The sequence below is a fragment of the Neoarthrinium moseri genome, assembly GCF_022829205.1.
Source record: "Neoarthrinium moseri strain CBS 164.80 chromosome Unknown scaffold105_Wmoseri_CBS_16480, whole genome shotgun sequence".
NCBI lineage: Eukaryota > Fungi > Ascomycota > Sordariomycetes > Amphisphaeriales > Apiosporaceae > Neoarthrinium > Neoarthrinium moseri.
In genome coordinates this window covers 1-66,458 of record NW_026055219.1, presented here as the reverse complement: position 1 = coordinate 66,458, position 66,458 = coordinate 1, and the positions used below count along the sequence as shown (strand labels likewise).

General features: G+C 54.1%; 21 protein-coding genes across 21 annotated transcripts in view; 11 read left to right on the top strand and 10 right to left on the bottom strand.

The window, feature by feature from the left end:
* JN550_013156 (uncharacterized protein) overlaps nt 1–2,551 on the top strand; it is a gene marked incomplete at both ends in the record, with an annotated part of 3,045 nt that extends 494 nt beyond the window's left edge. Inside the window, 7 exons of the mRNA XM_049311712.1 lie at nt 43–89; nt 155–279; nt 328–1,011; nt 1,076–1,151; nt 1,326–1,631; nt 1,700–1,804; nt 1,859–2,551. Of these exons, the coding sequence (XP_049164887.1) occupies nt 43–89; nt 155–279; nt 328–1,011; nt 1,076–1,151; nt 1,326–1,631; nt 1,700–1,804; nt 1,859–2,551 (2,036 nt within the window). The remainder of the gene's footprint in view (nt 1–42; nt 90–154; nt 280–327; nt 1,012–1,075; nt 1,152–1,325; nt 1,632–1,699; nt 1,805–1,858) is intronic.
* Nucleotides 2,552–4,373: 1,822 nt separating this feature from the next.
* On the bottom strand, nt 4,374–4,955 carry JN550_013155 (uncharacterized protein; the record flags this gene model as incomplete). Its single annotated transcript, XM_049311711.1, has 1 exon — nt 4,374–4,955. The coding sequence occupies one exon, from the start codon at nt 4,953–4,955 to the stop codon at nt 4,374–4,376; it is 582 nt and encodes a 193-aa protein (XP_049164886.1).
* A 6,963-nt stretch (nt 4,956–11,918) lies between these two features.
* JN550_013154 (uncharacterized protein) lies at nt 11,919–15,123 on the top strand (the record flags this gene model as incomplete). The annotated part of the gene is made up of 6 exons (XM_049311710.1): nt 11,919–11,942; nt 12,169–12,352; nt 12,408–13,729; nt 13,788–14,066; nt 14,122–14,677; nt 14,732–15,123. 6 exons carry the CDS (start codon nt 11,919–11,921, stop codon nt 15,121–15,123), a joined length of 2,757 nt encoding a protein of 918 aa, XP_049164885.1.
* A 1,893-nt stretch (nt 15,124–17,016) lies between these two features.
* JN550_013153 (uncharacterized protein) lies at nt 17,017–18,524 on the top strand (the record flags this gene model as incomplete). Its single annotated transcript, XM_049311709.1, has 4 exons — nt 17,017–17,543; nt 17,624–17,828; nt 17,939–18,362; nt 18,460–18,524. The coding sequence occupies 4 exons, from the start codon at nt 17,017–17,019 to the stop codon at nt 18,522–18,524; spliced, it is 1,221 nt and encodes a 406-aa protein (XP_049164884.1).
* A 385-nt stretch (nt 18,525–18,909) lies between these two features.
* Nucleotides 18,910–20,424, bottom strand: JN550_013152 (uncharacterized protein; the record flags this gene model as incomplete). Its single annotated transcript, XM_049311708.1, has 1 exon — nt 18,910–20,424. The coding sequence occupies one exon, from the start codon at nt 20,422–20,424 to the stop codon at nt 18,910–18,912; it is 1,515 nt and encodes a 504-aa protein (XP_049164883.1).
* A 2,477-nt stretch (nt 20,425–22,901) lies between these two features.
* JN550_013151 (uncharacterized protein) lies at nt 22,902–26,464 on the top strand (the record flags this gene model as incomplete). The annotated part of the gene is made up of 2 exons (XM_049311707.1): nt 22,902–23,089; nt 23,212–26,464. The coding sequence occupies 2 exons, from the start codon at nt 22,902–22,904 to the stop codon at nt 26,462–26,464; spliced, it is 3,441 nt and encodes a 1,146-aa protein (XP_049164882.1).
* A 652-nt stretch (nt 26,465–27,116) lies between these two features.
* JN550_013150 (uncharacterized protein) lies at nt 27,117–27,528 on the bottom strand (the record flags this gene model as incomplete). Its single annotated transcript, XM_049311706.1, has 2 exons — nt 27,117–27,305; nt 27,376–27,528. 2 exons carry the CDS (start codon nt 27,526–27,528, stop codon nt 27,117–27,119), a joined length of 342 nt encoding a protein of 113 aa, XP_049164881.1.
* An 898-nt stretch (nt 27,529–28,426) lies between these two features.
* JN550_013149 (uncharacterized protein) lies at nt 28,427–31,369 on the top strand (the record flags this gene model as incomplete). Its single annotated transcript, XM_049311705.1, has 4 exons — nt 28,427–29,036; nt 29,118–29,171; nt 29,226–29,852; nt 29,901–31,369. 4 exons carry the CDS (start codon nt 28,427–28,429, stop codon nt 31,367–31,369), a joined length of 2,760 nt encoding a protein of 919 aa, XP_049164880.1.
* Nucleotides 31,370–32,407: 1,038 nt separating this feature from the next.
* On the bottom strand, nt 32,408–33,735 carry JN550_013148 (uncharacterized protein; the record flags this gene model as incomplete). Its single annotated transcript, XM_049311703.1, has 4 exons — nt 32,408–32,837; nt 32,893–33,106; nt 33,192–33,295; nt 33,401–33,735. The coding sequence occupies 4 exons, from the start codon at nt 33,733–33,735 to the stop codon at nt 32,408–32,410; spliced, it is 1,083 nt and encodes a 360-aa protein (XP_049164879.1).
* A 1,357-nt stretch (nt 33,736–35,092) lies between these two features.
* On the top strand, nt 35,093–36,052 carry JN550_013147 (uncharacterized protein; the record flags this gene model as incomplete). Its single annotated transcript, XM_049311702.1, has 1 exon — nt 35,093–36,052. The coding sequence occupies one exon, from the start codon at nt 35,093–35,095 to the stop codon at nt 36,050–36,052; it is 960 nt and encodes a 319-aa protein (XP_049164878.1).
* Nucleotides 36,053–36,942: 890 nt separating this feature from the next.
* On the top strand, nt 36,943–39,534 carry JN550_013146 (uncharacterized protein; the record flags this gene model as incomplete). The annotated part of the gene is made up of 1 exon (XM_049311701.1): nt 36,943–39,534. The coding sequence occupies one exon, from the start codon at nt 36,943–36,945 to the stop codon at nt 39,532–39,534; it is 2,592 nt and encodes an 863-aa protein (XP_049164877.1).
* A 1,792-nt stretch (nt 39,535–41,326) lies between these two features.
* Nucleotides 41,327–43,369, bottom strand: JN550_013145 (uncharacterized protein; the record flags this gene model as incomplete). The annotated part of the gene is made up of 2 exons (XM_049311700.1): nt 41,327–41,993; nt 42,327–43,369. The coding sequence occupies 2 exons, from the start codon at nt 43,367–43,369 to the stop codon at nt 41,327–41,329; spliced, it is 1,710 nt and encodes a 569-aa protein (XP_049164876.1).
* A 486-nt stretch (nt 43,370–43,855) lies between these two features.
* JN550_013144 (uncharacterized protein) lies at nt 43,856–45,721 on the bottom strand (the record flags this gene model as incomplete). Its single annotated transcript, XM_049311699.1, has 5 exons — nt 43,856–43,949; nt 44,016–44,997; nt 45,050–45,100; nt 45,157–45,473; nt 45,654–45,721. 5 exons carry the CDS (start codon nt 45,719–45,721, stop codon nt 43,856–43,858), a joined length of 1,512 nt encoding a protein of 503 aa, XP_049164875.1.
* Nucleotides 45,722–46,564: 843 nt separating this feature from the next.
* On the top strand, nt 46,565–48,038 carry JN550_013143 (uncharacterized protein; the record flags this gene model as incomplete). Its single annotated transcript, XM_049311698.1, has 4 exons — nt 46,565–46,720; nt 46,769–47,151; nt 47,207–47,708; nt 47,769–48,038. The coding sequence occupies 4 exons, from the start codon at nt 46,565–46,567 to the stop codon at nt 48,036–48,038; spliced, it is 1,311 nt and encodes a 436-aa protein (XP_049164874.1).
* Nucleotides 48,039–48,136: 98 nt separating this feature from the next.
* JN550_013142 (uncharacterized protein) lies at nt 48,137–48,981 on the bottom strand (the record flags this gene model as incomplete). The annotated part of the gene is made up of 3 exons (XM_049311697.1): nt 48,137–48,421; nt 48,473–48,872; nt 48,923–48,981. The coding sequence occupies 3 exons, from the start codon at nt 48,979–48,981 to the stop codon at nt 48,137–48,139; spliced, it is 744 nt and encodes a 247-aa protein (XP_049164873.1).
* Nucleotides 48,982–49,921: 940 nt separating this feature from the next.
* Nucleotides 49,922–51,221, top strand: JN550_013141 (uncharacterized protein; the record flags this gene model as incomplete). The annotated part of the gene is made up of 2 exons (XM_049311696.1): nt 49,922–49,924; nt 49,995–51,221. 2 exons carry the CDS (start codon nt 49,922–49,924, stop codon nt 51,219–51,221), a joined length of 1,230 nt encoding a protein of 409 aa, XP_049164872.1.
* A 684-nt stretch (nt 51,222–51,905) lies between these two features.
* JN550_013140 (uncharacterized protein) lies at nt 51,906–56,897 on the bottom strand (the record flags this gene model as incomplete). The annotated part of the gene is made up of 3 exons (XM_049311695.1): nt 51,906–53,554; nt 53,787–53,913; nt 53,973–56,897. The coding sequence occupies 3 exons, from the start codon at nt 56,895–56,897 to the stop codon at nt 51,906–51,908; spliced, it is 4,701 nt and encodes a 1,566-aa protein (XP_049164871.1).
* Nucleotides 56,898–57,612: 715 nt separating this feature from the next.
* Nucleotides 57,613–58,227, top strand: JN550_013139 (uncharacterized protein; the record flags this gene model as incomplete). Its single annotated transcript, XM_049311694.1, has 1 exon — nt 57,613–58,227. One exon carries the CDS (start codon nt 57,613–57,615, stop codon nt 58,225–58,227), a length of 615 nt encoding a protein of 204 aa, XP_049164870.1.
* A 1,690-nt stretch (nt 58,228–59,917) lies between these two features.
* On the top strand, nt 59,918–60,305 carry JN550_013138 (uncharacterized protein; the record flags this gene model as incomplete). Its single annotated transcript, XM_049311692.1, has 2 exons — nt 59,918–60,025; nt 60,084–60,305. 2 exons carry the CDS (start codon nt 59,918–59,920, stop codon nt 60,303–60,305), a joined length of 330 nt encoding a protein of 109 aa, XP_049164869.1.
* Nucleotides 60,306–60,990: 685 nt separating this feature from the next.
* On the bottom strand, nt 60,991–62,549 carry JN550_013137 (uncharacterized protein; the record flags this gene model as incomplete). The annotated part of the gene is made up of 2 exons (XM_049311691.1): nt 60,991–62,439; nt 62,493–62,549. 2 exons carry the CDS (start codon nt 62,547–62,549, stop codon nt 60,991–60,993), a joined length of 1,506 nt encoding a protein of 501 aa, XP_049164868.1.
* A 1,676-nt stretch (nt 62,550–64,225) lies between these two features.
* On the bottom strand, nt 64,226–65,778 carry JN550_013136 (uncharacterized protein; the record flags this gene model as incomplete). The annotated part of the gene is made up of 2 exons (XM_049311690.1): nt 64,226–65,551; nt 65,608–65,778. 2 exons carry the CDS (start codon nt 65,776–65,778, stop codon nt 64,226–64,228), a joined length of 1,497 nt encoding a protein of 498 aa, XP_049164867.1.
* Nucleotides 65,779–66,458: the final 680 nt, after the last annotated feature.

The following is a 66,458-nucleotide window of genomic DNA, read 5'->3' as shown; positions in this document are numbered from 1 at the left end:
CACAGCATGCCAGCAATGTCACACTCACAAGACCAAATGTAGCGGCGACTTGCCCAGGTGTCAAAGATGCCAGTCCAACGATCTTCCGTGTGAGTACGCGCCGTCAAAGAGGAAATTCGCAAATTTGCCTGGGCAATCATGCGCCTTGAGCAAGCGTGTGGCACAGGTCGTGACGACCACATCAAATGGGCGCATCGCGCAAGAGAGTAGGAGCAGCAGCGAATTGGAAACGCCTACTCCATCATTGGAGCGAGTCTTTCTTCCCGGTTCTCTGGTCCAGTAAGTCGTGATCTTCGTTTCCTGACGCCTCAATCTGACCGGCCTCAGGGATCATCTGCTCAGAAGAGAGGTCGTTTTGAAGCATGCCAATATCTACTTTGACCACCTTTTCCACATGCCCTGCATGGGATTCTTGCATCCAGGCACTATCTACCGGCTGATTGATGAAGACAAGCTCTCACCTGCTCTGGCAGCAGGCATCTGCTCTATAACAGCCGACTTTGTGTCCCCAGGTCCGGCTGGGCGCGAATTCGCGGTTCGGTGCAATGAACGGCTGGAACACGATGCGCTCCGCAATTTCGCCTTCATGGACCAAGAACAACTCGTTTTCCACGTACTGGCCACCGTCTACAACTGGATGTCTGGCCCCCTGAGCAAAGTGTGGATGTGGACCGCCACAGCCGGCAGGTTGATCAAATGCCTGCAGCTCAACTACGAGCCGGACCACAGGTCTGTTCAGGTGGCTCCTTCGGAAAGAGAGATCCAAAGGCGCGGTGTATGGCAGATTTATATCATCGACCATTTCCTGTCGGGCGGGCACGATGAGCATCTTCTCCTCCCGTCCAACTCGATACATATCAGATTACCCTGCTCCGACCAGGTATTCAGAGACGATTTGCCCTCGACCATGGAGACGCTTGATCGCAACCCGTCAATTCCGTCTAGCCTCGGCGACTACAGCCTCGACGCTTGCCACGTAAGGCTGCTCACGATTCGAAGCCAGGTCCTTAGGTTCGTACTTGGAAGGCGGTTGGAGGAGGCGACCCGAGCCTGTTAATGCTGACTATATCGTTAGGACTACCAAACGTTTTACCGACTCCTCCCAGAATGCCGGGCCAGAAGCCATGAGGCCGGAACAGTTCATGGAACACGTGAATCAATTCCAGATTGCATTGCATCGATTCTCTGATTCTCTTCCAGAAAACCTCAGATTGTCCGTGGCAAATGTAGATGCTCATCTTCTGCGACCAGATCGCGCTAGTTACACAATGCTGCATACCTGGTTTTGCCAAACGCATATCGAGCTTTACTCCTTTTCCTTACAGACTCTCAAAGAACAATCTATGCGCGACTCAGCCAGCGGCATCCCTTGGGAATTCTTCTTACGTTCACACCAACCATTCCTCTTTCGCTGTCAACAGCAGGCTATTGCTTACGCTATCTGTCTGGCCCAAACTTGGGACTATTGCCTGCATAATATCAAGAAGGGCCCGAAAACCTCAATAGCACAGGGCCTGGTTACAGTCGACTGGATGGTTGGGGCATGCGCTGTCGATGTTGTCGATGCTCTTCTCGTTGCGAGAAAGCACAGGCTATACGAGGACCTTCGTGGCAACACCAGTGCTCAAATGGTATATTATAGCCCAATGGGAACACCCAATTTCTACCTTCTAGGGTTCACTAACGTTGCTTGTAACAGTGCTACTCGAAGCCAATCGATGACACATTACTAGCGTCACTTACCTCGACGATTGTTAAGCTTGTCGATGACCTCGTCAAGTTCTTACCGAGGGTTGAACATTATGTAAGCTAACGCGTGATACTGCCATCTATCCCCGAAGCTAATCGAGTCGTTCAGAACCAAGTTATACACGAAAAGTTAAAAGAGTTCGATATCCAGTCTGGCAATGTTGACCGAATTGGAGCTGTCAAGTCAGAGGACCGAAATGGGACACCGAGTCCCACTCTACCAGGCCCGAATGACATACTGCCAGATTCACAGCTTGACGCAGAGGTCTCTCCCAGTAGCTTTGCAGACTCGGCCTCGATATCAGATCGATTCTTGAGGAAGAAGTCGGTCTCTTCTCCGTACGAAAAGCTGCCGATGTACAGCGGCGTGGTACCGAACATGCAAGTTGCGGAGGCACCATCAGTGATGCCGTACTGTTTGCAGCAGGCCCGGGCATCGTCTCCGACAGGTCCTTTCGCAGCACCAACTGCTAGCAACCACCAGCCGTCTTACATCCCGCCCAACTCATCGATCAACGGCCCGACACCAGTCCCGACCCACTCGACCTTCGCACTCAGCATGGGGCCCATTTTCGACACGTCCATCAGGCCAACCGTGTTCACAGATGCCGCGATGCCCCAATCGATGACGATGAATCACTATCCTGTCGGCGAGAGCACACCACAGCCCAGCATGCAGACCCCGATGGTGCCGGGACACAATGTCTACGAGTCGTACGGCCCTCCGTACAATTTTCAGAACGAACATACCCAGGGTCCCTGGTTACAGCATGGGCAACGCGACCCTCACGGCTACAGTTGACAGTTACCCTAAACAATGTTAATACTAAAATTGCAAGAATTTCGATACAGCCGCCAAGCTTCGTTCACTACGCGCCACCAACCCGATGAAACGAATAATAGGGGCGGAATGGAAAATGGGCAGCAGTGGTATGTTGGGATGTTTGGCACGCCACACCCTCTCGCCACCTCTGATCACCGGACCTTTCACCTTCTAAAGCGGACCGTGATATAAAGGACTTGGGGCTGTCGACGTGATTTGTGTAAGCAGGGGCGCAGAGCGGTAATGACGGTGGCGAAGACGGGCCCAAGGCTACCATTTACCAAGCTGGAGCGCCGTCCCTCGATCTTACATCAAATGTCGGAAAGGATTGAGTGTTGGATGCCTAATACGTTGGCATGTTCAACAGGCGCTCGGAGTCTCTCCCGCCGATAGCCTGTGTTGATGGCCTCTAATGGATTTATGGGGGGACCAAGGGTGGATACGGACGTCTACCAGTGGTGGGAGCCAGCCACAAAAGAAATAAGTCGACCGATCAGGACACGGACACGTCGTACAGTCACCGAGGAAGTCAGGGCGACTTGACATATGTCAACCTTTTGACAGGCGGGAGAGACCGAGGGGTAACCCCTTCGAGGATTGAGGGTCATGAGGAAAAAAGCAATTGGATGGCAGAGGAGCAAAGGAGCGAAACGGGGTCGCAATCATCCATCCATGATTTCACCCCGGCGCGGATAGTGTAATGCGACGAAGCACTGCAGAAGGATTTTTCTCGTTTTATGCCCGCAAGATACCAGTAGCCAGCGAATAGACCGTGATTTCGAACGAGCAAGCCCTGTCTCTGAGCTTGGACCAGTATGTTTTCAGATTTCTCTTTCTCCTGCATATAGCGATGTAAAGGGGGAACGGGACCCAGCCACCAGATTTTTTCTGCTTAATGAGACGCACGTGGTGTCTTGGTTCGGCTGGAAACCCGCAGTGGTCTGTCCCAACAACCATTGATCATCAAGTCTTGGTCACTTCCAAAGCACAGGCATTTGGGAACGGATTTTCGCTTGAGCGAACGTAGTTGTGATGTCTACGGGATATGTCCGCTAAAAGCTGGTTATGTAGAGTGATCTTAGGGATGCCACAATGCTACGTGTGCTGGCGATTAAGTGAAGAAGCAGCACTTGAGAAAGCTTGTACAATACATCACGAGGATATCCCTTCAGTAGGGAGGGGGCAATCTCGGCAACATACAACGGAACCAGTGATTGTAGCCTATAAGAGAATTAGGTTGATACTTGAATAGATTCTAGAGTTAAAACCAGGGCGACTAAAGAGCCGAATTTCGTTCGCCACACAGTACACACAAAGCAAGCCTGGGTGGTGGGGTTTTGTATGGTTTCTTTTCTTTATTTAATAACATTATCAATACAGCACAGATATACAAGATGCATCCAATGTCCTTGTCGTGGGGCCGCTCCCAGTCGCGTTGTATATGTACATTGCCGACATGGGGAGGGCTGGTGGAATGTACGTGAGCCTGTTTGTATATCCAAAGTCCGAGAGCACCAATGGACCGTGACAGCACGCCAGGCCAGGGTGAACCTGCTCTCATGAAAAGTAGCGCCTGGTTCCAGAGGCGATTAAGAATATTAGCCCGAAAATCAAGCGCTGCCGAAATTGTATGGGGGTTCTCCGTGAATCATGCATGTAAAGTGCTCGTCCAGGACTCGCACCGGGTTCGTATATATAAAGTCGAAGCACAGGTCGTCCTGGGCAGGGCGCACCCAATGCTTAGGCTGACAAGGGGAAGGGCGAGTCCGTCGCTGGTTGCCGGCCGAAATATGCCTCGCACTTAGTGGAACTGCGAGCGGTCCTTCTCCTTCAGGCCACCAATGTGGTCCATGTCGATCGAGTAGAAGCCGTGGCTGCTCTCCTTCTCGTAAGCGGGCAGCTGCTCTTCCCGGACGGGCTCCATTCCGACGGTGGCATCACCCACGCGCACAACCATAACACGTCCGTCTTGCTTGCGACCATATTCGTCGTGCTCGTCGGGGAAGGTGATGTGGATCTCGGGAATGTTGGTGGGGGAGTGAGGAGGCGAGTTGGGGTCGGCCAACATGGGGCGGCCGCCGCCGTTGACGACAACAATGCTAGAGCGGCCGTCTGCGGTCTGTATCGTCAAGCGGCGGGTGTTGTTGTGGTGTTGTCCGTTGTAGTCATGCTTGATGTCGTTGTAGTGAGGGAGTGTGTCGTCACCCATCGCCTGTCGGCGCCTATGCCTCCGCAGCACCACGAGTAGGGCGGTCAGAACAAGGGCAATGAAAGCGAGGCCAAGGAAGGTAATCATCAGATTCATGAAGGTGTCCGAATCGCCGAGCTCGCGACGGCCGAGAACCGAGTTGCCGCGGGCCATGATATTGCTGATGGGAGACATGTTGATTGTTGACGATATGGTCCGGTTGAGATTTCTGCGTCAAGGAGTCGTTGAGTTTTTTCTTCTTCTTCTTTCTTCCTAATCGGGCGGTTTAAAGAATGTCTTGTCTAATCGAAGACTATTGTTAGCACTGTCTTGGTCTCGAGTATCATTGACAGCCGGGTGAGAGAGGGAATCCAGCACCAGCACAGACCGTGCCCCCAAGGACTGGTCCTTGGTGGCTGATCTGGCTGAATCTTCTTTCACCATCACATCCAAGACAAGAACAAACTTACCGTCGGTGTGGATAGTGTCGAACCACGCGGATTAATCCAAGACCAATGTGCGTTCCGATCGGCGACTATTAGGGTATAAAGACTGGACGGAAACAACTGAAAGAATGAAGTTGAATCCTGGGCGGGTGGTAAAGAGCGAATGGGGAGGGAATGAGTGACCTCGAGCCAAACGAATGGACCTGTGCAAAACCAACGACGACGGCAGCAACGACGATGAGGATCAATCGTGAAGACGAAGACGGGACGGAGGGAGGAAAGGGCGGAGGAGGACGACTACAAGAGGAGATCAGAGCCCACCGCCAGGCCCGCCCAACCGCTGGCCCGCAGCGCCAAACTGGGCCAACTGGGGCTTGCACCGCCTGGCCAAGGTCCATGGTCCCCCAAGGTGACATTGGATGTGATTGCGCGCCAGGCACGCCAGGAACCGCTAAACGGTCCTCTCCAATTTGGCAGATTAGGATCCATCCTACGCTATCACACCCCGGGAAGCGAGCGTTCATCAGCATCAGGGGTCATGGACGCAGGGGACCAGGGCCGCCAAGGGCCAGACAACCGCTTCGGGCAAAGACGACCAGGGGCGCCGCCCGCTGATTCGCCCGACCTGCGATCGAAACGCCGGGCTACAGAGGCGGCCAATCTCCCTCTGCGCCAATGAGCGCCGCGCCGGCCAGCAGAACAGTGGGGCTAATCTGACCACAAGAAACGGCTCCAGGAAAACATGGGGGCCAAGGCCGCGTAATGGCCAGAGCTCCCCAAATAGCCCTGAGCTCGGGTTGCTTCCAAGACGTCTAGCTCAGGATCAACAACGACAAAAGGAGGACGAATCTTGACTTTTTTTCCTGCACGGTTATCAAGATCACGACATCCCTCTCGGCAACTATCGAATCGAGAGTCCCCTGACTGCACGCGAGGCCGAGTGGAGACTCGCGTTAGTTAACAGCGTTAGTTACCACCAAATGTGTGATCAGTGCGTGCGTGATGGAATAGTTCCAGAACGTATCAACTGTCCATTTCCCGTCTTTGCATGGGCTGGCGTCTAGATAGACTCACACTTGCCCTCCCCGGGACCACGGTTGATCAGGTTCTGTCCATCGACGCGCTCCCAAAGACTACTGTTGGCAAAGTAACTATGCAACGGACGCTGCAAGCCCGCCCGTCATGTCGGGGCAGTCGTAACGGTGCACTAGCATGATCCGTTGAGCCGGTCAGCGATTGGCTGCTTCGCAGTAGTTACTCGGAGTACTCGTCGCCATGTTCACAATACAAAGGGCGGCAGCTGGGAGAAGGCCGCCTGCATCATGCTCGCGCTCAGCCGAGACATCGCACTCTGCTTTTCGAATCCTTCGGTCGTGATCGATCCAATGATCTCGCCAGTGGGACATGAGGTCGACACCTGTACTGGCTTTTGTGGGGTGTTTCTACAGAACAAGGGCGAATCATGAACTTTGCTGGCAACAGTATCCCATATCGGCCGAAGCAGGCCGGGCGAGGCAATCAGCATTTTGGGTGCACTTGGTTTGCATCTACTGTAGATGCTGAGCAACTGACGTGGTGATCAGGACGACCAGGACCAACTCGCCGGCCGACTACACAAATCCTTCAGATGGTATGAGGCTCATGTCCCGGTGCCAATGCCCACCGTCAACTAGGTCAGCGGCAGTATGGTCTCATTATCTTCAACATCACATCCTATCTGTGGCTGAAGTAGGGTCGACGGGTGAGACTTAGGAAGCCCTTGTGAAAGCAATGTTGAGTCAGGACAAATGTGTCTTTGATGGCGCTTAGTCCGAAGAACGTCCTAATAAGATAAGATCTTCGCGGCTGTTATCTACGCCTGTTTGCTAGGCCGTGCCAGCTTGGACAGAATTCCTGAGAGCTAAGCACATTGCGAGCCGTTCCTCGGCATGGAGGTTTCGATCTTGTTACGCGGACATCTGGAATGAACACCACGATGGGTCGATCTTCCAACACCTTTTCATTCCAACAGCTAGACAAACATGCGATCCATCCGCCAGCTCAGTCCACACCGCTGTTGCGTCTCTCACAATAGTTAACTAACATCCCCCTGCAAGGTCACTATCTACCGGCTAGCACCAGCGCTGTCAAGACCTTGGGATGTTCAGACTATGTAGTAGAGTACCGTTGTTTCGCCGAATGGCGAACCGAATGTGACACATCATGAGGAGGATGCATACAAGCCTTGAACGGCGTATACCCAGTGGGAGTGAGCATTGTCCGAAACAAGAAGGGACACCAAGGTTGCCTCACCGGCCTGGCGGTTCAACCAACGATTACTCACATATAGGCGAGCTTCTACTGCTGTGTCACTCGAAGTACGTAGGTGAAGTAGATCGTAACTAGCAACTCTGGGCAGCGGAAGAAACATGCCAGCCAATATGTGTGCTTTTTTGCGGCGGTATCGGCAATGAGTGACAGGCTTGACAGGGAGTTATTTGAAGCGGGATCAGCAGCAAGGGGCCCAGGCCGTCAACCCTGACTTGTGTTCCGTGTTTCAGACCGAGCAGAACCACAACCGGGGAAATTGACTTACATTCCTCGGTTGGGCGGTGCTGTCCGCAATGGATCACTTTGATGTTGTCCTCTCCTGTGCACATGCCGAACGGCACGAAACAGAGAAAACAGGATAGCTTCGTGCCAGGTTCGGATTTTGTACGCATTTCTTTGCACATATGTATGCAGTGAACCCCTGTGCCGGTCTGAGGAAGCATCGTAACCAGCGAGTTGTACTATACATTTATGATTGGTTGGACATGTTACCTGTTCAGAGTGAGGGCAGCCCATATCGATGACCTGCCTACATTTCGTACGAAAGTAACAATGCGGCGTATCCTAAAACGGTGCTGTCACCCCATTTCATTTTTGTTCGAGGCATTTGGCGTTGCTAGCTCCAGATGTCACTTCGACGTCGGAGGCGCTACAGCTCGGGAGATGTGTTACATATCTCTGTCTCCTCGTGCCGCAATTGCTGAGACTGCGGCGTAGTGGCATGCGTGGTATATCACCTCGTCATCTCTCCTATCCCTCTGACAATTTGTCTTCTCTACTAGTTCTTGCTAGCTTATATAGGGACGCTCATCCTGCCCTTCGCCAGTAGGGAGAAGCTCGGGACTACGGCTGGACATATATTCAAGCTAGTATATTTGAGCCCCTTCGTCGAACAGTTGTACATTCGCTCCTGTTTCCTATTCATACATATCGTTTCTCGCTTTCCACACCTCGTCTGATATCTGTGTTCCTATCGTCTCTCCTTAGACCGATGCGAGCGTGCCGAGCCGTCGAACATAACGGCTGTTGTTGCTCAAGATCGAACCCGGAGGAGTAAGCACTATAATTACCAACAAACCCCGCCGATCGCAAGGCGAAGCACATACGCAGGACATTCTGTAGGATAGCAGACCAACCAACAGCCCCGGCATAGCCCCAACGTAACGGTACGATAAGGAAAGCATATCACCGGCCAGAGCAGCTTGATTTGCTGTTGGTACCTGCGCTTCGGACCCCAAAACCAACGGCCGGATTACTCTGCATTGGAAACCCTCGAACGCCCCCAACTTCAGCTCACGAGGGAGTACGCTACAAGAACACAACGACGCTCTCCGGCAGGGAAGCCGGCACTGCATCGCTGTCCCAAGCGTGCATTTGCATATCCTTGGCTGATCAACTGACGCCAGGCTTCATTCGTCGAGCCCCTGTGCACGTACATGCTGCAAGACTTGGGGTTATCGAGTCCTGCTTCAACAAACCAAGACATCGACACAACTAGCAGGTGGAGGGAGAAGAGAAGAAAAAAGCAGGTCGCCTTATCACCGTATCCTCGGCTCTGGTTAGTGGCCGCGCGACCTCTGGGGCGCCACAAAAGAAAGGTGCCACAGTTTCTACGGAGCACACTGAGCACCTCGAACATCTGCCCAGGTGCCTCTTGTGTCGATCCCCCTCGGAAGAGCACGGACGAAAACCCCTGACACCAGAACCCCAGGGTTTTTGACGGCCCCCAGACGCCTCCAGCCTTTTGACGGGCACGCATCGAAAGGTATCTGCGCAAAGTGCCGTTCACCGAGCTGCAGGACTCTTTCTCCGCAGGCCGCTGGCCGTCGAAGTCCCTTCTCGACTGACGGCGACTACTAGTTTGCTACGTATCCATTACCTTTTGGAACGGGGTCCGTCTCCCAGGACTTGCGGCACGTACCCACTCCCAGGCGTAGCGCGGTCCTGAAAACCCCCAATCGGCCTTGGCCCCGTTAGAACAAGCTCACAGGAGAGAGATCCGCCCGCCGACGACGGGTTTTAGTCCACGATCCCTGAGCCGGGGGCTGCTGCTAAGTCTGGAGTCTGGCGCTAGGCTAGCCTCCAGAGGCTGCTTGCATTCGTTTGAGTTTCGAAAATTCAGTTGACAGGCGAGACAGTGCCCCTAGCGGCGTTCATTCGGAAAATCAGAAGAACAGAGGGGAATCTGTCGCAAGCCAGGTGCCCAGCCAGTGCGGACAAGGCAAAGCAAAAAGCGAGGCAAGCAAGCGATCAAGCAACTCAAGCTAGCGGAAGGAAGAGTTGCTGACAGTGTGAGTGGTTTCTCGATTATTTGCTCAATAGTTGTTATCACGAGCCCCCCTCTCCCCCCATTCCAATGGCGTCCCCCAGACAAAGGCTTGAGAGCAAGAATAAGAATTAAAAAAAATTCCCCGGAGCTGGAGCGGTGCAATGCGCGCGCCCCAGCTTGGCTGGGCAAAACCCCAGCTGCCCGGGTACATGGGGCTCTGATTGAGCAAGTTCAAAGTAACTGCATGCAATCCAGATGCCGGGGCGGTCGCTGCACTGCACCACCCCTGCACTCTCTTTCTTGCCCTCTCCTTCTCTCCCCCCGTGATCTGGGCTGGGGCCAGAAAGTTTGCGGCCGAGACGCAGGGCCAAAGACGTTTTCGTCCCAGGTTGCCAGCAGTTATTTCCCCCTCCACTGCAGACAAACGAATTGAAGCGCCTACATATAGGCAAGGCGTCACACATGGGGGAAACCGACTGACCTTCTTCTTTTTCTCGACGTAGAGCGACTTGTGCACACGGCTGGCCGACAGAGAGGGAGAGACAGCCAGACAGCAGCTCCTCTCTCCAAGTACCCAAACCAACGTCCAGGCAGGGGTACCTGTACCTGTACCTGTACCTGTGCCGCGACTGTTTCCATCCTACCCGTACCTAGGCAGCCCAGCCCATCCACCGGCGGGCACTAACTTACTGCCACATACCATACCCAAACCTGACCATTGCCAAACCAAACCCACACCGGCTGCCCGTCCTCCAGACCCAGCATACCACGAAACAGGAGCCCCAGAGGAGGCCCATCGACGACGACCTGTACCATTACCTGCCGCCCAACTGGAGGGCCAGAAATCCGAACGAGACTAAAAGGGACTGCGCTGCGCTACCTCGTCACTAGCAGCCGACCCGCAAACGTCCTGCGTCCACGGTCCCTCTCTCGCCTGCCTTGTCGTGCTGGCGCTGCCTCTCACATCACCTCTCCCCGTCCCGTCTTTCGTCATTCTCAGGGCTCGTACATAACTTCGTCCCCTTCTATTCGGTGCGCCCTTCTTCCTTTCTCGACCGTCTCCCGCGCGCCTTGCTTCGTCGCGAGCCTTCTTCCACCCCCCTTTCCCTTTCCCTTGAGCAGGTCTTACTCCGCCTTGTGCTGGTTGCCTTGCCTTGCACCGAACCAGTCTGTTCCGCACACACATATCCCGTCGCCCGGCATAGCATCCTGACCGGCCTGCATGCAGTATCGAGCCTTGCCAGCACGTCACTCATTGCGACACACTCCTTCGCTGCCGCCTGGTCTCTTGTTTGCGCCTGGGCTTGCACCACGATTCGACATAGCGACACTTCTCCCTCTCTATTAATCGCACATTGACCCATCTCGCGACCGCGTCCGCCTTGCGCTTACGATACGGTCCGGTACGATACGACACGATACAAGACACTACACTACACTACAATACACGACATACGGCGTCTGACCTACAGTTGGCGTTTCGGTACGATACCGAGGACGTCGCCATATCGCCAGTTGAATCGCTAGTTGATTGTTCCCTCCTTGCGTAACGCCATTTCCACGGCTTTTCGTTTAGACCAGTTATTCATCGGCACGGCATTGGTATGTCGCTCTGTCTTATTTGCTTTTTTCTTCCCACCCCCTTCTATTGTCTTGTCCGCAGACCGAACCCTCGACCGGACGCCTGTCAGCCTTGACTGCTCACAACTTTTTCCACACCCGCACACACACCCAGGCGCAACAATGCTCTGCTGACACATCTGCCTCTTTACAGCTTCTTCACTTCCCCGAACAATCGTCGCATAGAACCCAGAGTATATAATAGAATCACCGTAGATTCTCCTCGTTTGCGCCCGAGCCAGCGCTCTTTCTGCAGCACTCGGTCTTGTGCTTGCCACCGCATCGACGAGACAAGAGTCGGCACACGCCAATCCGCCGCACCCCGCGCGCAGCCTGCTCTATATACCTAGACTTTGACGCTCGACAAGGCGCTCACATAGGGAGCTGCCATTATGACGACTGCTGTGAGTATTTCCCCCGTTTCGTTGGTGGCAGTGCGTCCGTGGAGGGCAAAAGGCAACGAAGACGGGCTACTGGAGGCGCAAGCACAGCGATGGGCCAAGCACCACCATCATGGTAGCCGCCATTCCGTCCAAGGTGGGAGACCTGTGCAGTGGCTAGCGTGGATGTCTACTCTTGATTCTGGTGAACTTGCAACGAGATGGGTAGTCCCTGTTCAGCTAGATCATGGACATCTGACGTCGCTTGTGCTGGGTTGTCTCTCCCGGGACAACTGTGCAAACTGCCGGATATGCTCATAGGCCTCTCCTCTTTATTCCACGTCGCATTTCATTCACGATAGGACTGACACGGAATTATACAGGCCCAAGGTCGCTTCTCGAGTTACGGACTACCAACACCCTCCTTGGCTGAGAAGCCGAATCAGAGCATGGCGGCGCCGTTTAGAGGCTCTCTCTGGAAATCAGAGGGCATTTGGGGAAATAATGGTAATAACAAAAGCGTCATTGGAGGCGGTCTCTCACAAAGAGACCCCCCGGGATCTCGGGGTACGTTGTCATGCTGCCCCCAGATCATCTCGTATGGATACTGATTGCGATCTAGGATCCGACGACACTTCACCTACAGCCCCTTCAGGATCAGCACAACTAAACCACCAGTCTGAGGCCGAGACGCCCACCTGGGGTACCCGAAATGGCATCTGGAGCACTCAGGAGAACCCTGTCCAAGGTCGGCCAGCGTCTGGCAGCACATCACCGGGCCAAATCCGGGATAGCAGCCTTGCCCAGCACGGCGCCATGCAGGAGTCACAATACTTCCAATCCCGAGTAGGACAGAATGAGAACACCTTCTCGAGCCGAACAAAGGGCCATGGCACGATGGATAAATTTACTCCCGTCTTTGGTGGCATGGTGAACGAGGAACCTGAGAATACCTTTTCGCCCATGGCCAAGTATTCTTTCGCTAACCCTACTCCTTTCAAGAGAGGTTCACAGGTCCAGGACCCAGGATTTCCCACCCTGGGCCAGATGCGCAACAACAACATGATCCCAACGTCACGTGCCGATCCGCTGAACCAGGACCTTTCACAGAACTCTTTCGAGTCGCTCTTACCTGGCAACCCGCGAGGTTCTGTGTCGCGCCCTTCCGTTCAACACCACTCTCTGTCCTATCCGTCCAATGGCGGTCCAACTAGGGGTTTGGCGTCCGTGAACCCGGGTATTGACCAGGAGCTGTCGGGTATCTTGGGCAATTCACTGGGACTTCGTGATAATCCTGATGTCGACGCCAATGGACTTGCTGCCAACGGGTATCTCAATCCCCAGAGCCAGGCATTCCAATTTAACCCGTCGTCGCAAGCATGGAACGGCGACCTGCCAAGTACGGGGCGTGGTTTTGGCCAAGGCTACTCTCAGAATGATAGCTACGTCGATGCTGTTGCTGCTTCTTACGTGGATTCCAAGAGAAACTCCATTGAGCGCGGCTCTCCCAGCAGTGCAAGTTTTCATCGCGCCAGTCTAAACAGCCCTCGATTTACCCCGGGCTCAGGATCGCGACCGGACTCGTGGTCTGGCAGCCGGCCCATCTCTCGCAATCATGCCATGCCTCAAGAATTCGAGCGACAGCAAATTGCCTCGCAGTTTCCCCCGAATTCTGGGTTCTACCCAAACGCCCCGTACTATGGCAACAACTTTGGCGGCCAGTTCAACCCATCACTCACTCCCTACGACTTGTACGGCCAGAACGCTGGATTCCGCGGTCAGATGCCCATCTCCTCCTACCATCCAATGGTCAACCAGTACATCGCTCCTCTTAACCCCCCACAGCGGCCCAGCCGAGACCAGGACCCTGGGAAAGGGGTCAGAAGCCAACAGCTGGAGGAGTTCAGGAACAGTAACAGATCAAGCAAGCGTTGGGAGCTCAAGGTAAGTCTATTTCGTCTTCAAGCTCGCCAGCCTTCATTTGATTAACCTTTGAGCCTAGGACATCTACAGCTATGTTGTAGAGTTTAGCGGGGACCAACATGGCTCTCGCTTCATCCAAGAAAAGCTGCAAAATGCCAACAGCGACGAGAAGGATCAAGTCTTCCAAGAGATCCAACGCAACGCTTTGCAGCTGATGAAGGACGTTTTCGGAAATTATGTGATCCAGAAGTTCTTCGAGCATGGCAGCCAAGTACAAAAGACCATCCTCGCTAGACAGATGAAGGGCAAAGTTGCCGAGCTGTCGACTCAGATGTATGCTTGTCGGGTCGTTCAGAAGGTGAGCCATTGACAACGCTGCTCCTCTCCTTGAGCTGTCGCTAATGTGATAAAAGGCATTGGAGCATGTTCTTGTTGACCAACAAGAAGAGATTGTCGAGGAGCTGAAGCCTGACATTTTGCGCATCGTCAAGGACCAGAATGGTAACCATGTCATTCAAAAGATCATCTCCCTTGTTCCACGGATCTGTGTGCCCTTCATGATGACGGCTTTCCGTGGCCAGATTAACAACCTGGCTGCGCACAACTACGGATGCCGTGTAGTTCAGCGCATGCTTGAGCAGGGCACTGAAGAGGAGCGGCGCGACCTCATGGATGAGGTTCATGCGTGTGCTCCTCAGCTCATTACAGATCAATACGGCAACTATGTAGCTCAACACATTGTTCAGCATGGATCGGACAAGGATCGCGCGAGGACAATTTCTCTCGTCATTGATCAACTTATCGAATACTCGATTCACAAGTTCGCGTCCAATGTTGTCGAGAAATGCGTCGAGTTTGGCACGGACGAGGAGCGCAAGATCATCAAGACCAAGCTTGTGACCGCGGACGCGAAGGGCAATCATCCACTTGACAGGGTGATGATCGACCAGTACGGCAACTACGTGTTACGTGAGTTATTCGCTATATCATTTATGTTTGCCCGAGAGCTGACAATCAAATTAGAGAAAGTTGTTGGGCGACTTGATGCCCAGGACAGGGACGACCTACTGATCGAAGTCCAACAGCGATTCGCCATTCTGAGACAGTCGACGGTAAGCGGTCGCCAGATGGCTGCAATTGAGCGCCTCCTAGGGAATTACGAGCCCAAGTCAAGCGCAAGCAGTCAGACCGCCTCGAAGACACCCGCCGCCGCTGCAACTCGCGGTTTGCAGATTGATGTCAACTCGTCCGCACCCACCCCTGCCCTCACAACAGAAAATGGCAGCCCTGAGAGTTCCAGCCCACCGAGTACCAATCTCGGAGATGATGCCATCGTCGAAAATGGGAAGACAGACGCCATCACCCAGATCGGTGGCCAACCCCATGTGGTTGAGGCTGATGAAACCGAGCACTAGCTGATGTCGACTTCTTTCCTTAACAAGGGTTTCTGTTCCAACTGCATGCCGCCTGTCTTATTAACTTTGATATCTCTCTCTCGGTCTTGTCGCCGCGCCTTTATATTCACTCACTTATTCAATTTGGCGCCACGTCGATCCTATCAACACTGCCAAAATCCTGCGTCAAGCGGTACTCTCAACGCTCATTGAGAGGTAGCTAGGTTGCCTTGATAACTTCTGGACGGGGCCACAGCCTCTGCGTGGTGCATTACGACTGGTAGCGGTGTGTTTGCATTTTCGGTTCTACCAACTGTTTTGGGGTTTCAGGCATGAGGTCAAGGGTTTATGCACACCATACAGGGCACGCTTTTACGGCTAAATAATGAAGGACATACTCTGGCTTAGGCTCGATAATCATCACTTGTTTGGGCATCTGGCGCGAGGGAAAGCGAATGTATTTGCCATGGGTTTTCACATTGGGGGAAATGGACATACATTGCAAATAAGGCGGCACAGCAAAAAAAGCGAATGTTGGTTAACATAGGTTCAAGGGCCAGAGGGCGAGGCGTTAGATACTCCTTTTTATCGTTACATACCATTGGGCTGGGACCGCAAGACGCAAGGGCTACGTCCTCTACTTTGTCGTCAGAAGGCAGGCCAGCAAGCTAGATATGGCGAATAGATACGCGATGTCCTCTAATGTGAATTTCTCAAGCTGGTGGTCCTTGGTTAGTGAATGTGTTGGCTAGTGCATTATGCAAAAGGGGCTATCCGAAAGCATGTGTACATGATGCAAGGTTTCTGAGAATTCCCTATGCAGTATGAATGCTCTTGTGTTGATGAAAATCAGACGAGATCGTCAGGTAGATAGATGCTAGTACTACCGATCAGCGAAGGATTCCAGACCATGACTTAGTACAACGTCCACTATCGGCTTTCGGCGGACAGTATGCAAGGCTCGCGGGCGATCGACACAGAAGGCTGCCCCGAAGAGGAAAAAGCCTCTGCCGTCACACCAGCGACTAGCGCAGCATTATATATATACAATGAGCTAGGCTTGCTAGGCTAGTTAACTCGCCATAAATAGAACAAGGCGCTAACCATGTGCGCCGCTGACTTATACCAAAGCGTCCCCAGGGTTCCGAGGCTGGGGCTGAATGCAGGTCACACCTTGGGGGCCTTGAAAGAAACAAGCAGTGCTGGGGTGCTCAGAGATGCGACGAACTACCGATGAACAACCCCTGTACCTGTCTAAGCAAGCAGGGTGAGCTTGAGCTTGATATGTTTCGTCTTCAGTATTCTCCACAGGTGTTACTGTTACTGTTAATGTCAGTCTCGGTCCTATTCGATCACCCCGGTGAACCTTCTTGCATCTTCGTTGCCAGAGCCTACCGCCATGGCTCTCTCTGTTTCACCTCAGCCCAGAGTGACATTAGCTACTCGTGGCCCCAGAATACTACTTCCTGTCGGAGAAAAGAAAGGGGTTCGGGGGGCTGTGCCCAGCCACTCTTGCTCTGGCACTCTTTCCGGTGACTCTCAAGCATGTGTCAAGGTGCTTACTTGCTATGATGAAGGCTAGCACCCTTGTCTCGTAGGCGCGGCTTCCTTGCTATACCCTTACAAGGATGTGAACACATCACGTCAGGACCTTCATCTCGTTGGACGATCCTTCCAGTTTGAATGTTTGGCCTTGATCGATCAGTCCTTGCCCAAAGTCATAATGTTTCGGCAGAGGGTTTGCTTTTGATCTGTGTATAAATCATATATCTACACCGGATGATCTGATCAACACTGGGACTTGGTTCTTTGAACAACAAGTCCATCTCAACCAGGGAGACTCTGTCTGATAGAGTCACTTACAAACTAGTCTGAGCCCCTATTTCAAACCCACCAAGTCACACAGAGGATACTATGGTCAACTCCCTGCGAATCTTCTTCGCCTCGGCGGCCTGGGCATCTCTTGCACAAGCCTGGCTACCCAACGATGGCACCAAAACTATCACGAACCGCGACGGTGTCAACATCTTCGCACGCGACGTCCCATCCTCGGGGGACACCAAGAGCCCTCGCTACCTGCCCTCCTTCTCCAAGGTCCGCGGCGTCAACCTGGGCTCGCAGTTCATCGTCGAGCCGTGGATGAGCGGCGCCGCGTGGAGTTCCATGGGCTGCAGCGGCCAGGACTCGGAGTGGGACTGCGTCAAGGCGCTCGGGCAGGCCAAGGCCAACGAGGCCTTCAAGGGCCACTGGTCCAGCTGGATCACCGAGCAGGACTTCGACAACATGGCCAGCTACGGGCTCAACACGGTCAGGATCCCCGTCGGCTTCTGGATCCACGAGGAGCTGGTCAACGACGGAGAGTACTACCCCCAGGGCGGGTTGGAGTATCTCCTGAAGATCTGCGACTGGGCAGCTAGTAAGGGGATCTATGTCATCATCGAGTAAGTCTACACGTCAAGGGCGCGACAGATGAAGCAGCTCGAAGGCTGTGAGCAATTAGATACTGACGGGTACCATCTAGCCAGCATGGTGCCCCGGGCGTTCAAGCAGTGAACAACCCGTTTGCCGGCCGCAAAACTGCCGACACTCAGTTCTACACCAAGGATAACTACAACCGTGGCGTCGAATTCGTGTCGTGGCTCGCTAACCTGACACACACGCGCAACGAGATGCGCACCGTGGGTACCATTGGCGTGCTCAACGAGCCAAAGAACTGGGACAGCAAGGTCGATTCTCTGCTGACCGACTTCTACCCTGCCGCCTACAAGGCAAGTTACCCCTTGCCAACCAGTACTGGTAAATGCAATTGTCGTACTGACATCCACTTCTCGCGCAGGGGATCCGCGACGTCGAGTCCACCCTCAAGGCCACCAACCCGCTGCACGTGCAGTTCATGTCGTCGTTCTGGGGCTCGGGCAGCCCGGAGCAGCACTTGCCGTCGGGGTACTCGGACGTGTCGTTCGAGGACCACCGCTACCTCAAGTGGGACACGTCGGTGGCCGTCGACCACGCGGCGTACATCAGCAACTCGTGCACCAGCGACCGCTCGGCCGACGGCGAGTCGCCGTCGTTCGTAACCGAGTTCAGCCTCAGCCCTCCCGACGACGTCCAGAGCAGCGACTCCTGGGCCCCTGACAAGCAGAAGGACTTCTACGGCGACTGGTTCGCCGCCCAGGTCCACGGCTCTGAGAAGAGCACCTCCGGTTGGACCTTCTGGAGCTGGAAGACCGACCTGGGCGATTATCGCTGGGGGTATAAGGGTGAGTCTTACATTGGCACTTTTCCATCTAATCGTTGGAACTGCTTTACACTTGTGTTTCTCTTTCGTGGACTCGTTGGTGACTAATGCTTGAATAGATGCCGTTGCTGCTGGTGTCATCCCGAAGGACTTGGGTAGCCTGAGTAGCACTGTGTGCGGTTGATAGGAATGTGGATGTTCAGGCCACTCAGAGTTCGACGATGGATATGACTGACAACTGTTTTGGGGGTTATTTGTACATAGACTTCAATTCTTCTTCAGACTTAAGAGTATAGAGTCGATTCTTTTTCAGCAATGTCGCATCTTAGGGAAACCCTCCACATGTTTGGCTTACTTGAGGGACAGTGAAGTTGTCTGCATCAGAACGGACTTGTTCAATACTAGCCCAAGAAGTGGTATCAATCCAGGCAAGTCTCAGTAAAATCGCCCTACATAGGACAGGCTTATTATCCATGGACTATTTGAATATAGTCGATACTCATTGGCTTTGGCGGTCAATTCTACGTAGTCAGCAATCTGGCGACTCGCTTGTTCACCACTACTGCAGCTCATGACTTATCTGTCCCCTGGAAGAAGACGACCTGTACAGTCATGTCGTCCCTGATGTCTCTAGACAAATTGCTCTGGAAGCTCATGGCCCCGCGTACCATCTCGTCATGTGCGCCGCCGAGACCATTGCGGATCAGGTGGACGGCTGCGTTCGAGTCCTGGAACGTCGCCCGATGGTCCCCGTGCCAGCACCCTGTCCTCCCGAACTTAACGGGTTCCCCTGAAACCAGAGACAAGACAGGCGCGGGCGGCTTTCCGGGAGCGCTTTGCAAGTCCGACCAGCGTCCCACCAAGTCGACCGCTTGCTGGTTGCCCATGGTGTCCCAAAGACCATCCGTCGCCAGGATCAAGAAGGTCGAGGAGCCATCTCGGGGGATCTTGATGGTGCTCACCACGGGCGAGGCAGTGACGTAGGGGCCCGTCTTATAGTCCTTATACCGCGCCTCATTAGGAAACTTGCATGCGTTGAACTCTCTGCGAAGCCTGGATCGCAGCTCCTTGTCCCACTTCCACCCGCCGTCGCCAAAGGTCCGCGAGGGCTCGAGTCCCCAGATGCGCCCGCCCTTAACTATCTCAGGCTCGTCGGGGAACTGCTCGCGGATCCTCGCGATCTCGTCCTCGTTGGCGCCCGTCTGGTCCTTAGTCAGCGCGACCGCCTCCCACTTGCCGTCCGCGGTCTTCCTCCCCAGTACCGCCCTACAGTCTCCCGTCGAGGCCACGTGCAGCGAGCTGGTGGACGGGTCGTACAGGGTCAGCAGGGCGCAGGAGCCCGCGTAAGCCGGCTGGAGCCGCCTGATCTTCTCCGGGTACGACAGGTCGCTCTCGATGACGTCCTTGGCGCCTTTGACCAGGGCGTCGTCCAGCTCCCGGAAGGCGGCCGCAATTGCCCCTTGTATTGCCTCGTCGGACACGACTCCGCTGTCGGGCGTGAGATCGTGCAGAGTCCTTTGAACGTATGGGAGTAGCTGTCTGGTCAGGAGATTCGACGTCTGCCATCCGCAATGTCCGTCGAACACCCCCCAGGCCATCCAGTCGGCGGCACCCCCGACTTGGAGGGGATTGGAGAACCTGCCGTGGACGTACGCATCCTCACACGGGCTGTTCGACGCCACCTGCGCGCCGTCGTACTTGTCTACCCCGTTCTTGTCGGCGACGTGGAATGAGAACGCGCTAGCGTTAAGCTCTTTGGTGACATCTTCTGCACTTATAGCAGGGGGTAAGTCAACCTTATTTGAAGAGGCCAGGTTATCCAGGTCGGGGATCTCAGTGTTCGTGGTCTTCGGGGCAGCTGGTGCTGGTGGTGTCCCCCTCTCAGTGTTCGGCGTCGTGGCTTTCTGATATGCCAGAGTACCCAGCGATCCTGCCGCAAATGTGCCGAGGACCAAAATTGTCGGCTTCCCACCCCTGGGGCGGCTGCTGGTGGTGCTGCTGAGACGTGGGCGAGGCACACGTGCGTGCGAGATCACGTTGGCGGCGAGACGCGATGGGCGTCGAAGCACGCGTTGTGACCACATGATCTACGGCGCCCTGCGCAAATACAGGATTGAGTTCTCGAGTCAGTATTCTTTAAATCAATCGTCTTACAGATACGCGGATTCTCGTGTTGTTCGAAAGCTCAAAATAAAGATGTGTTTCTAATGGCCACCTACTCAAGTAAGTAGAGTTGATGTGAAAGAGAAGCGTAGTGAATTGCGTTCCTCGAGCCTGCAGGTACATCGCCGTGAAAATGGCTGGCAGACCATGTCACGTTGCGTCACCTCCCCCCCAAAAAAACTCGAGCAATTCGATGTCTGCAATGCGGAATAAATGACTTGCACTGGTCAGCACCAGCTAGCCGGCATGGGTTATTCATGCCCCTTTGGAACGTCAATTATTCATAGCGTATTGTGTTGTATACTTTATGGTCAGATTTGAAATGGTCCGACTTCCTATTACAGTGGATCATCCTATCAATGTACGCCATGATTGGCCCTTGGTAAGGGTAATTCTACTCAAACCGCTGTTTGATAGTTTCAGTGCCCGTGGAAGCATCAACTGGTACATAAGAGCACCCAACACAAGCGTATATAAATGGTTGATCATCCAGTCCTGGTGTTCAAGGCTCTTTCAATGAACACAGCGCCGAGGTATGCAGCAGGTGCACCTACCGGAGTATAGGTAAATACATACACCACTCGCGCTAAAGAGGGGCTAGCTGCTGAGCCGTTGCAAGACCGCCGCACGGTACCGCGCGCGGGAGACTGACATGACATTGACGTGTACGAGACTTTGGCATGGGAAAGTTGAACCGGGTGGTGATTTGCGACCACGAGCGGCTTTGCCATCGCAATGTGGATGCCTCCCGATCTCACGACGGGAGACACGCTCGCTTACCGGCGGTGAGATTTAGGGTTCTCGTGGTCTGGCAGTCCTGGTCACCGTCCCGTATCAGCTGACCTCTCGAGCTCGTAGCGCGACCCCCATCTCATCAAAGTCGCGTATCAGTCTCACGGAGATGTTGGGAGACGTGCCTGGGTCAACCCTGGAAGGAATGCCCAGCGGGACAGGTGGCCTTCAAGCACGATGATTCATCTAACTAGGTTAGGATTCAAGATTTGGCGTGAGCCTCGTTGGTGATGTGCATAGAGGGTTCGATAAGCTCGACCCGAGGGTTATCCTTCAGCGATGCGGCGTGGGGTCTGTGGACCGAAGTTACCAACAAACACCCGGCCACAGCTGGTGTAACTAGAGAATTGGGGGCCCCAGCAATCGGTCAGACGGGCCAGCAGACAAAGCCGATGACGCAGCCGGGAGCATGTGGCCGCAAGCAGAAGAGGTGAAGCCTGGGGGGGTTTCACACGCGTCCGGCGATGTCTCTTGTCTCTTGTCGGCCTCGTCGGCCCTCTGACGAGGGGCAGTTTGAGGGAATGCCATTGTCATCCCCTCCCGAGTTGTGAGCTGTCTGGCTGGCTGTCTGGCTGGCTGGCGGGCGGACTGACTGGGCTGGCGTCCCCAATGAGGGGTCTGGATCTGCGTCATCCGGCCGGGCTGCTTCCAGCGGGTGCTGCAAGATCCCCCGCCTGCCCGCTCGCCAACCACAGGGGACACATGGGCGTCCTGTTACCAGTGGCCGGCTTCAGGCATTAGTGGATTCTGCCCACGGCTGGCAGCGCCCTATCTCGTCGAGCTCATGCAGGGCACGAGGCACTAGTTACGCTCTAGGCTGTCCGGCTGGCCAGGCGGCAGGGATGGCACCAGCTCTCAGGCTGTTGTCAACGACGCAACCCGGCGACCCCAGGCCGTTCTTGGTTCTGGTAACTGATGACCCCTGTTCGGGTGGGTGACCTACCTCCCCTCTTGTGTCCCCCCCCCCCCCCCCCCCCGCCCCCCCCCCCCCCCCCCAGGTCCCCCCTCTGCCCCGCGCGGCCTCTCTGTCTGTAGTCGTCGCACGTCGCCAGGCCCTGTCCGAGTCACCGGTCACGACCGACCTGACCTGGACCTGGTCGTGTTGCCGGGTCTCACCTCCCTCCACGCTGCCCCCTTTGGCTTGGAACCTTAGAACCTTGGAAGCGGTCTCCCTCTTCCACCATCATCAACATAGACACATCTGGCACCATCTTGACTTGAGCTTCTCTCTGCTGTGAATATTTCCTTCGCCTTGGCATCCTTTCTCCGTCCATCAACTCGGCGCGCTCGTAAATAATACACGGTTCGGCTGGACTGCATCGTCCGCTCCTTTGTCTCCAACTTCCCCTCTCCCGCCCGTCTCGACATACAGGCGCGTATCTCGCGCTTGTTGTGTCCTCGCACCCCTTGACTCGTTCCCCCGAAGTTAACCGCATCGTGCACCGACTGCACCATCCAAGAGGCTGTCATCGATATCACCGCCCTTCTCGACGGCTCCTCCGACTCCCCGTCTCGTCTTGCGATATACCCTTCGCGCCAGGCTCCTCCCAGAGCCGCTCTGCTGGCCAGCAGGAAACTGCCCCAGCATTCTAGTAACGCTACTTGAATGCCTGGTTCGTCTACCCGAGATCCCTCACCCGTCTCCTCCTCTGCCGGAGGGAAGAAGGGCGCTCGTAAGCGGAAACAAAAGCTTACCCAGGCTTCCGGTGATGCAGGTTCAAAGAAGAAGGACAAGAATGCCAAAGATACCGGAGGAGTCTTCGCGGCGGTGACAAAACATGGGGCCAAGTTCTCGTATGTTTCCCCCGTGACTCCTTTTCCATGGGTCTACATGCCCGCCTCCCCATCCCTCTTGGAGGTGTTATGCTCCGTATGAGTGTCCATGACCATGCTGACTTCTTGCTACTCTCTACCAGAAATGGCACTGCGACCAAAGAGCCGGTTTCCGTGCCAGAGTCTCCCCAGAGTCCAGTTCAGACGCCTGAGATGAAGCCTTCCATGCCGTCGACGATCCCAACAAAGGGGAATCCTCCCGCTGCTGTATCGCCGATGCTGGATGGAGTCACCGGAACCTCGATCGCCACCAGCACAGCACCCAGTATGAGTGAGTGGGCCAAGGCCCACGGGGCACTGGCTGGGTCACCAAACCTGATCAGTATCATGGGTGATTCACCACCGACTCAGCCGTCGTCGTATGAGGATCACAAAGCACCGCTGGCTTGGGCTCAGCAGCGTGCTGTTGCTAACCACTACGCACACTCGGCATCGCCTCCCACCGGGACACGAAGACCACTGAGTTTCCAAATGGACCACCACTTCCCAGCTAATGATCTCCGCTCGCAAGCTTCCTCACCTCCTGGCATCCGAAGAACCTCGATGCATTCTCCCTTTTCGCAAGCTCGAGGGGCCTTCAACCCTCCTTTGCCTCACCAGGCGCAAGCTCATTTCTATGGAGCCCCAGAGATTGACTTTGATCTTGACCCGAAGAACGGACTCAGGGCGGGAGACAGAGGCTATTACTTTGGGTTCGACACTTGGCCTGCTCCTAGTTCGGCCAGTAGTTCCGGCTCCAACGGCGTGGTTCTCGCCGGATATGAGGGTGGACTAAACGTGTATTCGGTCACCAAGCGAGGTGTTGACCCCCTCGCAAGCTTGAAGGGACTGCGCGGGGGAGTGTACAATGCGAAGATTCTACCATGGAGTGGGACAGACGATCGCAACGAGCTTTACCCGTTGATCGCCGTCACGGTTCACGGACCGGTTCTCCCCTCGGCACCGGAAATAGTGGAGACCAGGTTTGATGCCGGAGCAAGTCCCAGGATGGACGGCATCGACACTCCTCAATCGGAGACCAGCCAAAGGCCAATCAGCATTGCGAAGACTATTCCCACGATTGATGCCTACCAAACAACTGTCGAGGTCTACTCCCTGAGGACCAACAGTGCGATTTGCACTCTTCTACAGGCGCCACGAGTTCCCATCAAGTCCTCCGTACTGAATCCCGTTTTCCGGAACCCACCGCCAACGGGTGCGTTGCAGATACGAGCTGACAGTGGAAGTGTTGTCGTTTCCTCCGGCACCACGGGCGAATGCTGGGTCTATCGGCAGTTTCCATCGAGCTCAGACGCCGGGATCGAGTTCAGATGTGTTGGCAAGTTGTGGACTAGTCTGCAGCAGGCGCCGAAGGGCGATGCCACTCAGGAAGAAGAGAGAAGCCAGAGTCCTGTCCCACCGCGACAGAGCCCGCAGGTGCCTATTGTCGCGGTTTCTGGTAGATGGATTGCTTATTGTCCTCCTGCTCCCTCTTCACAAATTGCTCTGAATGCATCGATTGGCGTTGCTATTGATGGCAAAGCCCCTGGTTTGGTGACGCTTACATCGCCTGTCCTGCCCAGCGAAAGCTCCGATGTCGATCAGCCCGACTCGAACGGCATGATGAACAGAATCATGAGGGAAACGACACAGGAGGTTATCCAAGGCGCACGCTGGGTTGGGAAACAAGGCATGCAGCTGTGGAACAACTACTGGAAACAACCGGGTTCACAGTCAACTCCACCGCGATCGCACAATGTAGGCTCGCCACCTTGGACTGCGAGTCTTCCCGGTAGAGCCGATGCAACGCAGTTTCCGCCGACATATGGAGTTTCTGGACAAGCGATTACCAAGGACCCCGGATTGGTTTCAATCCTCGATCTTGAAGGCCTAGAGAACTCGACGTCCATTCATCATGTGACTACCTTCAGGGCGCCACTTGGCTGCAGCTTTCTCTCATTCTCTCCCACTGGTCTTTCTCTATTTACCGCCAGCACCAAGGGAGACGTCCAGACGTTGTGGGATTTGATGCGAATCCAGCACAGCAAATCCTCGGCACTTCAGAATTCTCAGCCTCCTAACACGGGCCACGCAACTCGCGTCAGGCAGATCGCGCAGTTCTCGCGGATGACTGTTGCTCGCATTGTGGATGTGACCTGGGCGAGGCCAAATGGCGAACGTGCTGCGATGGTGACAGAAAGAGGCACCGTGCACCTGCTGGACATGCCTCCCAGTGCCTATACCTGGCCTCCGCCGCGTCGTCGGGTGAAAGCCGAGGAGGCAGGATCTGGGACTTCCGAAGCTCCGCAGTCCGCGGTCTCGATGGCTTCCACAGCGCTGACTTCGGCGTATGGTGCTGCGCGTCCCTTGATCAGTCGTCGCCGCCGGAGCAGCTCCAACGCAAACGCAACATCTACGATCATGGACCATGCAAGCTACGGTGGAAAAGTCCTAGCTGCGGGTATCTCGCAGTCCCTTGGTAACGCGGGTACGGCAATCAATCAACTTCGCCATAGCGGCGAGAACCGTGTTAGCTTGCCCAGCGGTAGTCAGTCGCCAGGAGTATCTTGCGTGATGTGGATGCCCGGGCGCAAGTACCCTACGCTCTTTGTCGCCGGCAATGGACTAGTCAGGACATTTCCTAGCAAGAGTCGTGGAGCAAACAAGAAGTCTACTGCTCCGTATGGAAACAGGTACAAAGACTTTGCGCTGCAGACTCTGCCTACTGACGTACTTGCCCCGACTGTGAAGCGTCTGATAGAGCCCGAAGAGGACCTGGACTTCATGAATCCCGAGTTGGATGGTGGAAACACTCTTGTCTTGAACCCACGGGCCCGTCCCACGCACTCGGACCTCAGCCCAGAATCGTCGATTCCGCAAGCTGAAATTGAGACCAGTGCGCCTTACCAGCCATTCCACACCGATCGACGCGTTGTTCTGTATGAGTATGGCACCGAAGCCTCGCATTCGAGCTCGCCTGCCGCCGCCAATCAGCTGTCGGATTCTATCACCTTGGAGGACAAACCAGTGTCCAAGTCGAAGAAGAAAAAACAGCAGCAGTCCCGACAGACCAATACTTCACAGGCCTGGGCGTTTGGTCAGAGCATCGATGCCGTTAAGGTGGACGTGGGCATACTTCCGGTCATGGAGCAAGAGCTCAGCATCAGCAGCCTGGATGATCATCGTGCCCTGCCTGCCTCGGCTATGGAGCGAGTCTTGCAAGTGGGAGAGAATGACGAGCAGATCGTGGTGACTACTCGGCGCCGCAGGGGTGGCAACCGAGCGTCGGATGCCGATGAGGATGGCTTCTTTGAAGACGACTGTGAAGTTCTCGACTTTGCTGACCAGAGAGTCTGATCTCACTCATTGCAGTGTTCGGTGGAACCAATACGTACCGCACGAATTTCCACACAATCTGCCAGGGTGTCCGGTGTTTTTGGCTCAGAGAGGGTATGGATGGATGCAGGTGTATTTGCTTTGCTTGGTGACACACAGATTCTTTTGACGAGACGAGACACATGAATGACGCGGGCTGCTTTAGACTTTGTTTCTAGGCCCCTGAGCCGTTGCTTCATATGGCCGTTCGCCAATATCCTTCGTTTGGCATAATCGAGGGATACTCTTGTTGGAGTAAAGGGACCTCGTTGCAAGCATTTGATGTTACAAGACTCTCAGCAGATAGATATAACCCCCCCACCCACCAGTCATAGGAGCCGGAAGAGCTCAATAAGATACCATCAAGTCATATTGATTTTCCGCGGTGCTTGGGCCTTGGTGATTGCCCTGAGTTCATTTTGACGTGGAAAGTGATGCTTTTAATGTCACATAAGTACACGTACGGTTATTACAAGATCTAGGTGCCTCGAACAAGGGGCGGACTATTCCCGTGCAGGCCCCCCAACAGGCCCGAGCCAGTCTCTGTACCACGGCTGGGCAGCCCGGATCTCGGTGCGTCGTGGCAGAGGCTTGTGTGTTTCGTTCCCCCTTTCCGCTTCTTTCCCCAACCCCCTTAGGCCTTCTTCTTCGCGGCGGCGGCCTTGGCCTTGGCCGCCTTCTTGCGGTTGCTGCGGATCATGACGACGCTGAGGAAGGAGCCGACGACGGCCGAGCCCAGCAGGATCAGGATGACGGGTATGCGGATGGCCCAGACGCGCGGCGGGAAGATGCTGTGCAGAGGGTGGTCGGCATCGACAAAAGGCTGCGGTTCGAGACCTGTTAGCTATGGGGGCGCGGCGCACAAGTGCGGCAGGGTGCAGGTTCAAGCGTACCATGGCCAGCGTCCAGATGCTGTAGTAGAGGAAGACGACGGAGGCGGCCACAAGCATGGCGAGGCCGACGAGTTTGTCGAGCTGCGAGGCACGGCGGGTGGTTAGCCAGCGCTTCAGGTCTGGAGAGACAGAGAGCGAAACAGAAGGGCCCATGGGTGGAACGGGGGCGAGGAAGAGGGGGCGGGGCGTACCATTGTCAATTAAAACGTGTGAGGAAACCTCTCGAAAATGAGCGTGTCGAAATGGAAAGAGGACGACTCTCGGGTGGCAGACTTTCGTCTCTGAGCTGTGCGGTTGCGGCTCCGGGGGTCTGGTGTCGAGATCGTTGATGACCTGGCCAGAATGGGAAGTGTCCCTGACGCGGATGGATGCGCGACCTGAGTTTAGGGGGGCTAGCACTAGATGGGCCGGCCAACGTGGCAGCTGGTTCCACCTGCCCTCAGGCTAACTGCTAACATAGATAAGATACGCTATAGTAATATACTACTTACTACTTATATTGTGAGAGCGGTATGTAGTTGTCAATTAGCACGTTGTCAGAGAGCACCCTTGCTGTATCTTTTGTCGTTTCGGTACACCGTCCATAACATCGCAGCTGGGTTGGCCGGTTAGGAGGGAAGAAACAAGAGCGGGAGGGCCCGGGGGATGGCACGATGGAGGCAGGCTGGCTGGCTGTTGTCCCTCGAGGTCTTTTTCTGGATCTCGAGAACAGTGCTGTGCCATCTGGGCCTACTATGCTGTAATCTCACCACTTAAGCCGCCGCTCATCGACATGAGCTCTTTTTGAGTTTGATACATGAGAGCCAGTAGTTTGAAGACCACTATTATACATAGGCGCGCGCTCTATGCGGTTGGCGAATGGGCTTGTGGCTGACCAATGAGCTTACAGCTGAACTCGGCCGTACCCTGCATCCCAGCCTTATGCCAGTCTAGTCGATTGCATTTGGCAGCGACAATGTGATTGCTGCCTTGCTCCGTTGCAAAGGACATCCGACGATGAAAACGCACTTGCTCAGTGACCGACAACAATCTGCATGCCACAAGATCCACAATGAAACTTCTACGACTCGACGACCCTGACGGGTACAGCCTTACCCCAGATCTTACCCCAAATAATGTTCTTGTGTACGCGATCCTCTCTCACACATGGGGTCCGGACGAGGTAGTCTTTACCGACCTATCGAACTCATCGAGCGATTGGCAACAGAAGTCCGGCTACGACAAGATTGAGTTCTGCGCCAAACAGGCGAAAAAGGATGGATTCCAATATGTCTGGGTCGACACCTGCTGTATCGACAAATCTGATGCGATCGAGCTCCAGACCGCGATCAATAGCATGTTCCGGTGGTACCGCGATGCGGAACGGTGCTATGTTTACCTATCCGACGTCTCCGTCCCTATAACGCCGGATCGACAGCAGAACATAAGGCCTTGGGAGGCTGCTTTGCGACAGAGCAGATGGTTCACTCGAGGTTGGACGCTGCAAGAGCTCGTCGCCCCAAAGATCGTCGAGTTCTACTCAAAGGAGGGAGTTTGGTTAGGAGACAAGCGATCACTAGAGCCTCTAATACGCGACATTACAGGAATTCCTGCGAGAGCGCTCCGCGGTACGCCATTGGTAGACTTCACCGTTGCGGAGCGAGAAGCCTGGGCTCGCAATCGTCAAACCAAATGGGAGGAGGACATAGTATACTCTCTGCTTGGGATATTCGACGTGTAGATGCCGCTTATTTATGGCGAAGGGCGGGAAAGGGCACAGAACCGGTTACGAGAGGAGGTCGAGAAAGCCGTAAAAGGTACGTTGATCTTGGTCAACTGCTGATGGTAGGCACAGATCCTGACAAGACTAGGAACCCATACGAACGATTTCTCCGTTCCCTTCAGCCTTTCAGAAGTCCCGGAAACTCAATATTTTGTTGCGCGAGAGAGGGAAATAGATGAGATGCGCAGAAGGCTTAGCTCGGACGGAAGCCGCCGCGTCGTTGTTCTCCACGGTCTTGGTGGTATCGGCAAGACACAACTCGCTGTAGAATACACGAAGCGATACCGAGACGAACACACCGCCATATTCTGGGTGAATATCAAGGACGAAACGTCTATTCAACAAAGCTTCACCAGAGTTGCAAGGCAGATTCTGCAACGGCATCCTCATACCAGTGGCCTGCGTGCGCTAGACCTGCAGGGTGACAAAGAGGAGGTAATCGAAGCTGTCAAGGCGTGGCTCAGCTTACCAGACAATACCAGGTGGCTTGTCGTATACGACAACTATGACAACCCGAGGCTGCCCAATCACCCTAATAATTCTGGAATTGATATCAATCACTTTATCCCCACCTCCTACCAAGGCTCAATCATAATTACCACGCGATTGTCACAAGTCGACATAGGTCATCGCATTCGACTTAAGAAACTCGAATCGATAGATGATGGTCTTGAGATTCTGTCTGCGACCTCAGCCCGGGATGGTTTACCAAATGGTAAGGCCCTCATAGATTACTAGGCTTTACTAACCATGATTATTATAGATATGGATGCTCGAGGTCTGGTACAAGAACTCGACGGGCTCCCACTTGCTCTAACCGCAGCTGGAGCTTACCTAAGGCGCGTCTCCATTAGCGTGGCTGACTATCTTCGTCTTTACAGAGAGTCATGGGCGAGACTCCAATCAAGCACTCCAAGTTTGGGATCGTATCAAGACCGAACGCTCTCTTCTACATGGCAAATCTCATACGATCAAATGCAAGAACATGATCCACTTGCAGCTCATCTGCTCCGGTGGTGGGCCTACTTCGACAATGAAGACCTTTGGTTCGAGCTCCTACAGCCTTTGAGCGGCGATGGACCTGCGTGGGTATACGAGCTGAGCGACGAATTGAACTTCAACAAGGCAATGGGCATATTGCATGACTACGGATTCGTCGAGCCACATGATTTCAGTCCAGACCTGATTGAATCCAGGGGTTATAGCATTCACGGGTGCTTACATTCTTGGATCATTTACACATTAAACCGACCTTGGGATGGCTATCTTAACAAGCTCGCAATAGAATGCATAGCCTCAAAGGTTCCATCACAGACTTGCGCTCACACCTGGATAATTGAAAGACGACTTCTATCACATGCCGTGATGTCGTGTACCACAATCCTAGGTTATGAAGAAGACTTGTATTGGGCCTTTCACAACCTAGGGATCTTGTACATGGCCCAATGCAAGCCGCAAGAAGCTGAAAATGCGTACTTACGGGCGCTTCGAGGAATGGAAAAGGCGTTAGGGCGGGATCACAATCTTACATTAAGAACGGTTTATAACCTAGGTGTCTTTTATATAACCCAATACAAGCTGCAAAAGGCCGAGGATATGCTCCTACGGGCGCTTCGAGGGAACGAGAAGGTGTGGGGACCGGATTACCCATTAACACTAAACGCGGTTGATAACCTAGGTGTCCTTCTTTTAGAACAAGGCAAGATGAAAGAGGCCGAAAATATGGTTTTACGGGCGCTTCAAGGGTACGAGAAGATGTTAGGACCGGATTACCCGTCAACACTAGACGCGGTTTACAGCCTAGGTGTCCTTTCTTTAAAGCAAGGCAAGATAAAGGAGGCCGAGAGTATATTTTTACTAGCGCTTCGAGTGTACGAGAAGGTGTTAGGACCGGATCACCCGTCAACACTAGACGCGGCTAATAGCCTAGGTGTCCTTTATTCAAAGCAAGGCAAGATAAAGGAGGCCGAAAATATGCATTTACGGGCGCTTCAAGGGAACGAGAAGGTGTTAGAACCGGATCACCCGTCAACACTAGACGCGGTTTACAGCCTAGGTGTCCTTTACTCAGAGCAAGGCAAAATGAAAGAGGCCGAAGATATGTATTCATCGGCGCTTCGAGGGGCAAAAAAGGTATGGGGATCGGATCACCCGTTAACACTAAAGGTGGTTCACAGCCTAGATGTCCTTTCCTCAGAGCAAGGCAAGATGCAAGATGCCAAAGCCATATAATTACGGGTGCTTAATGGAAAGAGAAGGCGTAGGCGAATCTATTTTTACTGAGTCCTGAGTTGCCGGTCTAGATATCTGCAAATCCAAAAGTAGTCCTGGATGAAATGCAAATGAAATGAGACTGCTATTCTAAGAACTTTCTGTAGTATGAGAAGATGCATCGGTGTGACGAAACGAACTTCTTGAAATTGGTGAGTCAGAGCTGTGCTAGGGTGTTCACTAATAATATGCCCGTCGTCTCTCGAAGCAGCGCAGGCTATGGTGAGCCTGGAGTATATATCTAATGTAATTCGGAAGGGTGATATACTTATGTGAGTTGCCGTACAGTGAAGGAAGTCGAAAATGTCAGCAAGAAATGTAAGCAACAGGGTAGGTGGACCAGATCTGGTCAACTTCGCGACATGATGGCATTGGCAACAGTACTATGCTGAAGGTATTCGAACCCGGGACCCCTTATATATCTTATGTAGCTGAACCTGCGACACCCAATCCGCCTACTACTGTAACGTAGTGTATGGAGTTACAGCAATTGTCAAGAGACCTCGAGCCACGTCTCGAGGCTTTTGTATTCCATACTTTCAATAGGTACACTATCCTTCCACTACTTACTACTGGCACCACCCCGCCAGTGAAGTTAGAGCAACAGAAACGGGCGAGGTGTAAGATCCCCTAGGATCTGTCGCATGGCCTGTCCATTCATTGGGATGGCACCCGGTGTGGAACGACTCGTAGCTGCCATAGGCAAGGGTGACGCGTCGCCGACGTCCTCTTCATGGATATTTGGCGCCGATATTGACATCTTCATTTTCCATCAAGTTCAGTACCGCATCAATCTCCTGTCATCGTATCTGGTAGGGCGAATGCATCGTGCGCAGAGCCATCCACATCGACATGCAAGAGGAAAGGTCGGAAATGTCATTCTCGAACCCAGCAGATGGCCCAGCAGCTTGGGCCGCAGGAACTTCTACTTGTTCTTTATTGTACTCCGATGACGCTGGACTACATTCGTATATTGTCTAGTACTTAGGGTAGGCTTGTTTAACTGTGTTGTACAACAATTTCAGACTGCACCACTATGCCTCCGTCGTGGATACCGTCATTCGAGTCCCCTGAGCTAACAAAACTTCTACTGGGCTTGTTAGGCTTGGTCAACTCAAGTTCGTCTTCTTCCTGACCATGCTGGGAGTTGACCTTCACGTTACCGTGGGATCTGAGTTGTTGGAAGCGTCTCCGCGTCATGGGCCCCGGATCGGATCTCTTGGTGCTGCTACGACTGGCGTAGGAAGTGGAGCACTTCTTCCGGACCATGACATATAGTGGTCTCATGTTGGGCAGGCAAGCTGAAAGTATACCGATGGACGGTTCGATGGCGGACCAGACGCTGACGGGGCCCATCAGCGAAGTAATATCGGTAGCTGTCGAGAAGACGCGTAAGTAGTAGATTCGTACACAACTGGCGCCGCAGACACTGTTGTTGATTTAGTACATTGGAAGGTAGCGACGTATAAATTTTCCAATCTTACAAGCTTCCTAGCAGCATCAAGCCGCAGATGCTGATTTTCTTCCGAGTCGACATCTGGAGGTTCAAGATCTGTGGGATCGGGATGGTCAAAATGTATGCATCAAGAATAACATTGATGATGGCAAGGACCACGAAGAAGGTCCCTACGTCTAGCGGGCAAGAGTCCTCCGAGTTGCCCGCGAACCGTTCCCAATAGAAAGATACAGGTTTGCAACCTGGACAGGGGAAGATGTCAGCAACACTTTAGGCTTGATTGGGATTGATCGAGGCTTCGCAGCCGGGAACAACGCAAGTACTCACAATTAGCCATTCCGATTGCCAAAGTAAGTGGGTACAAGAGGGTGATCGTTCCGGCGATCCAAATGTTCAGGCGAAACGAGAACGTCGTGGCGGAAAAGATTCGCCTATATAACAGAAGGATCGAAACCTTGGTGAAAGTTACAGCCCAGGAAAAGACATAGGTATAAGCATATAGGAGCTATCCCAAGTCAGCATATGCACATCAGTACGAGCCAATGAAGTCGACTTCACTTGCCTTGGTGGCTGTCGACAGGCTTTCTCCTGTTACTGCCCATACGTGTTTCCCTGCGCCGTAAGAGCCGATTGCGAAGGACATCCCAGCACTACCAGCAGTGAAGAGCAGCGCCACCACGATGGCCCAATCATCCTTTTGCAACGGATTTCCCGTGATGCGTCGAGCGGCGAACCTCAGGAGCACTGCGCAGGCGGCAATCACCAACAGTACCGCAACAGCTGCATTGTTGCTGTGAACTGGGCTCTCGCTCAGGTCAACGCCTGTCGGTGCTGGGCCGAAAAGCGCGAGAATCACTGGATCAACGCTCATTCTGGACGATGCCCCAGACGTTGAAAATTGCCGTTGAGATTGAGCATAAGCATTGTCCAAAGCTATTGCAGAGAAAAACAATGATAATGCTGGAACACAGCTAGGCAGGATCGAACGAGCCGCACCTGATATCGTCGCCGCAGACTTTGGTACTCACCAGCGAGACCCGAAGTATTCCCTGCGCTATTCGACATAAAGTACTGTGTATACCGTGTACACTCATGGCGTGCAGGCATGGTCGGGCATGATGGTGGAGCCCGAAGCAACGGACCCGTATCCGCGCCGTGCCCCTGTTTTCCAACTGCCAGCCGATGCAGTGATGGCCTTATTACCGTGAGTGTTATAGGAAGACAACCATCGGTCGCCCCTGTCAAGTTCCCCGCCTGGTAATCGCGGATTCGTCGCTTTTCCATCAGGCCTTCATCTTGGCTAAACTTTAACATATGGCACCCCGGCTGGGAGCCAAATGCGTCACAACTAGAATTGGCACTATGTGGGTTTGCTGGCTGCCGGCAACCTTGCTTACCAGGGGGATGTTTTCCATCCCAGTCGCACCATTGCACAGGGAGTATTAAAAAACGCTGGCGTTTACCCCACGAAGAAACCAAGCCGTAGATCGGCAGGCCGCAATCACTAGGGGGTTGTGCGGGAATGCCCTCCGGTCACATTCAGCTATTGCACCCCTGGACCCAGGAAATAAAGAGCGCAATTGAGTCTCAGGTTGACATTGAGGGACTGCCTCGGTAACTACGTTTCCTCGCCCTTTTCCCTCTTGCTCGATACCTGTGATTATGCGCACTCTGTAACGTTTAGGGTAATCTTTGTTACATGACCATGAGTTCTCAACTGCATCCTGTCCCGGATTGGAAAGTGCTTTCGCCGATCGAGCAAATAAGCCCCAGAGGCTGGCCGCGATACGTAAGTGTTCCTCTTCAAGGTTATGAAGTCGGGGAGTGTTCTTGTGGTTTGTGGCTCATAGTATGTCTAGCTTTTCCCTTTTGAACTGAAAGAGGATTATGACATCAATGAAGTGGTGCGCGTCCTCACTGTAGGATGGAAAGCAGCCTGCGACCGCTTTCCCATCCTGAGAGCTGAAGCCATACCTGATCCGGATGGGCGTCAGGATGGCATGCTAAAGCTTCAGGAGCTGGACCAGCAGAGCTTGGACAGCATCCAGCCTATACTTGTGAAAGACCTGCGTACACCAGGGGTATTCCCAACCTTTACCGACCTCAAGGCGAGGCATTTCCCTGTGTCGGAATTCGATGGCGAAGTGTTGACACGACGATATACCTGGCCATCACCAGGGGATAGATTGCCAATCATCTTGATTCAGCTGAACTTCATCCAAGGGGGGATGATACTGAACTGGAACCCATATCATGCTGTCGGTGATGGCAAGACTTTTTTTACTTGGACCGCAGTTTGGGCCGAGGAATGCCGCCGAGCCCAGAACATCCCTATTACGAATCCCTTCGAGACACCAGCTTCCATTTTTGCCGATAGAGTGCATGTGCTGAACCCGAAGCCTCCTGGTGCTGGGAAAGGCGGGAACCTAGAGGATCTGCGTCAGTATCAGGTATTAACTGACCCGGCGAAGCAGCTAGAAAAGGTCCTGAAACGTGACGGACATGTTGGCCAGGTGTTCTACTTCTCCAAGGAATCACTAGAGAGACTGAAGCAGGACGCATATCCTGATGGACCAACTTACATCTCGACCAATGACGCGTTGTCGGCGCTGGCATGGAGATCGATTATGGCGGCGCAATTTCCGCTCGATGAGATCGAAGGAGACCCAACGTCCATCTTTAACATGGCCGTGGATGGTCGCTACCGAATCCAGCCACCTGTTGACCCTGGAACCCTCGGTAGTTTCGTGCTGTTTATTGAAATGACTATGTCTTTGCGGAAAATGCTCGGAACACAAGATCTTAAAGAGCTGTCAGCGTTGATCCGCAAAGCCGTCATTGAGACAAACAACTACCCAGGCGGCTTTACAAACGATGCTATCGCCCTCATAGGGAAGTTGCAACACGTTGCCCTTCTGACGCCGAATGCTTTCCTGGACTCGCCTGGACTCTCTTGCTCCCAGACCTCGTGGGCCAAATTTGAGCTTTACGGCCTCGAATGGGGTCCCCTACTTGGGGACAGGATCCAGGCCATTCGGAGTCCAAGCTGTGGAATCCTGAATGGCATGCAGATCATGATGCCCACCCTGCCAGACGGTGGTCGAGAGGTGCTGTGCGGGATCGAAGAACGATGCTTGGGCCGGCTCCTCGCTGACCCGCTGTGGAGAAAGTATGCTGAGCCAAGATGATTCTTGCCTGCAGGTACAGGTAGACCGAGACGTGATCAGGGGGAAGATAGATTCTGCATATATTTAGACACTTCTCCATGACAACTTTGTTCCATTACTATCCAAGCTATGCTTCTCTGTTATATGCCATTGGCTGAATGTTGCATCTCGCCTCCCTCATCCTCACGACCGCACGGCGGTCATGGACCTTGATACATATACGGTATCGAAACTTCTTAATCATACCAGAGTCGTTTGGCTCCGTGATCAAACCCCATATCAAACCCACACTTGCGCAGCAGTCGACTGCTATGGTAGTATATGATCACCTATTCAGCCCGGAGGCACTACGCCTCGAGGGCAGTGTTACTATTATCCATGGGCCAACGTGGTCGGCCCTAAGGTCTTGTCAAGCCTTGACATTAACACGGTCCGTTTGTTTTCTCTATTCTGATGAAGCCTGCTAGTTGTACAATCCTCCAAATAGGTGTGTATAGTTGTTTTGCCGAAGTGGGCATTAGGGTGTAGAGTCCAACTTAATATAGGTCTTTAGAGCCTGGCTTGCCTGGAAGATCCCTGTGGGCGTCGGGCCAATCACCTGCGCCCAGACAGGATCCACCTGACCCCACCTTTTTTTCAGCCTCGTCCATCGTCACGTCGTCGCCCAGCCCAAAAAGTTCGCGAGCTCCTGCCAACTTGTTTTAGCCTCAGCCTGTAGCTTCCCCGTTCCTCGACGTCCCGCCGCCTTGTCGCAGACCTTCCCGGCTCAACCCCATCGCCATCCACGTTTGCCAGGACACCTCGAGAGCGCAGTCATCGCCTGTGCTGCCGCTGCGTCTGGTTCTCTGGTCTGGTTGCCCTGCGACCAGCCATCGTCGATCTGTCCAGCAATCGGCAAGGTGCAGACACAGATGGCCAGCCGATCGCCTTCGCCGCGTCGCGGTGCCGCTGCCACCGACCGCCGCCGCCCTCCTCGCAATGGCGGCGACAGCTATCGCCCCGGCGCTCGCGAGCCCGGCCGCATGTCCCCAGCCCGCGACGGCCCCGACGACGACGAGCCCCGACGCGCCCGCTCACCACCGCCGCCTCAGCCGCGCCGCCGCTCGCCCGTTCCCGTGCCCACCGAGGAGGAGAAGCAGGCCGCCGCCAAAGCTGAGTACCAGAAGCTGCTCAACATGCGCTCGGGCGGTACCTACATCCCCCCTGCGCGCCTGCGCGCCCTCCAGGCCCAGATCACCGACAAGACCTCCAAGGAGTACCAGCGCATGGCCTGGGAGGCCCTCAAGAAATCCATCAACGGTCTGATCAACAAGGTCAATGTCGCCAACATCAAGCACATCGTTCCCGAGCTGTTCAACGAGAACCTCGTACGCGGCCGCGGCCTCTTCTGCCGTAGCATCATGAAGGCCCAGGCCGCTTCCCTACCATTCACCCCCATCTACGCTGCCTTCGCCGCCATCGTCAACACCAAGCTGCCTCAGGTCGGCGAGCTGCTTGTCAAGAGGCTGGTCATGCAGTTCCGCAAGGCCTTCAAGAGGAATGACAAGGCTGTTTGTCTGTCGAGTGTTATGTTCATCGCCCACCTCGTCAACCAGCAGGTCGTGCACGAGATGCTGGCCGCCCAGATCCTGCTCCTCCTGCTCCAGAAGCCGACCGACGACTCAGTCGAGATCGCTGTGGGGCTCACCAAGGAGGTCGGCCATCACCTGGAGGAGATGAGCCCGCCTATTGCCATGGCCGTCTTCGATCAGTTCAGAAATATTCTGCACGAGGCCGATATCGACAAGCGTGTCCAATACATGGTCGAAGTGCTTTTCCAGGTTCGAAAGGACAAGTTCAAGGATAACCCCGCCGTCAAGGAAGAGCTCGACCTTATCGAGGAAGAGGACCAGATTACACACCGAGTCGAGCTTGACGCCAGCATTGACGTGCAGGATGGTCTGAACATCTTCAAGTTCGACGCCGACTGGGAGGACAATGAGGCTGCTTACAAGAAATTGAAGGCAGATATTCTCGGCGAGGGCAGTGATTACGAGGATGACGACGACGAAGACGAGAGCTCGGACGACGAGGACCACGAGGAGAAGGCCATGGAAATCAAGGACCAGTCCAACACGGACCTCGTCAACCTCCGAAAAACCATCTACCTGACGATCCAGTCTGCGATTGACCCCGAGGAAGCAGTCCACAAACTTCTGAAGATCAACTTGCCCGCCGGCTTGGAAGGGGAGTTGCCATCCATGGTGGTCGAGTGCTGCTCGCAGGAGAAGGCATACACCAAATTCTTTGGCCTGATCGCCGAAAGGCTGGCCAAGATCAACCGAAAATGGACCGAGCTCTTCGAAGAGTCGTTCAGAAAATACTACGAGACGTGCCATCGGTACGAAACAAACAGATTACGAAATATTGCTCGTCTGTTCGGTCACATGTTCGGTTCTGATGCCATGGGCTGGTACATCCTGTCTGTCATTCATCTGAATGAAGAGGAGACGACTAGTTCCTCCCGTATTTTCATTAAGATCATGTTCCAGGAGATTTCTGAGGAGCTTGGCATGCCGAAGCTACAAGCAAGAATGAAGGACGACGTTCTCCAGCCCGACCTCGAGGGACTCTTCCCTCGTGACAACGCCAAGAACATCCGTTTCTCGATCAACTACTTTACTAGTATTGGCATGGGTCCTCTCACTGAAGAGATGAGAGAGCGCCTCGCCAACCTCCCGAAACCGGCCCTGCCAGCCCCCGCAGCAGCTGCCCACTCCGATTCCGACTCGGTATCTAGCTACTCATCCTATACTGGATCCTCCTACTCGTCCCGATCAAGATCGCGGACACCTCCCCGCCGAGCCATCGACAAGAGGGGACGCTCGTTGTCACGAACCCCATCCAGACGTGGCAGATCATACTCGGACAGTCGCAGCAGAAGCTATTCGCGCTCCCGTTCTCGATCATACAGCGCGTCTCGGAGCCCGCCACGCAATGCGGCAAGACGGGACGGCTCGTACTCGAGGAGCCCCCCGCCACGTGGAGCACGCCGATACTCGAGCGTCTCGAGATCTCGTAGTCCCGTACGACAGAACGGCGGCGCTAAGCTACGAGCACGCTCCTACAGCAGCCGTGGTCGTAGTATGACGCGATCTCGATCTCGGTCGTTCACACCATCTCGCTCACGCAGCCCGCCGCGCAAAGTGCCTGTGAGAGCAAAGCGTACTTCATACTCGCGAAGCCCATCTCCGCCTCGGCGACCAGCCGCTGCTCGTGGCAACAGCTACTCCCGCTCTCCATCACCCCCGCCCAGGCGTGGCAGACCCGCGTCCAGGTCTGTGAGCCCACCGCCCCGGAGACGAAGAAACACGAGCAGCATCAGCAGTGCGCCCCGTAAGCGAGCGAGGTACACCGAGAGCCGGTCGCCCAGCTCGGACGGCGGCGCACCTCTGAAGCGCAGACGCTACAGCAGTGTGAGTCGGGGTGGCAGTCCGGGGGTCAGCAGGCAGGCGGCAAGATAAGGCTCGGACGACGGAGGAGCACCGGGCAGATTGTACACTGTAGTCTAGTAGTTACCGAGGAAGAATGATACCAAAAATGATAGTGCACAATGGGTTGGCGCAGAGTTAGGCAATTGGGTCTACGAATTGATATAATCAACCACTAAATGACTGCCTCGTGTCTTGCTACTTGCTTGTCGTGATATGATGACATTTTGACGCCCATGATAATCAAAGTCAAAGAATCCAAGTAATCAAACTGCAGTGTTGTATCATAGCTACCGACTTCTATCTATTCCCATCAATCTCGCAGAGTATGCGGGATCCCTGGGTTGTGCTTCGTTCAGCGTGGGGTTGAAAAAAGTGAGCACAGGAATCTAGCTTCCGGGGACTCGGGCATCCTGATATATATTTCGGCCCCCTTTCACTGCAAAATTAGCCCTTCGTGAGCTTCTGGGGACTCGGGCATCCTTATACGTATTTCGGCCCCCTTTCACTGCAAAATTAATCCTCACGAAGGGCATGAGAGGGGGACCGCAATACCCTCAGCCCCCAAACCCCACACGCAAGTGTGCGAGGCTGTGGTGCACGATGCCGGATAGGGGAGGAGGGGTCGCGGGCTGTGCAGGTGAGACTGCATATTGGGCAGCACTGCAGGTAAGCAGGAGAAAGAAAAGGGGACCAGAGAAGGAAAGGGACAGGCGGGTGGTCTGGGGCATTGATATCACTAGATGAGTGTCTCTCTCAAAAGGATAGAGGAGTTGAGGCAAGTCACCAGCACTAGCATGTACGCAGGATTCAATTCCATTTTATGCCGGCTCGGTCGGTCCATGGTAACAATTCGAAGTGCAATCACACATGAGGGATGCAAGAGCCATCCGGCACTATGATGACTTCGATCAGGAGAAACCATTGCAAGTTTTGGAATTATGGTCCCTGTTGAGGCAGCTGTGGCTCGCTCGGGAGGTTCTTCGGGAGGATAAAGAGGGGACTACAAGAAGTTGATATAGCCACTTCCGAATTGAAATCCATGAGAGCGTGGATTCGCTCTACCAGTACAGGTAGGTAGTCACGAGGAGAGGAGCAAAAAGAAGATTTGGTGAGAAAGGAAAGGGAAGTTTGCCAGCTACTATTGGGAACGGAAGTCCATCAAAAGGGGCACCCGTAGGAATGATGTTTCAATTCTCTGACGAGAAATCGATGGCGGTAGAAATGGTAGCTCAGAAAGCTGTTCCTGACTCAATTGATCTTCTTCCACAAGTTGGAGCTATTCGCAGGTGTCAAATCCACATCTCAATGGTTGTCCACGAGGTGGAGCGAGAGCGATTGATCTTGCACAAACGAACAAAAGGATGTTGAGTTGAAGGTGGCTTCAGGTCTTGTTGTCCGGGGATTGTTGCCCTTGATATAAACGACAGAGCTTCACTGCAATCTTAACGCTCGCGAAGGGGTTGAATTCAAGAGTGGAGGGAGCCGGCACTGCCCCAACGGTAAAAGACATTGGAATGCGGCTGTGCTGGCTGCTGCATATGCATTGTTGCATTATAGGTTAGTGGCATGGGGTCCACGCTTTGCCAACAAACTGGTTGTAGCATGCGACTGCACATGGAGACAATCTTCTTTTGAATATGAGTTGTGAGTCTACGAAAATTTACCCTGCCTCTCACAAGAATCACGAGAGCCATTCAGCAGGCTCTTGGAGGACACTGAGAACAACGTGGCGCGTCGCTCTAGCTTGACTGTATTCTCATTCTATCAAAGCCACCCTACTGGCCCTCCATTCTGTTGGCATTGGTAGATGACACTGTGCTTCTCATACCAAAGAAAAGTCTTCCAACTCAGACGTAACTACTGGGTCCTCAAGAACCTCGCTCCAGAGATGTGAAAGTTCCGGGCTTGTATAACTCACGTTTTGTGCCTTCTTGATGAGCAGCTGATCGTCAGTCCACCGTGACCAAAGACCGTCACTGTCGCGTTTGATGCTCTCAATGGGGGAGGTCGGGAAGTGAGTCGTGGGACACACAAGATGATACTCGGTATTCCCGTGTTTGCGAAGCAGGAACGGAAGAGGTGAGCCTTGGAGCAACACGATTTCGTCGCCTCTCGAAACGATAGGGTGAACGAAAGCTATGGAGGTGAAAAATACTACCAAACTATCTGCCTTGAGATATCTCTTGAACAGTTCAAGGATTCGTAAACCCTGGGCAGTGATTGTTGCTTTCCTGTTGACCATTGGAGAGTCGGATGGCTCAAAAGTCTCGTCGAACCACCTGTTGATCGCTCGTGAAATTCGACGAAAGTGGGTTGTCTTGCACTCCTCGTCGCTAAAATATACCTCGTATTGACGCCAACCCTCGGAAGCTTCAATGGCCACGTCGATGGCCGCCATTCGTATCCCCTTCAGCTTGAGAACACCATTCGTGTTCCAGTGTGGGTTTGGCCGCCATACGGCGCCAGCCTCGCCCAGACGACTGGATCTACTGGATTGGAATGAGTTAGAAAGCGCTTTGGTTCTCATCCGGAAAGTTTCCACCGGGCCGTTGTCTATATAATCCCTGTCGCAGATCTGGTGAAGACGTCGCCAGTCAGGGGTCCAGGAGGGGAAGTCCACAGAAGCTGTTCGAATATTGGGGTCATCAAGATATAAGATGTCCAGGTTCAAGTCTCTGCGCATTATATAGACCACCGCACTTTGGAAGACCTGGGATATTGTGCGGGAATAGTCTATAGCCAAGGTGGGCGACTCTGTTCCGAACCCACCGTCGACGTCCTTCGTATCTGTCCTTACGTCTGTAATACCTAACACACCATACACTAGATCGCGAGGGTCTGTTGCTTTGAAGTAGCCGTTGCTTAGCAATGCCGCGGTTAATGTCGTAGGCTCGCGCGCCGAAGGGTCCTCGAACAAGTCACTAGCATGGAACAGCAACTTGGCAGCGAGACTGGGCTGCTGTAGCCAATGAAGCTGTGTTGGGTAACATTTACGGACGGCTTGCGTATGACTTTCAATTTCCTGGACCTTTTCCAAGACCTCCCGGTGTTGAAAGACTAGCGTGCCGTATTGCACATGAACGTTTTGAGCAGCGAACATCTCTTGCCTGACCCAAGTCCGCTCGAAAAGCCGTGCGCTCATAGCTACATCAAGAAACTGTTGGCAAAATGTTAAACAGTCCTGGCTGTGGGTTCTGTTGACGAAATCGCATTTGAGGACCGTTCTGAGGACTGCTGTCCTATCGTCGTCCCAGTCCGGGTTCCATGCCACCACGCGGCTAGCCTTTTGGTAGATGTTCTTCATGCGACGCACTTGTATGGATTTTTCGATCTGGTCATGTTGGTTTATACACAAGGCATCGACCCACAAGTAGGTTGCATCGGTTAACGATTGGAGAGCTTTCAGAGCCCCGAAGAGGTTGGCCGTGATTGGGTACGTAACGTTATTTACGATGACTGATTCTGAGAAGTCTGGACTGCCCCATTCATAGGAAAGGGCAATGTAAGAGACCTCTTGTAGCACATCATCGTCATCGATGCCCATACCATCCCAATGGAGAATGTCGGCAACCAGCAGTCGGCATTCGACAGGATTCGCTGAGTTTGGACCCGGTTTGATGCGTAGTAGGCGGGTCTGCCAGGGTTTGATGGGTACATGTGTGTAGAGTCGTTCTGCCGCCGATTGTTGACCAAAGTGCCCCGGCTCCGCGTGCGTGACTGGAATCGATGTTTGCCGATTGATTACCCGCCCGACCAGCTCACGATCAGGCCAACAGCCTGCGGGGCATTCTGGTATCGAAAGGTCCGCATAACCCATACGATGAGTCTCTCCCGTCTTGAGATGGTGTCCTTTGATTGTAGACATCTTCAAATCGGTGCTGACAGTGTAGATGGCAAAAGCGATAAATGTACGAGTTAAGACAGATCGTTTTGAGGCCGGGGCTGTCAATGCCAAGATAACCAATCCAAAAAGGACCTTGGTGAAGCCTGGAGTTGCCTATTCTGCCCCCACGCAGCACCTCGAGACAAGAACTACATGGAAAATACTATGCCCGTAGGCGTATTTTGCAGGATGGTGCACATTCCTTGTAGTTGATTAATTCGATTGATTGGTGTTGGTCGTGGTAATCTCTGCTACCTCACATACGTTAATGCAGATTGCTCGATGCCTTGGCGAAGTAGAAGCTGCCTAAGCCGTCGGAGGGCCATCGTGAACTCCATCTGTACTAGGCAAGTATGATGAGAATTATAAATAGACTTCAAGTTGATGATCTACAAACTATGCTTGCTGTCCATTTGACATTTGGACAATCAAAACGATCGATCCTCCCCTTTCAAATGAAATATCTCCCTATCCCACTGTATTTGAGTTGTCAGCGCAACTGAAAGCAGAGCCGATGGCCCCAGTCGCGTAAGCATCTTTGATTGCCAAGGCAGTACCGTAACTAGTCAAAGTTCAAGTCAGTATACGTATGTTCGATTGTTACATATACCACGGATAATAGACTCACGTTCCGCCGATGAGAAGGAGCCCTCCGACCAGTGCAATTAGAACGTGAAGTGCATAGAAAGCGACCTGCTTCGGCGTTCCAGATCTGTAGTGGCCAAAGTCATACATCCAGAACAAGGGTGGGAAGATCAAGCTCATTGGTGCAAAGCATATAGAGCCTGCGAGAGCAATGAGGTAGTTGAATATAGGTATAGCTTCTGCTAAAACCCACGATAGAACGCCCAGGCCTATGTTAATACTGATCCAGGTACCCCAATGGATAACGGTGTTGGCCTGTAGATGTGGTGAGTCACGCAAAATACGTACGAAGACGTACTTGGCACCGGTGTGATTAAAGAGAGCCGCGCTGATGATCAGACTCGGGAGGGCCAGCCCAAAGGCAACCTTCTTCAGCAGGGGACCGGCACTACCGAGAGAAGGGGATGCGACCCAAGCGCCGCACCACCGATAAATCACTTCCGAGAATGATAGATAGACTGCGCCCACGACAAAGCCGCAAATGACTACAGCCCGCTTGTAGTCCTTCGGGTTCTTCATCTCGGCGATGACAGGTAGAAAGCCGGGACCCCCGGCACTAGAAATGAATATAGTAGCACTGGCAGTCATGCCGGCGGCGAACGTTGGGTAGGCGATGGCGGACCAGCCGAGTTCGTAAGGCCCAGTCTGCGGTGCTGCTGCCGGACGGTCCCGCAGTGTTACACCTATGACCACTACCAAGACACCCGACATGACGGAGACGAAGCCAGCAGTGAGCGGCCATGTCATCCTGCCCCACGTCCGGATACATGAGACAATTATAACCATGAGTGTAGCAACGAAACCGAACAATACGGAACACGCGCCGTGCTCGGAAAGGGCGTTGAATGCGATCGAGGTACCCAGAATGCCGCTCCCGGTGCAGAAGATGTAGGCGATGATGAACATGATGCCAACGAGTTCCTTTCCAATCGGCCCCCAGAGTTTGCCACACATGTCCACGATCGCTACATATATTTGTCAGCCTGAAGTTCGGCAAAATCCCAAGAGTGTACTTACTGTGGCATTCCGGGTGTCGGTTTCGGAACTCACCCATGAGTATGGCCGTCCCTGACAAAGACTTAGTAACAGAGCCCGAGTGCTTATGATGGCGCATGAAGACTAACATGAGTTCGCGAGCTGCCAACCAACAATCGAAAACCCGCCGCCAACAGCACCAAGAGAGTATAAGGCTGTGGGAATACCGAGGATACCAGTGGAGATTTGGATCTTTAGGAAAATGAGGGTGGCCCGTTGCCAGGTGACTGTGCGAAAGTCGACACCGCCCTCGATCTTTTTGAAGACCTCGTGCTTCTCTCTCTCCACATCCGCTTCGAAGACGGCTCCATCATGGATGCTTGCTTCGCTGGAGTGAGGCTCCAGGACCGTAGCCTTGGACTCAAGGGCCTGCTTCTCCGCCTTGGCGTCCATACCAGGAAGAGGTCTATACGTGTCAAGAGAAGTGAGAATTGGATGAAAATAGTAGTGGACGCCCTACACTATATGATCTTAAGGAATCTACTGCGAGTAATGTATCCATGCAATATGACATGTTGGCGAGGCGGAGGCAATGGATGTTAAATAACTTCCAGCGACCGTGCAGCTCGCCTGCATGTCTCCATACCCGGGATTCTGGGTCGGCTGGGGGGTTCCTACGAGAACATCCTTATCTTCAACCAGACTCGTAGACATGATATCTGGAAAGAGTACTCCTCGGTGGCGTGGGCAGTGTGGCTGGCTGTTATCTGGTGGTATCTATGGGCGGCAGTTCTCTCGAGTGTGTATGATAGGCAAACAGGTTGGACAACAACTATGTCCCAGCCAAAATAAGGGTACTGGAGGAGCCCTATTCAACTTCCATTCAGCCCATCCGCGAATCAGTACGGATTTAGGTTTGATCTGGGAGCAGACGATGGTGGATGCTGGCTCGAAAGCCGGCCAATCGACAGCTCCTGGTTTCTTGTGCCTTCGGAAGCTAGTGTCGAACCCGCGGCATTGTCCGCAACCTCGCCGTCCCGATAGATAAGACAACTGATTCGGGATCTGATCAACATTACCCGCATCTGATTGGTCCGACGTCGAGCCATGGTCCTGTAAACCGCTGTATAGTCCCGCTTTGCTTATACCTCTGGGTTACCTTCGGGTCTAAGGGGGAAGCATACCACCCCCGCCCTTTTATTCCCAGGTCCGATGCATTGGAAGACGAGAGGCTCGAGAACTTCTTGGCAATGATACGGGCACCTGCTATGACCTGGCCCAAAGAAATGGTAGCAAAAAACGAGTTGGGATGCAAAATAAGAGATTGTCAATTAGCGATTTATCCTTTGAGATTTGCTTCTCTCAACAGCAGCAACCAGGATTGTACAAAACTCAGGCTATTTCTTGTATCCCTAAAGCATGGGTCCAATAACAAGAAAGAAGGTTCACTTAAACTTTTTCGAAACAGCATGCACAGGGAATCACGAATGTGCTGGGCAATGGTCGCGACCAGGGGATAACTCAAAGTCCAAGGACACACTTGAGTATTACATTAAAATGGCCAGAATGGGGGAGGAAGCAGGTATCACTGCAATATTCTTTGCCGACACCTATGCTGGCCACGACGTTTACGGAGGAAACATGGATGCAGTCTTTCGAGCTGGTGTGCAGGTAGCTCAACTCGACCCTCTTGTCATCATATCAGCTATGGCGGTTTGTGATTCGCAACTTACAGTCTCTAACAGTAGCTGACAATGGTAGGCCGTAACCAAATCTATATCCTTTGGAGTCACAGGCAGCACAAGCTACATTCCTCCATTCCCACTAGCGCGGACATTCAGTACCTTGGATCACCTCACCAAAGGGCGTATAGCATGGAATGTTGTAACAAGCTGGTCACAGGCTGCAGCAGACGCTTTTGGCAAGGAGCTCGTCCCTCATGACCAGAGGTACGAGATCGCGGACGAGTACATGGATGTCATCTATCGACTGTGGAACGCTTCGTGGGCAGACGGGGCCCAAGTCTGGGACCGTCAAAACCACATTGCATATGAGCCGTCAAAGATCAAGAAGATCGAGCATAGTGGTAAGCACATTAAACTCCGCGCCCGGCATCAGACGCATCCGTCACCCCAGAGAACGCCGTAAGTAATAACAAAACACGAAAGATCCATTGGTTATGCATTGACGAACGCGCAGTGTCATTTTTCAAGCTGGTACATCCAAGGTTGGCCAGGCCTTTGCAGCCAAGCATGCAGAGGCGGTGTACATTGGCGGCCTGGTACCCAGCCAAGCTGCCTACCAGATCAAAGCGGCTCGAGAGATCGCGATGGCAGCGGGCCGTGATCCCACCACCATCAAGTTCTTCGCAGCCATCAATCCGATCATTGGACGAACAGTAGAAGAAGCCGAAGCAAAATTCAAGGAGGCCCAGGAGCATGCCGACGTCGTTGGCGCTCTGGCTCAGTTCTCAGGTTATACTGGGATTGACATGAGCAAGTATCCGTTAGATGAAGAGCTAAAGTTAGATACGTCCAAGCCCAAAGAAAGCGCTGTGCAAGGTTTCCTTGGAAACTACGGCGATAGCCAGAAAGATGGCGATGTATGGACTCCAAGGAAGCTCGGCTTGAAGATTGCGATTGGGGGCTTTCACCCGTCGCCGGTCGGGACGCCGGAAATGATAGCTGATATCATGGAGCAGGTAGGTCTGTGGAAACAGTGCTGCAGATGGATGTCGTTTGCTGATTGCGTTCGGACTCAGTGGGTTGATGAAGCTGACGTCGATGGCTTCAACATGGCCTATATCAGCAACCCGGGATCCTTTGAGGATATCGTCGAGCTGCTGGTACCGGAGATGAAGAAACGCGGTCTAATGTTTGAGGACTATGCTGTGCCGGGAGGAACATTCCGAGAAAACTTGTTGAGGCAGCCAGGCCAGAAGACACTGAGAAGCGACCACTATGGAAGCACCTTCAAGTTTGAGGATGAACCTGTTGAGGCTCAACGGACGACAGACGGACTAGATACTTAGACAACCTCAAAAACGGATTCTACTCCCGTAATGACATTGAAGATGACATTGCCCTGTAATATACCAGAGAATACTGTTAGCTCTATCAGATCACAATCTCATCTCGAGCCACCATGCACTTCGACAATGCTCCCGTTCATAAATTTGCTCTCTTCGCTGAAGAGGAAGACGACTACATCGGCAACATCATCTGGCTGGCCTAGGCGGCCCAGTGCAATACTAGCTATCAGCTCATCATTGGCATTGCCACCTGCGACGTTTCCCGCCATGGTTGGCGTGTCAATCGGGCCAGGGGCCACAGCATTGATCCTGATGCCCTTCGGCCCAAGTTCCAGGGCCATGGCTTTCGTAAAGCCGATGATGCCGAACTTGGTCGCGCAGTACTGCCATAGATATTAGCCTTTTGGCTCAAGCATTGTGGACCTACTACTCACGATAGAGAACCCCTTCGTCGCCCTTAAGCCTGCTGTACTAGATACATTGACTATGGCCCCGCCCTCTTTGAGATGCGGCACGACAGCCCGGGTGATGTTATACGGTCCCCGGAGATTCGTATTCACGAGCTTATCGAAATACTCATCCGTAGTCTCGGTGATCTCCAGAGCGGTCGGATTGACGCCGGCGCAGTTGAATACGAAGTCGATCTTGCCCAGCGACGCCAGCGTATGCTGCACGGCGGCCTCGCAGCGAGCGCTGACCCCGACGTCGCACTTGAGATACATGTGCTTCTTGGCCGTGGGTAGTTCTTTGACAACCTGCGACAGCGCATCTTCGTTGATGTCGCACAGTGAAAGCGATGCGCCTTGCTCGGCTAGCTTGATGGCGGTTGCACGACTACACGGTTCATCAGAAGCAGGAAAGACAATATCACCCATTGGACGTACCCGATGCCACTGGCGGCGCCAGTAATGAGAACCACTATACCCTCGAACTTTGCTGTCATGGTGACCCAACGGTGCAACTGATACTTGAATACTAGATACAGGCCTGCCACAGTAACTTGGGTGCTCTGATATCAGGATTGCGGAGTATTGCTTCCACACTTGCTGGGATCCGAAGACGTGCGGCTAAGCAGGGGGCATCCCGAAAGCTATAAGCTTATCTTCGGATAACCGTGAACTCAGAACGGCAGCTACCGCTGCTGGTATTTATCTCTGGACTATCTCTGAGTAGGTGAGCACCAGTAATGGGAGCAGATTTGCCGTCCAGAGGAAAGACGCCATCAGGAATGCTTCATTACCATCTCCCTCGATGAGGCGTTCCGCCTGCAACAAGGACCTATGTGCAATATGCAGAGGAGTATACTGCATCATACTGCAGCAGCTGGCTACAGAAGGACAAGGAGCTAACTATTCCTTGGTGGACCCTGTCGACACGGCCCCTCAGGAGCTTCTGGGTAGCTCCGAGCGAGCTCAGGGGGGCAGGGTAGGTAGCTTCCGAACTATAGCAACCACAGCTGTGCGGAAACTCGGGACACCTTGAACAGGTTATTTTTGGATTCCTTGCCTTCACCCGCAAGAAAGAGAGAGTGAGGATGCTTGGATATGTTTCGCATCTAGTGGCTGTAACCCTCCCGACGCTGTCAGCACATACGAGTCAAACCGAGGCCCCGCACAAATACCACAACGGTTCTGTCGGCCTCCGGCAGGGGTCCAAAAGCTTGTTACTCAGCAGGCTGAGCATTGCTGCCAAGCAGGAAAGATTTCTTTTTGAAACTCCTTAAAGGATGGCTTCATGATCAGCCGTTGCGTTTTCTCGTTCTTAGCGAAGCAATTATCCGCGGGGTTGAGGCCAAGTCCCAGACCATCTTAATCCAATCCTCTAGCACCACAGCAAACGCCGGCGACCACCAGCAGCGATCGACATAAGCTGCCACCATCACCATGGTATAGCTCCCACAAGCTCGAACCTCGTACCACCCGGGCCGCCGTGTCGTTTGCTAACCGTGCCTCGCAGGCGCCCTACATCAAGTATGCCCTCGTCCCCCTCTTCGTAGGCTGCAGCGTCTTCGGCGCGTACGCGACCATCGGCAGCCTCAAGCACAACGGCCTGGGCGCCGTGCTCCGGGGCGTGGCCTCGGGCGACCGGTCGAGCCTGCTGGGCGCCCCGGAGCCCTTCAAGCGCAGCTACACGGGCGTCGCCGCCATCGACGGCCAGCTGCGCATCCTGGTCCTCTTCTTCTCGGCCCTGCTCGACGGCGCCGTGCCCCCCGAGACCCGCCTCTTCTACCTCTGGGGCATGGGCCAGTTCGTCGCCGGCTGGACCCTGGTGCTGCTCGAGAGCCTGCGCGCCGGCAACCGCGGCCGCGCCGTCAGCTGGATCGCCACCTTCGGCCTCATCTTCCAGAACATCAGCTGGACCGTCGCGCTGCCCATCTGGCTGGCCATGCACCTGCTGACCTCGCCCGTCGCCAAGCTGCGCAACGGCGACGGCGACGCCGCCCGCAAGACCCTGTTCGTGCTGCTCTGGGACATGGCGCTCATCCCGTCCTCGGTCACGGTGGGCTTCATCGCGCCGGCCATCCTGATGCCCATGTCGGAGCTGCTGCACCAGAGCGCCGCGACGCACTACAACTGGATCGCCATCTGGCAGGCGTTCCCGCTCTGGAACGCGCTGATGCTGCAGGCCTTGCACCAGGCCCTGCTGTTCGTCGTCGGCTCGCTCGAGCTGCGGGACGAGAAGGGCGAGAAGACGACCCCGGGCAAGGGCTACGTGACGGCCGCGGCCGATGTCTACGGCTTCGCGCTCACCGTCGCCACCTTCTCCCACGTGCCCGTCCTGGCCCTGTCCGTCCTCCCGCCGCCCCTGCGCAAGCTCCTCGCGTCCTTCTTCCCCAGCTACGCGACGTACATCGAGCGCGGGACCTTTGCCAACATCTTCGTGCCCCACTCGCCCTCCTCGCCCCCTAGCGTCGTCCCGACGGCCTACGCGAGCGGTGATCTGGCGCCCGTGGCCATCCAATTCCTGCAGTACGACCTGTTCGTGGCCAGCGTGCCGTTCCTGCTGTGGGCTCTGTACCTCTACCAGACCACGGTCAAGAACCCGAGCCTGGTCACTGCGCTGAAGAACGTGGGGTACTGGACCCTGATCGGCGGCCCTCACGCCGCCGTGGCCGTCCTGCTGCGGGAGCGGGACGATACGGTACTGGAGGGCGAGGCTCCTCTGGAGAAGAAGAAGAACTAGAGTCTCGGACACCGGGAGCCTCTATCCAGGAAGTCTGTGGGCCTGACGTGTCGGGGTCTTCTTATAGTCGTATCACAGAGACTCTGGTATTACTTGTCCGCATTAGCCAGACTGTGACACTGCGCATATAGTCTGAGTTTTAGTTCAAATCATCTGCATAGTGTCACAATGTAAAACGGAAGTCGTACTCTGAAAGGAGTTTCAATGGTGGAAAAGATGAAAAGGGAAGGGGAAGGTAGACACGCTGTCTGAAAGCTAAGGACAAGTTAGTCATTGAGAACAGGCATAGTCCTAAACAAGAGAAAGCACAGCAGAGAACTATTGAATCTGTGTAGCAGCACAAAGTTTCCATTGACCTATCTAGCCTGAATAGCAGGATGGAAAGATGCATCATCTGAACGCCTAGAGATGCTGAATATTTTGGGCCGCAATCCTGCAATGTAACAACTGAAAAATAGTAAACCAACAGAACCGAGAAGTAAGCCAGAAGACACCTCGAGACCGCATCGAGCTATAAAAGCGGATCTCCATTGGCTTCTCTCTTAAAATCACAAGCCCTCTCAAACTTCCGCTGCTGCGTAAGCCCCCTCAACCTGTAAACATGGGGGTCTGATGCCTGCCGTTCCTGATATCTAGTCCAACACGCCTTGCGCCCGCCGTATGTCGAAAACGCGTCTGGGCAAGTTACTGGCTTGCCTGGAACACGCGCTGCATCGACTCGATATCGTTGATGGACTCGTTGAAGACGCGAGTCACCGCCTGAAGAACCTTGGTGCGGTTGTGCTCGCCCTTCGTTCGCCAGATCTCCGCCATCATCTCTCTGGTCAGCTGCTCCAACTGCTCGATCGTACAGCCTGATGTGCGCTTGGTGAGCTCGTCGAGGAACAAGTCGCCCGACAGTCTATCGAGTTCAACGTGCTGCTGGGAGGCTGACGAGCCACCGGATTGCCGCTGGGATTGAGACGTTTCCTCGGGCAGTGGGTCGTTAAGCAGGTTAGCCATGCTAGGGGCGTGCGACGATCTTGTTGCTCCCGACGAAGCGTTGCCGCGTGAACTCGATGAGTAGTCTGGCGCCTGCAGAATACCGCGCGCTAGACCGTGGGCTTGAGAATGAGGCCATTGCTCGTCGCTCGATGTCCCTTGGCTCGCAAGAGGTAGAGTGTCCGGGAGCTGGTCTACTGGGCTAGATTGCTCATTGTGCACACCATTCGTGACCTGAGTGCTCCAATTGGAGGATCGGTTGGAAGGGTCCGATGTCTTGGTGGTCGAGGCATCGTTCGCAAGAGCGGATGGTGACATGCCTGCCGGGAGGGACTGCACAGCAGACACTTGGGAAAGCTGAGTTGTGCCACCTGTAGTCGCCCTCGTGGAGAGGTTGAGAGGAGGCCGAGGTCCCATTCGAGGCCATTGAGAAGGCGGCTGCATGGGGGATGCATTGCTGTCGGGCTGGGTCTCTGCATCGGTCATTTGCACATCCTCTCCGGCTCCTTTGGACACGTCGGATGTACCATTGGTGTGGCTGTGGGTTGCAGAAGCCTCGCCGTATCCGTTTGCAAGGGGGCTCATAACCTGGAATCGTGCACTTGTGGTGTGAAGAGCCGGAGGCTGCTGATCATCGGGGTCGACAGTGCCGTCGCCAGCCTCTGAAGTGACTTGATCAACGACAGACTGCATGGCCTTCTTCTTGCGCGACCTCTCCGCCTTCGCAGCTCGGCGACGCTTCTCCTTCTCGTATAGTTCATCCCAATCAACACTAGGAAGTCGGAGCTTTTCGATATCCAGGACATCGACTTCAACATTAGTCAAGAGTTCGCTGGCCTTAAGAATTCTTTGTCGATCACCGCTGGCCTTGGCATCCTTTTCCAGGGCCCGGACATCCCGCAAGAACTCAGAGGGTCTGATGTAATAACCATTGGCAAGCCGCTCTTCTATAGTCTGAATGTCAAGGTTGTAAAAGAATCTGCCGGTTTCGGTGTGTCGAAGGCCTTGAATGCCGTCCTTATCCTTCGCAATCTCATATGGGCGAGGGAGCGCTCCTTCGATATCGGGGACAACGTAGTTGGGGTCTTGCTCGTCAAAGAGATACTGATAGAGAGCGTGCGGAATAGGTGCCTGCCGAAAGATCCTGTACTTCCTGTTGATTTGTTCCATGATGGGTTGTAAATGGACTTTGAGAAGGTTGAGTAGCTGACGATATCTCAACCATTCCGCCTTTTCTTCCTCTTTGGTGAGGACTTTAGGCGGCGGTGGAGGGGCGACCTCAAGTTGCTCGAGCACACGCCTCTTACGGTTGGCCGGGTCGGGGAATTCGCCAGGCGATCGCCTGATGTGTGCTATGATCATGGAGAAGTATTCCTGGCGATTGTCCTGGATGCAGTTAGAAAATGGAGTTCTGAGTAAAGTGGTATGGAAAACATACCTTGGTAGTTCGGGCAATTGGAATGTTGTTCTTCCGCGAGAATCCAAAGAGGTCTCTCGTCAAATCGAAAGAGAGGTTTGCCACTTCGGTTTCAGCCGTACCCAGGACCATAATGGGTTCTGTTGGTTGAATTGACCGCAGCATACTAAGGAAAGCAGTGAGAGCCGGTCCGTCCAGTGTCGAGTACCAGGTATCAACATTTGGAATGAAAATGACACTGGGCTTCTGACGCTTCACCTCCGTGAAGAGCCCAACCAGAACCTGCTCGGCAGACTACAATATGTTAGCAGTGACTCAGTTATCCTATTTCAGCCAAATGATATAAGACTTACTCGTTGGTCGCCAAGTATGGTAGGAAGGTCGAAGTTCTGGACGTGAACACCTTCGAGATAGTGCAGAATCGAGGAGGCCAGATATGAATGGCCCATACCCGGCTCGCCGCAGATGAGAAGTCGGGGCCGGAATACACGAGACCTCTCGAACTCCTCGTTCAGTGCTTCTCTTCCGAATCCGAAATCCTCATCCTCGTAAGGCTCAAACATTGCCTCTTCTAAAGCTGTGACTTTCTTCTTGCGAGGCAAAACATCGTCCAGCACTGCTTTGATGTTTTCTAGCTGGTTGCGAAGTAGGGGCTCGATCGCCTTGGGTAACGGTGCTGCTCCGGAAGTTGATGCTCGCTCTGAAGACGGCACGATCTTCTTTTTCGACAAAACGAAATCTGTCATGTGGATACTGATCTTGTCCGGGTTGACGATCAACTTGTCCTTAGAAGAGTAGATCTGGGGGTATGTGCGTTGTATCGCGTTCATTGCAGCCTCTGTGCACAGGGCTCTTAGGTCAGCACCTCCATATCCTTTCGCATCACGGGCGAGAGATCTCTTGAATGCGTCAGAGATACCCCAGTCCTTGGTATGGATGTCAATGATGGCCTTGCGGGCGTCCACATCGGGTAAGGGGAAGTAGAATTCTCTGTCGAAGCGTCCGGGACGGCGAAGAGCAGGGTCGATGTTGTCCGGGCGATTGGTGGCACCAATGACGATGACCTGGCCACGGCCATCCATTCCGTCCATCAGAGCGAGTAGGGTTGAGACGATCGATGCGTGGATCTGTTCTTGTTTACTAGAGCGAACAGGTGCGAGTCCGTCGATCTCGTCGAAGAAGATGATGCTTGGCTGGGTCCGTCTGGCCTCTTCAAAAAGCAGCCGGAGCTGCTTCTCGGCTTCACCTACCCATTTGCTGAGGGCATCTGCACCTTTCCGCATGTAAAAGGTAATCTTCTTGCCACCGATACCAACTGAGTTTGCGAGGGCACGCGCCAGTAGCGTTTTACCTGTGCCAGGTGGACCATGGAACAGAACACCCCGGGGCGGAGTGACGTGGAACTTCATGAAAAGTTCCGGGTACAGAAGCGGTAGCTGAACCATCTCCTTGAGCTGATCGATGTGACCCTCAAGACCACCGACCTTGCTGAAGTCAACAGTCAAGTCGACTCCAAGGGGATCAGCGTCCGCGTAAGCCTTCTGATTCTTGACCTTTCCAACGTTGGGAGCAGCGGTGGGAGGACCGCCAGGGCCATCAGGGTTGAGCGCCTGTCCAGGACCACTGAGCATGCCCGGAGGAATAGCTGAGGTTGGGGTCATGCCAACAGTGCCAGCAACGCCGGAACGTCCACCCATCTCATCATCGCTGCTATCCGAATCGACGCCTCCGGCGGCGCCAGTGCCCCAAGGACCGCCAAACAGAGCACCGGGGCCGGTGATGTTTGCACCACCAAAGGGACCCGCGATGGTATGGAGGGTACGATCCCAGCCAGAGGTAGCACCGCCCCGGCGACCACGCCGAGCGGGGCTAGGCGCCGGCACCTGAGGTTCTTCTTCTTCAAGTTCCAGGACGGGCAATTTAATGCTATAATCAACCTTGTTACGCACGCGCTTTCCTCGAACAATCTCCTCTTGGAAAGACGGTGAGCGCTGGCGACGGCGTCGAGGTCGGCGGGATTGAGAACTCCCCCGAAGGTCCTCGAGCTCCTCAGCCATCTCGTCACGATCGAGCTCTACTTCATCGCCAGAGTCGTTGCGTTGACGGGATCTTTTGGCGGTCCCCCCTCTGCCCCTACCGGTCCTGCGTCCACGCGATGGAGTCGACTCGGTTCCATCACCGTCATCATTCTTCTCTTGTTCCGAGTGGGACTCGTTATCGTCGCCAGAGTCATTCCCAGGCTCGAAATCGCTACTCGGCTCTTGAAGTGACTTCTTGTTAGAGGACTTTCGAGCCAGGCGGCCCCTGCGGCCGGTGGGTTCCACTCCAGCCGCTTCCTCTTCATCCTGGCCAGTGACGATCTGTCTTGCACCGCGAGTTCTGCGCGTGATTGGCATGTCGTCTTCGTCGTCAGCCTCGTCGGGTTCTACCGTGTCCATCGGCTGATCCTCAGCCTTGACATCACCGTCAACAGGGTCGAAATTGTCGTCTTGGTTGGCGGCTAGCTCGTCTTGGTCTTCGTCCATGGCGTCCGAGTCGGCGGCTTCCTCGGTCTCGTTCTTGCGAGGGCTACTTTCTTGTGTTGCCTCCTCGATCGGAGGCGGCGGTGACCTCATGATACCCTTGGCACCTCTCGTGGCGCGGGTGTTGCGTGCGGCTGCTTCGGGGCTGACGCTCTTGGAGCCACGGGCGGGCATGGCGTGCTTGCCCGAGTTGGAAAGCTCAACAAGCTCTTCGTCGGCATCAGCGGTACGCGCTCGGGTGGATCTTCGGGCCGCGGCGGGCGCAGTTGTCGAGTTGGCGCGCGTCTTGCGCAGCGATGCACCCACGTTCAGCACCACAATCTTGGTTTGTCGTGGGGTTTTCTTCTGGGGGGTGTCGCCTATCAATTCATCCTTATCGTCGGAAGTCTCTGGCGAGCTATCGTCCGAGCTTTCCTTGTAGCTCGGACGTTTATTGGCAGCTTTTCTAACGCGACGGCCGGTGTTCTCGTTGATGGGCGGGTCGTCTTCTTCCTCCTCTTCATCGTCGTCATCGTCGCGGCCACCGAAGGAACCGTCTTGCTCGCTTTCGGACAGGTCTTCATCATCGTCCTCGATGTCTGAGCCGCGGTACTTGGTCTTCCTGGAGCGAGGCGGTGCCTTGCCAGTTTTTGCCGAGCGCGACTTCTTGCGAGATCGAGTGGGCTCGCCTTCGTCGGGCTCGAAGTTCTCGTCCTCCGAGTCAGACTTGGTAGGATCAAAGTTTTCGAGGATGTCCCGCTTCCGTTTAGAAGGCATCCTTGCGGGTTGGCCACCGGCGTATCTCGATGGTGTCTAGGCGGACTAGAATTGGTCAGCAGCAACGTTCAATGCTCCCAGTCCTGAATAGCGAGCAAGGTGAAAACCCGCGAGCGGAATGCTTGGTGAAAAGCTACAGATGGGAATCTCCACGGACCGGCGGGCCCGCGTCCACAATGCATCGTGAGAGGGTGTAAGCCACGGGCAAAATGCGGAGACGGACGGCCATGTAACCATGGCGATAACCAACTCCCAGCAGGATTATCACGAACCGAAACGCGGAGGGGCCTGTGGTCAATGGCTCGCCGTTGATCAATTCTATGATCGCCAGGCCCGCCGCATGCATGGGCAAGGACTGCGGGGAGTATGGGGAGTAACGACAGGGCACCAGTTGTAATCATATACCAGCCCAACATACCTTTAGGAAGCCAGTATAGGCGCACTTTTCACCTAGGAAAGTCTATATCGACTGGACCCCAGCAATGTGATCGACTACCATGCACGAACTGCACGGGATCGTCGCGCACGCACGCACGCACGCACTGCTCAAACGGAGCGGCTAAGAGGATAGCTAGGGCATGTAAAGTATCGGTATTCGGGGGATAACTCCGGTGTTATCGCAGTCTGGTGACGGCTGGCTGGTGGTAAGCTGGGCTATAGGTCTATAGGAGTTGGCGCCTCGATATGATGGCGTCGCACAGTTGAGCGTGTGTTAATGTTTGTGAACGAGGTCCCGCGTGGAGCGTGGGAGGCGGGCGTGGAGCGGCAGGTCGACTCGGCGAAAGCACGTCAATGTGCAGCGACAGGGCCGGGCTTCTCGGGTTGGAATATGGCTGGGGAGCAAGATTCCATGAATCGCCGTTGGGAATCGATGGCTGCACCAGTCGCCGAGCAGGTGGATGTGGATGTGGATGAGGACAGCAGCTGGGAGCCTGCGCGTCTTTCACTGTCGTGCCTGTGCCCATCCTTTCTTAGCTCAGCGGGCAGGCTGGTAGGCTGGCAGGCAGAGGGAGGGCACCCAGCACCCAGCACCCAGCACGCGCCAGGGCCGGCACGGGCCACCGAGACCGCCGCTGCAGCCAATCATAGCGCCCATACGGCCAGCCGCGCTAGCTCTTCCGAGCGATTTCGTGTTTCGCATCCGCTTTCCACCACCGCCCGGAGCCTGGCAACTCCAAAAATTCACCGCGACCCCGAATCACAGATGCTTCCGTGGATTAAACATCAAGTTACCATGTCTGCCAACGTCCGCATTTGCAGCGATTCCGATATGAAATCGGCTCCCTCGGTGCATCCGCCGCGGTCGCCAACTTTTACACATTTCAATTGACTATTCTGAGACCGTGTACCGTCCACACCACGCCCTGCACCACGGCCACCAGAAATTCGAAGCTCCTCAACTTCGATCGCCATCATCCACCATGAGCTCCCCGGACTCCATCGTCATCGCCGACGCTATGCCATGCGGCTCAAAGGCTAAGGTCAGCCCTACAGGATCCGGGGAACGGCAAGGCGGGTGCCAAGTCATGGATTGTGGACACTGAATCCGCCCGATCACCTCATCACTGCCTGCCAGCTGGTGCCAGCTCTTCGGGGTGTGAACTGCCTTTGGGTCGCTCCCAGCTCAGCGTGGCTACAGGACGTAAGCTATGTTACGGCACCTAGTTAACTAGTGATGAACTTACTGTGGTTACTCGGGCAGGCTGGCATGCCAGATGAGGCAAGTCGTTGCCGTTGCCTGAATGCCAGTGCGAACCATATGCGGCCCCCAAGGCAACCCCATCCTGATGCCGCTCTGCCGGCCGCTCCATCCGCCTGCATTGAGTCTTTAACGCTCCCTCGGAACCTCCATGACACGTGAGTCGTTGGTTCGCGAATTGCAGATCCGGACCCATTCACCGTTGCTTCTGTCGGTCCAAGCTGCAAAACGCGACCGACACTCTGCACTTCTCCAAACGTTGACTTCGGCGTCGTCCGTACATGACATGGCGGAGACGTCAGCAGCAATCAATACTGCATACCGTAGGGCGAGCTCCACAGTAGCAGGGCATTAAGTGAATCACGGTCTCGGCAGTCATCGTGTCCACCGCCATTTGGTAATCCTCGGGAGCTGGTTGGCAGCGCCTCTGCTGACATGCCTCCGGCTTGTGCATGCCACCGTTGTGATAACCCTGTTTGCGTGGGCATGTGCCTTCAGCCCCCAACTGCAATCCATCGGACATGGTGATGCCTCCGTAGGATTATTTCCCGCAACGACCAATACCCCCAGGCCAATGCCGGTAGAGGCCACCTCATCTGTCCACATATCTCTCTGGCCACAGCTCTCCCCGGATGGCGTAGGGCTGTTGACGTGGGACCACCCCCCTGGTAGATCACCAGCAGTAGCTAGTTAGGGGGCCCCTAGTGTTACCGTGGTCTCGACTGTCCTCCACGACCCTCCGTGTCTCCACGCGACCATTGTGCATGTGGCATTTACGCCCCCGAAGGCTTATTGGCCGAGATCCCGGATAACGATGCAGTCCACCACTAGATTTCTGGCTGCCTTGCGCTGGGAACCTCCGTCGTTGCACAGATGCTAGTCGACGGCCCAATATGATCCCAACACCCGGCAAGGATATGTGGCTCCTCGTCAGCAGGCATGGATGGGAGCTCCTCCTTGGGAACAGCTAAGTCTACCGAGTATATATCATGGGCCGGGCAGCCAGGATTCCTTTCCACCACCCTCTTGCCTTTGTGATAGCAGCGCCTCAGGAGCCTAGCACTACTCAGTCGCATCAGCATCGTAGCACCAGGTGTGCCTCAATATAACACCCTGGAGGGCATTCGTTCCATCGATCTTTGATAGACGATTTACATAACCTACGCTATAAAGGTTGCTTTGCGAGACATTTGCACCTAATCCCTTGCGACTGGAAAAACAGCGCAAATATCACTGTCTGCTGTGCAGGAGATCTTTGCCTTTCTTCGAAACCGACGATCACCAGGCAATTATTGCTTTGCACAAAACGCCTCCCGCCGTAATGGGTTCGGGTCGCTCTTCGAAGAAAGCAGGGAAGGTGCCGGCCCCGCTCTCCACCAGCACCTCCAGAAATACGAACGCAAGACACGAATCCTTCGGCTCTACCTCTGTAAGTGAGAATCTCTCTAAGCTCCATCCGGGAAATAGCTCAAACTAATACCCAAAAGTCGGGCTCGACCTTTGATTGGGCCATGGAAAGAAGCAACACGGCAGATAGTTGGAACAGTTCAACGGCCTTCATCCGCCACGACTCGTCCTCGGCTAAAGCCGTTAAGCCGGTCTCACCAACCGCAAACGTCTACACTCATTGCGGCCGCCACTCTGACCAGTGGTTGTTCGGTGGCACCTCGATGTCGAGCATGATCAAGTCTGCCTGGAAGAAGGAATAGGGTCCAAGATCCGCGAACTCAATGTGGTTGCAGGCACCAAGGAGGCAATAGGTTTTATTTGAGTGATATTGGTAAACTAATAGGAACACCGTTTCGTTTGGAAATGCAGTGTGTCATAATACCGATGAGTCGAGAATGCGCATTACAAGCAGGAGTTCAAGTGGTTGTTTTGCTAGATACCCAGATACACAGATGATCACATACTCAACGATGATCTTCATTAATACTGATACGTTCTATTTACAAACCCGTGCAAAGACCACCCTGCCTCAAGAGTCATTCTTTTCAAAGCATCAACACGACGATACTGTCTCGACCAGATCGAGGTACGTGACTGCAGACTGCCATCGACTTTGGTGCCTTTCGTAGTCATATTCCCTGGCCATGATAACCAACATATGTTGCTCACTGTCAATAACGAACGCCAAACCATTTGGATATACTCCTAGAAGTTCGCCATGTTGCCCATCCCAGATACGCAACGCCTCAAAGTAGGGCGCCTTTGAAAATCACCAACACCCCAAAAAGGAATCGCTGTCCAATCCGATGCGCCGAATCAAAGATGTTCGTAAGAGCCCGCTAGGAACTCCCCAGGGGCGCCTGCGCTTACATGTATTACGCAAGATGACGCCCCCAACCCACGTGGTAGCCCAGGGGCAAGACATGATGACATTGGGGGCTCAAGTCAAGCGGCAGCCTTGGCCCTCCTGGCGCGCTTCCTGGGCTGTCCCTCGGCTTCCGCCCCCTCGGCCGCGGCGCCCTTTCTCTTGCTGCCCCGGCCCTCCTGCTTGAGCGCCCGGCTGTGCCGCCGCAACAGCCGGTCGCGCGTGCGGTCGTAGTCGCGCTGCAGCCGGCGCCACCGCGCCTGCAGGGCCTGGCTCGTGAGGACGTGCTCGCCCAGGGCCTTGATGTCGTTGGGCGGCGGCATGGCGTCGATTTCGTCCAGCGCCGCCTGCACCAGGGCGCTGGGCACCTCGAGGTTCGACCACGCGGCCGAGGCCCGCATGGCCAGCAGCGTGCTGTCGTAGTAGCATCGGAAGAGGTCGAGCCCGTCCCGCGTCATGAGGTTCCGGGCCTCCTCCCTTGCCTTCGGCTCCTCGTCGCCGGTGGTCGCCCAGCGCACCTTGCAGGTGAAGTTGGAGTCTGTGGCACCAGTGATGCTCTCGATCGCGCCCACATTCCAGAGAAGAAGGCCCTGTTGGTTGTATTTCGGCAAGGGGCTGCTTTTGAACGTCCCCAGCCTGTAGTCCATCGTGCTGTCGAGTTTCTTCTGCCTAACGACCGGGCTGAAACCACACGCCCGCTCGTCGCCGTTGAGGTCGAGTTTGGCGGACTCGATGGCACTCCGTAGTAACCGGTCAGGCACGGGAGTCATGGCGCTTGTTCTCAGAGACGCCCTCGCACTCTCGAAATCGCTGATGGCAGCCCAAACCATGGGTTCATTGTTCCAGTCGCCAGTACCACGACCCAAGAACCAGTCCTTTCCAATGCGATACCCTTTGCTGCTTTTGGACATCACATCGAGTCTTGGTAGTGCGTGGATCGATGGTTTCGTGGCAGGGGCTTGCGATATGAAAGACTTGAACCACTCGTGAAGAATCTTCAATTCATCTACTACCCCTGACTCCAGGGCATGGTGCAGGGTGATCAGAAACGTCAGTGTGCGCAGGTCATCGCAGTGCGACAGCAAGGCCAGAGCATGTCTGCCATCTCTCTCGAGTCGGCTCATGTAGGGCGTCTGTCGGGCGAGGTAGATCCTCTCATCATTGACCAGGAGTGGGAATTTGAAGCCTTCGACAACAATGTTTCGAATCGCCTTGCGGCGCTCGGGTGTGATTGCGGCAAGATAGCGTATGAGTTCCTCCAAGTCCGGGAAGCAGAAAAGATTCACCCTATAGAAGACAGGGGTGTCTCTGAGCTCCTCGTAGAACTGCTTGCACGTCAAGGACAGAGACACGACTGATAGGCGCTCTCCCGCTGGAGGGATATAGGCCCAGGCATTGTTTCCCGGATGATAATGCACCGGGACTTGCTCTCGCGTTCCCCATGTGAATTTGTTGGAGCCCTTCACGACCTGTTGCGGAACCACGACATTGTCCAGTCTCACGGCGTGCTCAAATATCATGAGCCGGATCTTGGTGCCATCAGCGAGTGAAGACCGACGCAGAGGGCGTGTCCATTGCTTACCTCGAGTGGAAGGGCGCACAGATACGGCTCGCGCTTGTCTAGGTGTGATTGAGCCATGATGAAACGCAGTCAGCGCAGTTGCACATCCGGCTTGCGTCGCCCATGGGTGATGGTTTGGATGAGGTGTTCAAATGCCTCCCCACGAAAAGCCGCCCATGGCAATCTATTCGGAACGAGACTGGGCGAATCGAGTTTTTACGCCCAGCCGGGGAAGCCGGACGCTTGGCTGACGACAAACTCGGAAATAGACCCTTCGTGCTTCAGCACCGGGACAGCGCTGGGTAGATCGTTCTGGCCAAAGCTTAAAAGCGCTTTGATGCTACCCAGGCTAGCCAAGTGTTAGTCGGCGATCTGGCGGCCGGGCTTGTGGGTGCCCATAGACGGCGAGGATATAATTAGATGCCAGTGAAAATCGCGCAGCGGTAGCCCTTGGCGTTTGATGTCAAAAAAACGAGGCTTTCCGCTGAAGATTCTGAAACGAAGCTATGAGACTGCCGAAATCCGGAGTGAATCATGTGAGTATACAATTGCCAGCATTGCATATGGTGCATACCCCGCCTGCTTTCAATGTAAGCATTAGATTGCAACTAGCAATGTTACAGAGCAACTTCCTGAATTAGCCTAGGCCCCGACGCGCGTCCACCACGGATATCGTACTCGACAGTCCTATAGGACAGAGCCTGGATTCCTCGTTTCTTTGAGAATGTTTAAATAGCTAAGGGGCTCAGTCAACTACCTTTCACCGCTTGCTTCACTACTTCGAAGAGCGGTCTTGGCAGCGAGGTCTCCATCGCTGAAATGACAATTGGCACATGCGCCCAGCACGACGTGGTACCTTACCTCGACTTTGCGTTAAGCCATCTACCAAGGCAAGCTGGTTCCTGCGTGTCTGTGCCTTTGTGATCTTCATAGCCGGTGAGCCCTTGATATCTTCCATGAAGATCGTCCACGTTGGCATATGATTTGAAAGTTTGAGCGCATTGGCCACAAACTTACTGGTACAAAATTTGGCAAGCCGGTATAGCCTTCTGCGATATTCGTTCAAGACGGCTAGAGACTGGGAAGTACCTTACACTAACAAGTCCGCTAGAGATTGAGTATGGCATGATCTGCACATTGATATTGTAGAATTTAGCATCTAGTACCTCTTCGAAAACAAGAACCCTTAGCCTCGCTGAGGCTAGAGTTTATTTTTGAGTCGCATGATCCTGCCCCTTAACATACAGCTAGGTGCCTTTCAATACCAAACACTGGAAACTATTGTTTGACGAGTATATTTATTGAACCAGAGTTGAGAAGCGTACGGTAGCTTGACTCTCTCATTGTTAGCGCTGTGTGGGCAGCACGAATGATCAGGTCGCTATCCAAATCGACACCCAACAAGTCCTCGGGAGGTTGGGACATAATGGGCGGTAACGGTTACGAGATCACAGAAATTGAGGTGAAGCTCTTCACCGCCTCGCCTTGATTCACAGTGCATCAACGTAACAACGGAGCCTCCGTAACATGATCAGCGCGGGCCTAATTAGCCTCCCTATTCTGAACCTTGTGTACCGTACTATCGTGTCTAGTCTCCTCCCAGAGACGTACTTCGGGAGGTGATTCAAATGATCAGGTAGTAACTCGAAAAGCCCGGATAGTTCAATAGTAGCCCTTGAGCTCGCTGTCGTTTTCATTTGAGTTCTACGAAAGGTGAATGTCGTGCGGCACACGCATCTACATAGCCTGACGCCCTATAATCTCTCCAGATCAAAAGGCCCCTCCTCATCGACTTCTTCCCATATCCCATTCAGGATGCTTTGACTTCGCTTGACGAACTGTCCATACCCCTTACCGCCAACGATTCCCTCGCCATCTCTGTCCCAGACAACTTTGCCCCTTAGAATAGTATAACGTGGCCAATTCCGTATTCCCCGTCCTTCATAAGGCGTGTAGTCCACATCATGGTGAAGCATGCTATTCGTGACCTCCAAGTCCCCTAGTTTGCCATCTGGATACCACACGACCAGGTCCGCATCTGAGACTCCTGGGATCAAGCTTCCTTTTCTGGGATACAGACCGTAGAGCTTTGCGGCATTCGTACTGCTGACCTCTACGAACTTGGTCAGGGCCAGTTTGTTCGCCGAGAATGCGAGTGGCATTCTTGTCTCAATCCCTGGAAGACCGTTGGGGATGTACTTGAACTTGCCTACCGGATGTTCAGGCGTAATACAAGTCTTCTTGCCCCTTTCCGAGTCCTCGAACCGGAAAGGGCAATGGTCAGAGCTGAGGACAGAAAACGTTCCATTCTTCAGGCCAGTCCATATCTTCAGCTGGTCCTCCGCATTCCGAGGCGGAGGCGAGCACACACACTTTGCACCCTCGAAGCCAGGTTTATCAAGGTCATCGCGAGTGAGGAAAAGATACTGCGGGCACGTCTCAGCGAAGATAGGCTGTCCTGTTGTTTGAGCCTGGCGAATACGGAGAGCGGCGGCTGGGTCGCTGACGTGAACCAGCAAGATGGGAGTATTGGCAATTAGTGAAGACAATGCTATCGCCCGATTGGTAGCTTCCGACTCCAGGACCGGTGGCCGAGAATTGGAGTGGTACTTCGGGGCGAACTTCCCCTGCGCCTCCAGCTGGTCGGTGAGCCAGTCGAGAACGTCTCCATTCTCGGCGTGAACCATAGTCAGTATGTGGTTTTGGCGAGCGGCCAGCAAAACGGATAGGATCTCGTTGTCGCGAAGTTGTAATGCCGCGTAGGTCATGTAGATCTTCAGTGAGGTCACCCCCTCTGTCGTGACCAGCTGCTTGAACTCAGAGAGAGCTTTTGCGCATGGGTTTGACACGAGAAGATGGAAGCCATAGTCGCAATAGCAGTTGCCCTTTGCCAATTTATGGGTGTTTTCCAGGGCTGTCAAAACGGAGTCCAAATTTTTCTGCTGCGGAGCAAACGCTACTATGGTAGTATTGCCTCCAGCGATGGCCGACCTCGTGCCTGTCTCGAAGCTGTCTGCTGAGGACCCTTTTCCAAACATAGATGGCTCTTGAAGGTGAACATGGCAATCGATGCCCCCAGGCTACTTCTTTTTAGCTGACAGTTATACGCGTCGTAAGGGCCGCATGTAGTACGTACCATAACGTAACCGCCTTCCGCATCAATTAGCTGCTTGGTTTTGGCGCCCTTCAGCGAGCCGGCAGGGGCCAAGAGAGCAATCTTTCCGTCCTTGATGCCGACATCGTAGGCAGCAATATCGGCAGCAGTAACGCAGACGCCATTGGTGACTACCAGGTCGTAGTCATACATGGCAACAGTATTCGATGTTGATGATATTGAGTGCCTGAAGTGGCGTGGCCTGCCGCATGGACTGATCTGATTGCTTGTCAAATCTCAGTGGGTGGTATGCGGGATTGGGTGGTGGAGCATATAGCCCTACTCGGGACCGTTTCCGATGGAACCGCAAAGTGACGGCATGACTGGTTCCCCGCGTCGATTGCATGTCGTTCGGCGCAAAGGTTTGGAAACGGGAGATAAGGGACCTGCCGAGCCTCCGAGATAGGGGCTGCCGTTCGGGTCATGCACTATTCAGCTGTGCAACGATCGACTTGCCACTTTAGGTGGTGTATGAGCATTGATTGGCTCGGATAAGCATCATGCACGCTCGCAGTGGAGCATCCTGATCGTATAGTAATTTCAGCTCCATCGTCGCATTTAGAAACTTGGGTGGTCATGATAGCTTCGTCGGCAGATACATCATGGCGCTCTGATTGCGAGAAGCGGCAGATAATTCTACCAAAGAAAATGCTTTCTATAGCCAACCAAGCAGTTTAAACTTAGTGTAATAATCCTAATACTAAGTGCTGTCGAGTCTATAGAGACATAGAATTCATGTCTAAATCTCGCCTTGCTTCATCCTGTGGAAAGTAAGATAAGATTACTTTAAGGCACACATGAACTCACCCTTATAGATATCCTTATCTCCGCTT